The following is a 66,709-nucleotide window of genomic DNA, read 5'->3' as shown; positions in this document are numbered from 1 at the left end:
AATGTCTGATGTTGGAATATCTTGTTATTTCAAAAAATAAGAACATATTCCAAAAAATGCTGGGGGTATGTCAGAAGGATTCAGGAATCAGCTTGAAGTCTCCTACTGGCTAAATCTAGGGCAGTTTAAGCACTAATATAATGAAGTATACTAATGAATTAGAAGCCATTGAAAAAAAGTAAGAATTCATAAATCTGTACCGGTAATAGATGACAGATACATAGGGAGAGAGAGAGAGACATTGAGAGAGAGAAAGAGAGAGAGAGAGAGAAGGGAGGAAGGGAGGGAGGGAGGGAGGGAGGAGAAAGAGAGGGCTCTTGCATACAGTAGGATGTTCGAGCTGACTGGTAAATACAGAAAGGCTGGAGTTGGAAAGTCATCATTCTGTAATCATTATAGTAAAGATTGAATCAGGCTAGATTCATCAACAAATACTAAATAAGGAGGAAACTTTGATGACAATCAGGATATTTGCATGGTCTCTAATGGTCTCCCTGAAGTATGCTTATTAGTTACAAGGGGGTAAAAAGCAGCAGTAATTATATAGTGGAGAAATTAGACAACTTGACCAAGTGGTCAAAATTAACATCTGTGAGGGACAAATGGACATCCTGCTCCGTCAGATGTGATACCTTCGGAAGGACACAATATTCCCTTTGCAGTATTAAGGCAGAGAATGAATAAACTGAATCCAGTCACAAAGCAACATCAAATAGACAAAATAAGGAATGTCTAAAGGCAAAAAAAATCCAGATTAAAGAAAGCTAAAAAGACATGGCAAGTTAATTGCACTGTCTTGCTCTAGACTGGATCCTTTACTGGAGGGGGATTAAAGCTACAAAGGAAATCTGGCAAATCAGATGTGACAAATCTGGCAAATCAGATCTGACATTTGTCAGATGAGCTGACAAAACTAGAATAGGGGCAGAAGACTAGATAAAGAAGTATCGATAACTCTGCTGTGGTTAAGTAAGAGAATATTCCTATTCTTCGGAAATGCACACTGAAGTATTTAAGGTAAATGGCCATGATGTATACATAACTTACTCCTAGTGGGTATGTGCACATGTATATGTAATACACATACACACATAGATACATGCATGCATATGTACATATACATGCAGAGAGTGAGAAAAGCAGATGATAAAAATGTTAACAATAGATGAATCTAGGTAAAGGCAATATGTGGAGGGTTTTTTTTAACTCTTTTGTTTTTTTGCGATACGCGGGTCTCTCACTGTTGTGGCCTCTCCCGTTGTGGAGCACAGGCTCTGGATGCGCAGGCTCAGCGGCCATGGCTCATGGGCCCAGCCATGGGATCCTTCTGGACCGGGTCACGAACCCGTGTCCCCTGCATCGGCAGGCGGACTCTCAACCACTGCTTCACCAGGGAAGCCCTTTACTCTTTTTCTTTTTGCAAACTTTTTCAAAGTTTGAAATTATTTCCAAATAGAAAGTTTAAGGGGAAAAAAAGTACTTAAGTAAGACCCTAGTAAATATTAGTTAATTGACTCAAAACCAGCCTATTTTCTTACACATTGCAGCCGTTAGTATGACAAGATGCAAAGATCTCTTTATTTGGAAGAGCTTTCTTTCTCTGTCCCTGAGTGTTATTTAATCTCAAAGTTCAGGTGAAAATAAATGAGGATTACTCCTGCAAGTTCACTGTTTTTGTTTCATTTCTGGGTCTCACTTATTCTGCCTTAGGTACTGGCTGGGACACACCAAAACTTCAATCAATTTTTCTTTCTTAAGGAAATGAAGAGAGCCCTTAGGTTTCCCCAAAACTCCAGGGCAAACTTTTCCTCTCACCATTAAACTATTTTATATCGAAGGAGACTTAAGCTGTCTCTCCAGAATTCACCCAAGAAAGAAACTGCAGCTCCTACTCAAACCCTTAGGCAGTGTTTTCTGTTGACACCTTAGTAGAAATTGTGGAAACAATTCACAGTTAAAGCAGTCCCTGGGGCAAGATCCCGCACACAGGGCAGTGGTGGATGCAAGCTCCGGGTCAACCTTCCTACTGGGGACCCCCCAGGCAGAGTGGGGGGCAGAAGACTCAGCAATCACTTCCCCTTCTTCTCCTAGAGAACTTTATTCAACTCTCCAAATTTTTAGTAAACAGCTTGAGCAATGTGTGTTTATTCAATAAATAATCTGAAGATATTCTATATTACTGAGGCCAAACTTTTTAGTCTGTTGTGTTGCTTTGGTGTAATGGTCAAATCAAAACTTGCAGTTAAGGAAATGCAGGCTGTGAACACCTCTGTTGACTGGAATGCCCTCAACCACAAGTCTGTTCTCTGAGTCTGTTTCTGTTTCATAAATAAGTTCATCTGTATCATATTTTAGATTCCATATATAAGTGATATCAAGTGGTATTTGTCATTCTCTTTCTTACTTCACTTAGTATAATAATCTCTAGGTCCATCCATGTTGCTGCAAATGGCATTATTTCACTCATTTTTATGGCTGAGTAGTATTCCACTGTATATGTGTACCACATCTTCTTTATCCATTCATCTGTCAGTGGCATTTATATGTACCACATCTTCTTTATCCATTCATCTGTCAGTGGCATTTAGTTTGCTTCCATGTCTTGGCTATTGTAAATAGTGCTGCAGTGAACACTGGGGTGCATGTATCTTTTCAAATTGTGGTTTTTTCCAGATATATGCCCAGGAGTGGGATTGCTGGGTCATATGGCAACTCTATTTTTAGTTTTTTGAGGAATCTCCATACTGTTTTCCATAGTGGCTGCACCAACTTACCTTCCCCGCAACAGTGTAGGAGGATTCCCTTTCCTCCACACTCTCTCTAGCATTAGTTATTTGTAGACTTCTTTTGATGACCATTTTGACCAGTGTGTGGTGGTACCTCACTGTAGTTTTGATTTGCATTTCTCTAGTAATTAGCAATGTTGAGCATCTTTTCATGTGGCTATTGGCCATCTGTATGTCTTTTTTTGGATGAATGTCTTCTTAGGTCTTCTGCCCACCCTTTGATTGGGTTGTTTGTTTTTCTGTTATTGAGTTGTATGAGCTGTCTGTATATACAACAAAATTTAAATGAATTTGTAAAAAAAAAATGCAACTTGAAAGAAATGCCAGGATAAGTGCTTGCCATATGGAGCTCCGGGCAGTGTGAAGTTACCCTTCTCCAGGGTTAGGACATCTCAGGTGGAGATGTGGGGAGTTCTGCCCTAGGACCACACACACATCAGTCCTACCACCATGGAGGTGTTGGAGGCACCAAAGTGACTCCCATCTTGGCCATTCACGCTCCCCATGCTGAGAACGCCACTAAGTGTTTTCTGAGACTAGCTTCCTGAGGTCGGAGCATCTCATCCTGGGTGCTGAACGTGGGGAGGGGGGTAGAGAAAATTTTGAGCTGTCCCAGAGGCTACAGTGTATAACCAATATAAAGGCCTTATTAGAAAACTACTCCCGAAACCAAAACTCAAGTTTTTGCTGGTAGCAGCATGACTTTAGAATATCAGTTCCGTATTTATAGAAAAGATGTTCCTGTAATCCCAGGCCCAGCAAAAGAAGTCAAAGATTTGAGTAAATCAGTGTAATAAAGAGGAGAGGAAGGAATGGCTTCCGTGTGTAAAGATACGGTTTTACAGCTGGTGGAGGGAAAAAACAGAATATGGCTGGAAAGACCGTAAAGCTGCGTAGTTCAGTCTTCCATCGATGCTTCCAGCACCTTACTGTCTTATTGTTACCAAACTCAGCTTGGAGTCATAGGGACTCATTTCCTCCCTACTTCATTATGCCTAACTCGGACTTCTAGAACATTCTTCCTTATACTTGGCTGAAACAGAAGGACGTGTGGGATAAACTTTACTTTCTCTACTTTTGCTACTAAAAGGAAGCAGGAGCTGTGGGCAGAGTTTAGGAAGGGTGCAGCAAGACATGTGGCTGAGGTGGGGACCTAGCTGCAGAGACTTAAGCAGATCAGAACCCTTTGAAACCAAATCCTCGAAAGTCCAAGAAACATACTAAGGGTTTTGACTGTAACCTAACATTGAGAGAGTGGATAAGGGAAAAACACTAACGATTCATTATTTATATTTACTTTGAAATTTATTTCCTTTGTTTTTTTAAAAAGAATTAGGAGCGGAAGGAAGTCGCGGCGGCGGGAAGATGGCTCCTTCTCCTGCCAAACGCAAAGACCGCTCTGATGAGACGTCCAAGGATCGCTCTAAAGATAAGGGGGCGCAGGTCACCCCCACGGATGAGACGAAGGTCACGTTCCCCTTGGCGCAGGTCCCCTGTGCGCTGGCGATCCCGCTCCCCTGGCCGCCGCCACCACAGGAGCCGCTCCAGCTCCAACTCCTCCCGATAAGCAGGGCCACCGAAGCTCTGCCCCGTGACTTGTATCCCATCCAACTCACTTTTGTCACTTTTCTAGCAGAAGGAGGATCAGTAGGAAAGAAATCCGTCACTCAGGGGCAGGCTTCGAAGGTGAAGGCAGTAATTGCTACATTTCCCCTGGTGGCAGAGTTCCGGCTGCAGGAGTGTTGTTGGTTTGGGGTCGTGCTTATAATGATGCCCTCCAGTTTTCTGACTAGAAAGCTTCCACATTTCTAGTTCTTGAGAGTCAGTTTAGTGGCAAAGCCAGCAGGGATGAGCAGGGGGCTCCAGGAGGTGATACAGCCCCAGCCTGGGAGCATGTTTTCCCATTCCACAGATGACGTGGGGCCCATCTGGTGGGCTGGTCGTGCCCTAACCTGTTGGCCTCGGGGTCCCACAGGAAAGGGTGTGCAGCTGCCATTCCTGTTAGCCTGGCCCTGCTCCCCTGCTCGAGTCCTCTTCTGACCTCTAGGGCCAAATACCCAAAATGGTTCTTTTCACGTGTACTCATGTGCGTGCACACACACACACAGACAAACCCACGTCTCCCTTTCTCTCTGAAACTGGTAAGTTGAGAGCCAGCTCTGCCGGGTCATCACAGAAGCCCCCGTTGTGTTGGTCTTCATGGTGGTCGTGCAGGTTACTTTGGCAGCGTGTACATTGCTTTTTTGGCTTTTATTGTACGATCAGTACTATACATTTCCTGTTTTGAGTTTCGTAGCATTTTAGATAATATTGTGTTTGTACTTTGTTGTGTAGAGAAAAGAATTGTGTTGAATAAACCTAGGATTAGAGTGCAAAAAAAAAAAAGAATTATTTGTGTTGGTGGAAGTTGTTTCTGCAAACTTGTAATTTTAATAATAAAGTTGGGAAAGAATGATAATATCTGCTCTCAATTAACGTGCTATTGACTGCTTGGGTGATGTGGCAACATGGTATTTCCAACTGGTTTCAGCAACGCAAAATGCAGAATCAGGTCATTATTTGCTAAATGAATAACAAATGTACAGAGGTCATTCTAATTGCGATGGAAGGTCAAGTAATTATGAAGATATATGCGAGTACATACAGTTCTCCTGACAGCTGATACCACTGTCATATTCCAAGAACCTTGGGGTGGGGTAAGTAAAGAGAGCAGTTCCGTGTTCCTGCCGGTTAAATGGAAATATTTTTCTCTGCTTGCTTAAACTTATACACAACGTGGATAAGAACTGTCATTCTACCTATTCTTTTTTTTTTTTTTTAAGAGAAATTGATTGATATTTCAAGGTCTTGATCTAAAGCATGTGGGACATAAAAATCCCTCGGGGAGCTTTTTTTTAAAAGACAGAAGAAAGATGCCACCCCCAGGGGATCTGATTCAGTAGGGTTGGAGTGTGACCCAGGAGTCTGTATTTACATAAGCTCCCAGCTGTTCCTATTGGTGATGGTGATGTGGAAACTTTTTTTTTTTAGGGTAAAGGAAGGGAAACGTACTTACTGTGTGTGTGAAGTGTGCCTTTACTACCAGAAGGTGGCTCCATAGCATATTAGATCAGGCACTTTGCAGCTGACTAGCTGGAAAAATAAAGGCCTGGAGCTTCTCTCAGTTACCCTTTTTTGGTGAAAGGGGTGGGTGGGAAGGGGGAATAGAAGAGGGTGCAGGAATATGGTGTGCTAGAAGGAATAAATGTACATTAAACTAATTTTACAATCATCACTTGTTATTAGCTTCTCTCAAAAGTATTATAGCAACACTGTGTTGTTAAAGGAAATCTTTAAATGTACCAGAAACACTTGATGTCTAATAGCTATAAAAGGCAGAGGAGCTCCGAGGATCTTCCTGATCACCAAGCTTTCACATCTGCAGGAACAATCTTAGGGCTGTTACTGCTACATTCACTCTTGTTTCATGACAGAATCCCGGTTGTGGGCCACAAATACTGGGTGGGCATGAGGTGATGCCACATATGACGACTTCCTGTTTTAGCTGCTGCTGCTTTTTTTTTTTTTTTTTTGCGGTACGCGGGCCTCTCACTGTTGTGGCCTTTCCCGTTGCAGAGCACAGCTCCGGACGTGCAGGCTCAGCGGCCATGGCTCACGGGCCCAGCCGCTCCGCGGCATGTGGGATCCTCCCGGACTAGGGCATGAACCCGCGTCCCCTGCGTGAGCAGGTGGGCTCTCAACCACTGCGCCACCAGGGAAGCCCTGCTGCTGCTTTCTTACTCAGGTTCTTAAAGACACTCACCTGGATATGATCAGGATCTGGGTCACAACCATGTGGTCTCTGGCTCTAGCCCTAATCCATAAAATAACTGACCCCCAGCTCCTGACTCATTCCTGATGTCAGGAATGTCTGAGGTATATCATATGTGTTCACAAGGCATTATGCTTGGTGACCTCCCTTTCCATGGAGGCTCCTGAATAGCCCTGGCTGCTACAATGATGTCACTCTTCCTCAGAGTAGTTGTTGCTGCTATCATCATGTTTCCCAGTACCACCCATATTGGTGACATTTCCTCATTCTACTCTGATCCTTTATCACATAGTTTGGGGGGCTTGAATTGGGGAAAGGAGGTTGGGAATGAGTAGAGATAAACTCTGCTGTTATGAGGCACAAAACAAAGCAGGCTTACACTCCCATCTCATCTTTCATTTATCTGGCTCCTCATTTCAGTTCCTCACCCTCCCCACACCCTCCAGCCAGGAAAAAAATTGTGAATGGGACATCGCTATGGAACTCAAAACATCGTACAAACTCTCTCATCTCCAGGCAATGTCCCTGGAACAAACACGTGTCTAGTTCTAATGCTATTCAAGGTCTGTTCCTTTCTCATCTAGCACACAGACTGGGAGGGAAGTCAGCACAGGGTCCTAGGTGTGGAGCCAGAGACAGCCCAGCCACAGTCTCATTAAGTCAGTGCATTTCCTCTGAAGCTTTGAGGGTGCCTTCAGTCAAGTGAAATCCAGGCCATCTTGCCCTGCCAACCAGACATGTCCAGATGGAAAGCTGTTTAGGGACTTGCTCTGGGACCATCAGTACTCATTTATGAAATGATTCATATGAAAATGAACGATCTTAAAAATTTCCAGAATATAATGTAGCCTCCAAGAAAGGGTAAAGACTGCAGTCACCTCTTCAGGAATTCAATAGGGTCCTTGATCAAGTAATGGAGAAAAACATTTCCAGAAAGGGAAACAAAATTTGTAGATGTACTCATAGAAACAGGTTTGGTTGCATATACTAAAAATGGATGAACAATTTGGTGAGACTTTCAAGTGATGAAAATAATTCCAGAGACAGTCAGGCTGTCCACTTGGGCCTTAGAGTCATAGATCCTTGGAGATAAGAAGTGGGAAAGAAGAGGCAAACACCATAGTTTAGAAGGCCATGCATTGAGTCTCTGTGTGCCAGAGCTTCTGCGTGCTTTCTCACTTTTTTCCTGCTTAGATAACCAATTTCAATGGTCTACCTGAAATTGTTGTATTTCTCCAACAATTCTTCATTATGCCGGAGTTGTCTTCCTAAAATACAATGTCAATCATTTTACTCCCCTTCTCAAAAATCTGCAGTGGCCCGTTTTATCCATAGGAAAAAAAATGTCCAAACTCTTTAATGTACTTTGGTCATAAACATCCTTTACCAGGTTTACAAAAATAATGGGTAACATATAATGAGAAGCCACTGGCACAATGATCAAGAGACTGGAGTCACAGCTCTGCCACTAACTAGCTATTAGCTCTTGGGCAGAGTTATGTAGCCTCTAAGCTTCGGTGTCCTTTGTAAAATGGGGATAGGAATAGTAGCTAACTCATTGGGCTCTTGTGATGGTTCAGTGAGAGTAAATGAATTGTATTTCCCACATATCCCACGTGCTGCCACTCTTGTGTGTTTTCTGTTTCTCACATCTCCCATTCATTGTCATAGCTTTGCTTACATTTTCTCAGCTACACAGTCTCTTTCCCACGCCAAAACCCTCCACCCATTTTCCACTTGCAGAAACTTTTCTCAGAATTCCGGACCTGGCTTGAATGTCACCTCCTCTAATAATGCATCCTGTGGCCCTTCCCCCATCAAATATATACTTCTTTATTGTCCTCCACATGTACCTCTATTATCCCTTCATTCAGCCTCATGTTAAATTTTGTAATTCACATATTTGATTCTCTTTTCTCCTGGATTATATATCATCTGAGGTTCATCAGTTACCAACTTTTGTTTAACTTTTCTTCCATTCCTAGCACCTATCAAAATGATTTGTACATGATAAACACTCCCTTGGTGGTAATTGCTAATTAAAATTGACTTGTTTTAAAATTTCAGTCCTTCTATTAATTTAGTTTCCTCTCTGATAAATTTCATAAGACAGTATATAAGAAAATATTAACTATCCAAATTGTAAATATTAATTTTTATTTTAAAATTATATGGTTTTCCCAAAGCAATTGTGGCATAGTATAAACATCCCACTCATAATTTGGTTTCCATTACATTATGTGACAGAAAAATTATTCTCTAATACTTAGAAATTCTTAGCTGGGATTTTAATGCAAATTTATTTTTTCATTATAAAAGTGATATAAAAATATTATAAAACCTTGGAAAGGAGAGTGAAAACGGAGTACACATTCCCACCTAGCAAACGTGAGCTGTTTCCTAAGGCCTTGCTACTCAAGGTGTGGTCTGAACCAGGAGCATCAGCGTCAGCTAGAATCTTGTTAGAAATGCAGAGTCTCAGGCCCATCTCAGACCAACTCAATCAGAATATGGTTGCTTTGCACATTAAAGGTTAGAAAGCACTGCTCTAAGGTACTACCTAGAACCCAGCAGAGCATGTTTTACCAAGCATCTCCCTCCTTCTAACAAATATTTATAGAACACCTGCTATATGCCAAGTACTGCACTAGAGCCTGTGTTTTCACTTGAAAAATTTCTTCCAGGACTGACTCAAGAATATATGGAGAGCGTGCTGCCTTCTTTTGAAATGTTTTCTTAGACAAACCAAGTAGTTTTGACTGAAAGCTGTCAGGTGTGCAAAACGTCTCATTGTGAACTCGTTCCACTTCTCTTGTTTTCAAGTTCTCACACAATGATGACTCTAAGTCTAATGTTTAATGCTTTCTTATTCTGTGCCTTCCTTCCATTAAGAGCTGAAAAATAAGAAAAAAAAGTCACTGAAATTGACATTCCACAGTAAAGCTTAAAGAACACTTTTTGTTTGCCTTAGGCAGCTTTCATATAATTTTATGTTGAGATTTAAAAAAAAAATTTTTTTAAGTTCAAGGGAAGCCCAGAAAGGTGACATTTCAAAAGTAAATCTATAGTGTGATGGGGGGGGGGTGGCATTTCATTGAACAAAACAGCTAGGTGACATATTCCCAATAGGTACAGCACTACACTGTAGTGCTCTTTAAGAATCAGAAGCTATATGATGAATAGTGTAGACGGTCTTTTTATTAACCAAGGTATACTCCTCCAGGAAACAAACAAACACAACTTTTGGTAATATTACACAGCTCAAAAGGCTGAAAAAGCAGGCTTAAATGAATGTTAATAATAGCCCAGAAGAGGAAATTTAATAAGATGTCAAAAGAGGGCACTATGCAACAGCAGTTATGTGTATAGAAAAGTAGCTGCATTGCTGCTGTGTACTTACCTTGGAGATGAGGCAGGGCCATTCGGTGACAGTATCAGCGGACCTGCGGGTCTGTCTGTACACGAGCCGTCAGTCTTCTCTTGGCACACAGGCTGCTCCTTCCTGTTCCCGTAAGCCCTCCTAAGTCACTGAGGCGCTGCCTGGCCTGAAGCCCTCCAGGACCCCACCGTCAAGGTCAGGGTGATTTTCTTGATTTGCCTGTTTGCCAAGGTGTTCCTGTGATTATCCGTGTGCAAAATTCTCTTATCATTAAAGACCCTATAGTTTACACCGTGGAAAGGGACCATTTGAAAGCGCAGGGAACACTGCAGAAAGCAGAGAAATGGGTTTCTATGCCTACAAGCCTCAGGGCTCGAGGATCTCATTCCAAAATGGGATTTCCAAATAGTGCCACCACATGAACTGCTCCCACAAGGCCGCCAAACTTTGATTTCGTCTATGAAAAGGGGGTCATACCACCAACCCCCCCTGCCTTATAGGGATACTCTGAAGAGCAAATGGGACAAAGAATTTGGAGAAAGGTTCCAAACAACAGACAATAAAAATGCAAAGTATCATTATTTCCTTCTCTGTGAAATGGGAATAAGTGGTGTGTACGAGAACCTTAATTAGGTAATGGTTGAAACACAAACCACCCTTGATGTTGTCGTCCAAATATGATATACTGCACCTTTCTCAGCCTCTCAGCCTCTTTACCTCTCATATTTCTGCTGCCTATGTGGTTTATTGAAAATGTAATACTCTCTGTGTAATTGTCATTGTGTGTGTGCGTGCGTGCGTGCGTGTGTGTGTGTGTGTAGGGGAAAGAAGGAAGGAATCGTATGGTTGCATTTAACCTCTGAGTGCTGACAGCGTGAAAGGCCCGTGGAAAGACTTGTCCGATCCAAGACCTGACTGGTCCAAGCGTGCAGGCTGCACCGGCGGCCGTCTACCCATTTGAAGGCCGGAGTAACAGAGCAAGGGAGGCCGGGCATCGGAGGGGTGGGCGCCGCTCAGAGGGCGCGGGCCAATCGGAGCGCTCTCCGCCAGCGGCCAATCACGAGCCGCGTCTCCCGGCAAATCTGCCCGGCAGTGTGGGGCGGGGCCGCCGGGAGTCCGGGCGCCGCAGGTTACACTTCTGAGCGCCTTCTGCGTTACACTTCTGAGCGCCTTCTGGAAGCCACAGGGCAGCGGAACCTGTGCGAGGAGCCGGTGGAGGGAGAGCAGGCAGGCCCAGCTTATGTGCCAGCCCAGTGACAGACATAAAAGCGTAAATCAGGCTGAGGATGGTGCGTCCGGGCGCTCACGTGTATGTAGACCCACCGGCGTGTCTTTCTGCCGTGTGGGTACCTGTAGTGTGAGTGGCTCTGGGCGTGGCTGCTCGTAGGACGTTCAGTTTCTGTAAGATTTATCTCGAGGGGCCTACCTTTCCCTGGCTCCAGAGGGGGAACGTAAGAAGTTTAACGGAGCCGAATCTAAGCAGATTAAGGGAACAGCGGCTGGGCCGGAGAGGGTGCGGACTGCAGGTGCTGAGGGGCTAGGAAACCACGTCTTTGCCCCGTCTCCCCCGGCAGAAAGGCCTTTCGGCAAGACTGGTGTGACAAAGGTGGCCCTGAAGTGTTAGAGAGCCCGGGCAATTATGATCGCTGAGTGAGTGGCCCTGGGCTGAGCCTCAGCAGTTGACTGATAGAAAGGGATGCTAGCAGTTAGGAAGGTAAGGAGGAAACTCAGGATGGGGACCATCTGCTCCCCCAGTCCCAGCGGGACAAAGACATTGGAGGTCTGCAATGCTGACTGGATGGCCTCGCTCCCTCCTCTCCTCCACAACGTCCCCCTTTCCAATCTGGCAATCCCAGGTATTCTTCTGTTCTTACTTGTTCCCACTGTGTTTGCTTCTGCCATTTTAGTGTTGTTAATGGGTTGGGCTGCTTTTCTATTGTGCTGAGAAAATAATTGTCAGTGACCTTAACTAAACCTCTTTCTTATTTCTAACTAAAAACTTAACACTGAAGCAGCTGCTGTAAAGAGATTTAAGTACGCTGCATCATTGGCAAAAGGGAGTCGAGAATGGAAGCGCCATTTTTTGTTTGTTGGGGTCTTTTTGTTTTGTTTTGTTTTTACTTGATAGACTGACTCTAAGAACATTACCTTCTTAATGTTGGGGCCAGGGTATGTGAGGGGTGCGTTTCTTGAATCACTCAAAATTAAAAGGAAAGATCAAGGGTAATGAGTAAAAAGTCATTAACAGTTGTAGATCTGGATCAACATTAACACTGTAAAGTATTTCCTTTCTCACTTATTTGACCTTTCATAGCAGAGAAACAAGAAACATGTTAGCATTTAAGAAGAGGTTCAGAACTAGGACTGAGTATAAAGACACATATTATTGTTGTTGGAAAAGACAGAAATTGAGAATGCAGGTGCTCATCACAAGCAGGCATTAGGTGTGATGAGGTGGTGGTGTTTGAAGCTTTGTCTATATATATATACAGGTGTCTGCCTGGCTGATCTAGAACCGAAGCCTTGAAAAGCACTCCTGCACCAGCCACTCGCTCTCCCCTGGGGCTTTTGTACTGTGACATCACTCTCATTAGATTTGTTAAGTGTGTCCTCTTCCTTCCATTCAAAAGCTGGTTAAAGCTTGGTTTCTAGGGAAGGAGGTTTGGACTACAGTGAACTTGGTCTCATGTGCTGGGCAAAGTCCTAGATTCTGATGCTTGGCGAGCACTCCCAGGAGCAGGGGAATGGACCACTGCCAGTCCTTTCTCTCACCTGTAGACATAACAATTGACTTCACCCCTAGACTACCAGAAAAACTCCCAGCCATCCCTGGGATCAGTCTGCTTTTGGTGGCAGACAAGACGACCTCACGCAACCCCAGGTCTTTGCTTTCTATGCATGAGGAAGAGCCATGCTGGCTTCAGATGCAGCCTTTCCTTAGTCGCCTCTTCTTTTGGAGGTTCCAGGTTCATTGTCCTCATGGGCTCTTGTTGCTTTTGAGCAAGGAGAGGGTTGCTAAATCTCTTTATAGGTATGATCACTTGTGTTTTATCAGCCATTGACTACAGCTCCTTGGGAAATGCCATATGGTCATGCTTCAGAACAGGTCTTTTCCATGTTTAATTGATGCCTGTGGAGTCATCGCTGAAATGTTGCACAGGCATCTTTTAACATGAGTCATATGTCTTTCTGATGGAATTGTTTTGTCAGGTGCTACAGCAAATAGTATGTGTTTGCAAACAGAATGGCATCTTAGGCAGGCGCTTAATGGCTCTATCATTGGAGCACGTCTGGGTAGGCTGGGGCTTCCTCCTTCCTGTTGTACTTTGGACAGTTCAAACCACAGCAGCAGCTCTGCCCATGGTGTGGCTGTGCACTCTGACCCCATGACTCCAGAAAGGAGCTGGGCGTTTGTTCTGCAATCTCTAGGGTATCTCCCGGTTACTAGAATTGCCAGAGTTTGTCAATGGTGGGGCCTGCTGGAAATTCTGTGGTTAGCCACCGTGGGAACACAGGAGTTTATTCACCCTGCTTTGTGAAGTCCAGTCCTTCTAAGCAAAAAAAAAAAAGTCCTTGACTCCTCAAAAGATATGGCACTCATTGCTATGAATGCCTTATTCCCAGCAGCGGAAGGAACATGAGTGTATGTGTGTATATATATATATATATATATATATAGCTCAAGACAGGAAAATCACATATTACGTGGCAGCCATGCCCCCTCCTCCCCCACCCCTGCACCCCTGCCTCACCACTGGCTCTCTCTTCCCTACTTCAAGCTGAATATTCCCCGGCTAAGGACTGGCAGTCGAGTTCTGCCAAGACTCACTGAGAGGTTCTGAAATACAGACAGCATTCAGGAAGTGAAGGCCACCATGTTGCTCCCTCTTCTTTTCTTCCTCTTCCCTGTCATCATCACCTTCATCATAATAGCTATTATTTCCTGAGCAGTCCCATACAGCACCCACTGGCATACATTACCTCAAATCCTTACACCTCCAAGATGGGTAGGAACAGCCTCATTTTAGAAATAAGAAAATTATTGTCCAGAGAGGTTAAGTAATTTTCTCAAGATCACACAAGTAGTAAACAGCAGAACTAATATTTAAGCCCCTGTGTAGCTGGCTCCAAAACCCACGCACTGTCCCTGTGCCCCTAAGGAGGCCTTGGGAAGTGCAGAGCAGCTGGGGGGAGGGGGGAGAATTCTCTAACTGAAAACCAGTTTTCACAGACTATCCTCTGCAGCAAATGAAAGAATTTTTAAAACTAGGTGGTTTTTGCCTGAGCAATTATAAATCACTATCTAGCTAGATATACACACAGATGTGTGTACATATTATATATCTGTAATATAAATATATAATTTTCATATATGTGTATATATATATCCATATATATATATATATATATATATATATATATATATATATATATATATATATATATATATACTGGAACCCAGTAAGTTATTCCTATTTGGAATTGGAATCCAGTAAGTTTTCAATTCAAATTTAGAGCTTAGACCTATTCTGTATGTGCATGTGTGCTTGCGTGTGCCGCCCCAGGGCGTCTGTAATATTGGGTCAGCTCTGTCAGTGTGGGAGTAGGGTAGGAGTGATGCGGGAAAGGGCAGGAAAAAGGCAGGGGTTCTGACATTAATAGCAGAACCGGGATGGAGTAAACTATGTCAGATCTGAGTGCATCTGCTGCATTTGCCTAAGTCATGATGGGAGAGAGCAAGTGTACTTGCACCTCTCAACAAAGCCTTGATGTATTATTTCACTTCCACAACTGTTAAGAACACCTGTTAATGACCACTGTCACCCAAACATATTGGCATATCTTGGAGAAGAACCTCAGAACAATTCTCCCTGCCAACTGTGTAGGATAATTGGAGACCTTAAGGGTAAAAACATCTGGAAACTGCAAAAGTCAGATTTTTAAATTAAAGCTTTGAACGCTACGAACAATTTTGCTGATGTTAGTGAAAGCATGGTTTTCTTTATGGACAAAGGGACTGATAGGAAAAATTTTTTCAATAATGTATACAGCTTTTCCATGAATTCTTCTCTGTATATTTTAGTGCTATTTCTCTCTCTTTTTTTAATCATGTTTTTCCCTACTTTTTAACAAAGGTAAACAATTTGGTTTATTGGAAAGAACCTTGAACGTAAGGGTCTCGAAATTTGATATTGTTGATTCTGGCTGTGTGACACTGTAGAAGTATCCGAATTTCTCAGGACTTAGTTTCCTCATTTGTAATTAAGATGTTGGATTAAATGAAATGTAGAGTCCTTTCCAAATTAAAATTTCTTTGATTAGTTTGAAGGGTTTTTTTTTGTTTGTTTTTTGCCTATTCACCTCTAAACATAGAAGAATGACTGGGTCATTTTTGTCTGAAGGTCATTTCTCTTATACCTCTTCAGAACAAGAAATTATTTTGGGCATGTGCAATCAGAGAATCACAATTGCCAGAAGGAAGCGAGGTCTTCTCACTTTAGCATCCTAAAATCGACTGTAGAGTAGTTCAAATCGAACAGACTCTGAGTACGTTTTAAGAAACCTCCATGCTCAGGCCTGTGGCAGACCCAAAGGTGGATGAAGCTATCAAATGAACTTGCATCCTAGTGATAGAGAGGTTTACACACACACACATATATGTGTATACATATCTTCACCATACACGATTTTAAAAAACTAATTGGGGTGAATATTATAACAGAGATGTAAATAAAGTGTTACAGAAACACAGAATGGAAAGATTAATTTCAGCTTTTAAATTTGAAAAATGGTCAAAAATTTCAAGGAATGTGGCCTGGGGGTCAGGATTGGGAAGGGGGCTTTCCACTTGAAATAAGCCAATTAAGCTAAGGGATGGAGATATATTGGGGAAATGGCTGGAGGACTCCCTCTACTGCCCCTCAGTAATGCTTTGTTAATATCTTTATCATTGCCCTTCTCCACACATTGTTATTTCTGGGTATCTGTCTTCTACATCGTCTGTGAACAACTTGTACACAGAGAACATGGCTTATTTCCCCTTACAATCCTAAGTCCTAGTACAGGGTAGCAGCTCTGTCACTGGTAACTGCTGAGTGGATCTTTTAGTGCATGGAACAGGAAAGTAAGGATGCTGGAAAAGTGGCTTGCAGCCACCATCTTTTTCAATTGTGATCAGAGCTAAACTGAACAGATAGGTTAGGTTCTCCTTCTGGGAATGCCGTATGAAACACTCGGAATATTTTCCAATCCATTTCTTGTTATCTTTTGCATAATTTTCCCGTAGCTCTAGATAAGACTCATCACTGAGCCCCATTAGAAATGGAAATTCTCAGGCAGAGTAAGATGGTCAGAAGGGTCAGAAGCAGATCTCTGTGTCACTTCTGCCCTAGGAACAGTTCTTTCACCCTGCATCCCTTCTGCCTTCCTTCTTCCCTTGTCAAATGTAAGCGTCTCATGTTTCCTGTCTGGCTGCAGCCTCAGCCTGCTCTCATTTCTTGTTCCCCTTCCTTCCACTGACCTGGCCTGTATCCCGACCTCTCCCGTTCCAGTGTCAGCCCTTGCTCAGACCTCCTCACTGCTCTCCAATTCCCGGAGCGTTCTCTGCTCTCATCTTGCTGATGACATTCCCTTCTCTCCTTTTTCACCTTTCTGGAATCCTATCCTTTTCCTATGCAGTCCTGCCTTTGACCACTTGGCAATTTCTATAGCTCTTCTCCTGTGGTCCCTCACTCACTCCCCACATGTGCGACAGGGAGACAAAATCATTACGGGGGCAGGACGTAGGGAATCATTACTCAAATCGCGCTTCTGGAAGTTGGATCAGGTGCATCTCACAGAGATGGGGACCCAAAAGGGTGCAAGATACCTTCTGGAACAAGAAGTTTAGGTGGGCTTCACTTTGGGGATATCATGAGCCATGAGTTGGCCCTAGAAGAGACTCATTGTCCTACAGAATCTGAGGCTGTGGAAAACCAAGGACCAAGCTAAATCTACCAGGGCTGACCCAATCAAGAAAAAAATCACACGGAATCAAAATGGCCTCTTAAGTGGGAGTAGGTTTTTGTTGTTGTTTTTCGTTTTTCCTCTGGGTGATCATGGTGAGGAATAAAAAGAGGCTATGATTTAGTGTTTGCATTAGTAGGTTTCTCTTCTAAGAAGGTTCATCACTTCCTGAGATCCTTTCCCTGCCCCAATCACACAAAAGCCACAAGGAACTCAGGAATCACCTATGTCTGTAAGAAGCAGAATCATGGATTGGTTTAGAGTATTAATGCTAAAGCCACACTGTCTGGTTTTGAATCCCAACTCTGCCCCTCATGACTCTGTGACCTTGGGCAAATTACTTAACCTCTCTGTGCCTCAGTGTTCTCTGTAAAACAGAGATAGTAATGGCACTACCTCATTTGGTTAGTGCGAGAATTAAATTAATTCACGTTGCACGCTAAGAACAGTGTCTGTCACAAAATAATGTGTCTTTTAAAAAAATTAATCATGATAGTCATTTATTGAAAGCCTGTGTCTGGAATGGACAACAAAAACAGAGGTGTAAAATGCAGTCTATACCCTCAGGTAATTTGTAGTCTAGTTAAGGAGCTGACCTTCCAATTAAGCCCTGTGGCTCAATGTTCTCTGTCTGATCAGATCAGGATAACTTGAATGGTCATCCCCTCAAGGGGACTTCGAGTTAAGGGAAGGCTACATGGAGGGTTGCCCAGGATGTGAGTACCAAATGAGTCTTAAATGCAATCTGAGGGCAGCTGATCAAGAGAGCCAGAAAATCCTCTTTAGCTACTTTGTCCTCCCATCCCTAGTTCAGCTGTCAAACTTTGTCATCTCCAGCCATCCAAAGCCTTTGGGAAAAATTTAAGTCTCTGTGACAGGACCATATTGCTAACTTTGCTTCTGCTCTCCTCCTGGCCCCATCACTTACCCTATTAACCTAGTCATTTTGTTCCCAGATGAACAGAAGGAATATTACAAAATGCATTCCTTTAAACAAATCTTTTTACATATATAACTCCTTCCCCAGCCGTGGAATAGCTTCATAGTCCCTCCAGATACAGGCATCACCCACACATACACACAAACACACACATACTACCCATCACCCAACACACACACACACACACACACACACACACACACACACAATGCGCACACACTGAACCACGACCTTAGCCTCACCCTCAAGAGATCCCCAATTCTACTGCCTGCTGTTGTTTCGCCTTTATAAAGATCCCGCAAGACATGCCCACTGACATTTCAGACCCTAGGAGCCTGTCGCTGTCACCTGCATTGCTGCTGTTTCAGACGAGCTTCTGAGACTGAGGATTTGGCTTCTGACACGTGCTCTGACCTGACCTCTACCCTGCGTGACAGGCTGGCTCCACATCTCTTCCCATCCTCTAAGAGCTTATAACTGTAGGCACACTAGAGGGAATGGTGGTGAAATGCTTTAGCTCCTGTAACTTTGCCTTTGGGAACAGCACAAACCACTTTGTAAATGCTGACTAACCCTAATTAGAGTTTCAAACCAGGCCTGTAGAGAAGGGATTTTTTATGGACATTGTAATAGGTGGGCGTATTTGTGTGTGTGAAAAGAATTTGAACACATGTCAAGAACCAAACTTAGGTGGAGGAGAACTGTGACTAAATCTGTCTGAGTATTTACATGCACGTGGGTAAGTAGGAGTCCTTCCACTTTCTCACATCTATAGGAATGTGGGTTATATTGCTGAATGCCCATGAGGCTCAAACAATACCTGGGAGGATGGCATTACGAGATCTCCAGGTGGCTCCCAGATCACATGGGTTTGGCCACAGAGGCCTGCACTGCTCTCAGGGGGGTGTCTAGCTTGTATTATCTACGAAAGATCGGCATTCTTTTTTTGATTCATTGTCTACTAAGCAGTTGACATTTTCTAAGAGAAGAACAGGGTTTTAAAAATTAATTTCCAATTATTCTAGAACTGTTGGCTGGAAGGTATTATGTCTTCTCTGGGGATAGTCTGTCAGTATTTTTTTTCTCTGTACGGACCTAATGAAATCTAAATAAAGAAAAAAATAGGAAGCAGTTGTACCTCGTAATGCAAATGTCTTGGAGTGTGAAGGCATCTGCATTAATGATGGGACTGAGAAATCTTAGACTCTGGCAGACTGAGAGGAATATTTTATGAACATGTACGCTTTGAAGGCTTATATACTGAAAACAATATTCTTAAAGTACAGTTGAAGCCAGATGAAAAAAACATGCCGAACAGATAAAGGTGAAGACAGTGTCCCTCTCTCCCTCCCTGGGTTTGAGTTTAAGTGATCGTCCTGGCAGGAGGTGTCCATATAGATCCTCCTAAGAATTATATGTGCACGTCGTGTCAGATTGGCTAAAAACAATTACTGGTGCTTGTTTGCTTCTTTTGGTTCTCATTGCCTGTACTTTAAAAATGTATCCATTTAAAGGGAAAGTATTTGTTCAAAGGATATTTATCAAGTGCCCTTTTGTGTAAGGTGCTGTGTTAAATTAGGTGAATATGGAGATAAATAGGATTCTTCTCCCTGCTCTTCATCAAGTTCTGATCTTAGAGGAAAGCCAAAATTCAAACACCATGGAGAAAAATGCATAGGATACAATAACACTTAGAAAACCTGTACCTATTCCATTACTGGTAGGTGGAGGAAAGCTTAGTAGATTGGGCTTTCAAGAGGAGATGACCCTTGGGTTGAATCATAAAAGAGCAATTAGTAAATATCCAGGTGCTACAGGTAGAGAGAAGTGTGACACAATGCAGAGGTACCAAGGACTGAGAGATAGGGTTTCCTTGAGGAAACCCAAGCATCGATTTCATTTAAAGAAAGTAATGGAGATAAAGCTGGGAAAGTAGGCTAATGAGCCTTATGTATCATGCCAAGATTAAACATTGAATGTTATCCCGAAGGCAAAAAGCAGCCACTGAAAGACTTGGTCAGGAATAGATTAACAGCCCTAAAACAATGGCATAAGGGTGCGGAGAAACAAAATGACCCATCAGTTATTAGGGATGCTGAGGGGTAATCTAAGAAATTCATTATTTCTTTCATTCTGTTGAATATATATATGTTGATGACCTTCCATATGCCAGGCTCTCTCCTGGGCACTGGTGATTCAGTGATGATCAATACAGACATGTTTCCTGCCTTCAAAAGCTTACAGTCTAGTTGGAGAAATGGACATTTAATCAAACAGTCATAATACAATATGCTATGTAAGATGAGAGGTAGAGATTACTGGTGGAAGAAGCCTATAGCAAGGATATCTTAAGAAGACTTGCGAGTCTAGGGAGGCCCCCAGGAGGAAGTGATGAATATACTGCAGTCTGAAGTATACACAGGAACTAGCCCCAGGATAAGAGCAGCAAGGCCAGGAGTGTCCTAGGAGAGGAAACAATCTGGGTGAAGACCTTGAAGAGAGAAAATGGCGCATTTAACAAACCCAAATGGTTCATTGTAGTTTATTTACCATAAGCAAGGAGGAGGGGGCAAGGAGTAAAGTGGCAGATACTGAGAGGTCTCCTAAGCCGTGTTAAAGTGATTTAGCTTTACCTTAACAGGTGAGGGAAGGGTGTTAAACAGATGAATGACAGAGCAGCTTTGTGTTTTGGAAAGATCACTCTGGCTGCAGTCCACAAAAGGTATTTGAGTTGGGAAGTACTGTAACCAAGGAGACCACTTAGGCTGCTGATGAGGTCATCCAGGTGGGAGATGATACTGACCTGAGGAAGATAGTGACAGTGTAGATGAAGGAAAAGGGACAGACACAGGAGATACATAGGAGGAAGTATCAGCAGGACTTGGCGACTCATTGGAGGGTAAAAGAGATGGTATAACTGTCTTGGGTAGCTGGGAGGAGGGGGATGGCATTCCCAGAAATAGGGATACAGGGGAGGGAGCAGTTTCAAGGGTGATGGAAGGAAACAGGCATGCTGAGTTTGAGGTACCCGTGGGACATTACAGAATTGGGAGAAAGCGTAGTAGCATCCAGTGGAAATGATTTCAGAGCTAAAGCTTACAATTTGCCCAACCCCCTACCCTCCCTCACAGCTACTGTCATATTCAGTATAAGATGATTTGAGTTTGAATTTAGTGTCTTCATTTTTTTATATATATATATTTTTTGGATTTCAACTAAAATTTTACTTCTTTCAGGAAATCTGTCTTCAACTTCTGGTCCCAGATAAATGACCCTCCCAAGCTCATTTAGTGTTCTGCTTAATCGGCATGAATTCTGTCATTTGTTTCACTCTTTCCCCTACCGTATTGGCAGCTTGGGGTTGGGGCGGGGGAGGGGTTAGCTATGTGCAATACACCACAAACCAGCTGTGAAATGGAAGCTTTTAGTTACATTACCACATTATCAAATACGATTTATTTTACACATGGACATTCAGGGTTACACCAAGTTAGTAAAAGCAGGAGAATTTTGTAATAGAATGTTTAGTGTTAACTTTTTCTTCTACCCTAAACATTTTCCTGTTTTCCCTAAACGTTTGTACTGTTCTTTCTTTTGTGTTAAAAGGAAAGGTTGTTAAAATATGATTATCCCAGAACTGAGAAGGCTCATCAGAGGATGACCAAGTGCCCTTTGTGAGGTGTTATTTTACCAGAGATGATGCCATCTGTTCAGAGACAGAGCAGGGTGATAATTAGCAACCTAGAGGAGGAATTTCTTATTAATGAATTACCTATACAGTGTCTTATTTGGGTATTAGCATCTGTTGGACATTTAAGGAAGAGAAAGTCTTTCAAAGAAAAATAGATCCCCAACTATATAAAATGCCTCCCATACATGGGGTTGAAAACCCTTTGACTCACATATATCCTAGGCTGTTGGGGCTGATTTAGAGACTGTCTAGGGCAATGAATTACCTTGATGCCCTGCAGAGTTCTTGGGAGGCTTGACTTCCCATTGAGCCCCGCAAGGACACCTCTAGGCCAGAAGTGGGACTGTCTGGACAGGCCTTTAACCAGAGAAGCTCTACTTGCATTTGTTTTTATATATAAATACTTCATTTGACAACATTCCAGGTCTGAAAGCACCCTGAGAACCTCTGATTTACTTCAGTTTTCTCTAGCTCATCTAGCCAGTTGGGCTAGACCAGGACCAGCTCTCCGGATTCCCAGGCTGATGTCTGTCCTCAGACAGTGGGATGCCCCTTGGCTTCTCAGAACATGAAAAAATATGTTGATCAACATCCTCTGCTTCCAAATGTTCTGCCTTGCTTCAAAACACAGTTGCTTTGTTGCACTGTGAATAATTATGAATTAAATAGGCAACTGATTAAAAATTATATTGGCCACATGGCCCTCTCAGATTTTGCTGACAGTATAATGGCTATAATTCATATTCTCCCACATGCCCCATGGAAAATAATCAAGTATGATGGGTCAAGTTTATCCCGTTGGCTTGGCAAGCTTTGAAGATATTATTCTTTGGTTTGGAAAACTGCTAAGCAGTCCCTGATCTTGAACCTTGGATCCACATTGGCCATATTTTGTATATCCTAAAGATGCCTCAGCCTTTCCGCACTTGTCCACATGGAGTCAAGTTCTCTACAAATGCTGATTTTTCCCAAGGACCTAATTTAGGTGGTGAGATGGGAAGCCCCAAGGAGATGTTATTAAAAGATAATTTACATGGGCTTAAGTTGGAGGAAATCTACTCTCTAGGACTTTTCCTTTTAAATTGTTCAATGCAGTATTTTATTCTAGCTGCTCCTTTAGTCATTCTTTCTGGTTTATTTTTGTCCTCTGTGTTTTCCAACACATCCCTCTTCATTGACCCAGATAACTCAAGCTAGAAGGACAAATAGAGATAAATGGAACTGGGGATGTACAGGTGCTGGGGGAGAGAAGGTGCAGAGAGTGAACTTTGCCTATTTAAAGAAGATGAATGGACCAAAGAGAAGTTTGGGAAAGGATCAGGAGACCTAGGCTCATCTGCCCTAAGCAACGCTCTAAACAGCTGTATGTTTAAGTAAGCATGCTTGCACTTATTCTATATACGTGTATTCAGTGCATACTGTATGCCGAAACTCACTAAATATGGAGATATGGGCATGAATTAGACATGATCCCACCCTCAAAATCTCACAGTCAGCTCTCAGGGACAGACATGGAGATAATTACCACCAGTGTTCCGAGCAGCACAGGGCAAAGAGCAGTTAAATCTGCTTGAGTCACGTGAGCTCACAGACAAATGATTATGACCTGAGTCACATACAAGTAATTAAAATGGAAAGGCAAGGGACAATGAGATTGTTCCCAAGGACTCTAAGGGTTTTTTTGTGGTTTTTTAAAACAAATCTTTTGCTATATTCAATAGCCATAAGGCCCAATTCTCATACATATTTTTACAAATAAGTGTCTTCGTAGCTCAGGCCATAGAGATATTTTAATATGCACAATTACAATCTGTTGAGATCAAATTTATTGCAATATTCATAGAGATTAAATACCTGAGTCATAATATGATATGCTTTTCTACAAAAGCTGCCCTAAACATCTTCAGCCTTTAAGGACATGTTTGTTTTTATGCCTATTCTTAATATTTTTTTATCTTATATCTATCTTTAATTTTTATTCACATTGGAGGCAGTATAAAGAAGTAGTTCTGGGCTTCCCCGGTGGCGCAGTGGTTGAGAGTCCGCCTGCCGATGCAGGGGACACGGGTTCGTGCCCCGGTCCGGGAAGATCCCACATGCCGTGGAGCGGCTGGGCCCGTGAGCCATGGCCGCTGCGCCTGTGCGTCTAGAGCCTGTGCTCCGCAACAGGAGAGGCTACAAACAGTGAGAGGCCCGCGTACCACACATACACACACACACACACACACACACACACACAAAGAAGTAATTCCGAATATGGGTTCTGTTTTAGTGGCCCTAGGATCAAATCCTAGCTACTAGTTATGTAATCTCAAATAAAAAGTTTAACCCTCTGTCATACAGTTTTCTCATCTGTAAAATGGATATAATTATAGTACTTATTTCACAAGTGCAAAGTAAGTGGAAGCACAGTCCACGAGACCACCCTCACTCTGACACCAGTTGCAAGTTTGGGGGTCCTCAAGGTCACTCTTATGTTTGATAATTTGCTAGAAGGACTGACAGAACTCACTGAAAGCTGCTATACTCAATTGCTATTTATTACAGCTACAATCAGCCACATGAAGTGTCCAGGGAAATCCCAAATGTGGAGCTTCCAGTTGCCCTCTACCCTGGAGTTGTGGACAGTGCTGCTGTCCTGGTGTTGATGTGTGATGATATGCACAAAGTATTGCTAATCCGGGAAGCTAGCCCGACCCTTGGTGTCCAGAGTCTTTATTGAGGGTCCAAATGGCTGATCTCAGCATCCAGCCCCCCAGAGGTCAAGCCTGTTCCCACATGACTCAAAACCCTCACCATAAATCTCATCCTTAGACTTTTTGATGTGGTCCCAAAGCTCTCAGGTAAACAAAGGTACTCTTATCAGGTAGGATATTCCAAGGGTTTAAGAGATTACCTCCCAGAGGCCAAGGACAAAGACCTGACCCCTCTTTGGGCAAGGTTAAATTTTTTACTACACAACCGATGTGTTGAATTAAGTAAGATGATGGTTACAATGGGCTTAGAATTTTGCCTAGTACAAAACAAGCATAAATCTTGGATATATATCTATTATTATTAGCAATCCTTTTTGATCCTACAGCATCATACTAGATACTATAGGAAATCTTAAAAAAAATTAACAAGGTGTAGTTTATAATCTTGGAGGAGAGATACTAAGTTTCAAGTAAAACCAACAAAAGCAGAATGAGGTTGAGTATCACAGTAAAGGAGCAAGCAAACTGCTAGGGACCAGTGGAAGGGAGAGGTTACTTCCAGGCAGGGGTTAGGGGACAGCTGCTCCGGGAGGGCACCTGAGCGGCACTGAGGGATGGGGGTTCCGAAAAGGGGGGAGGGCATTCCAGACAGAGGGAACCACATGAATAAAATCAGAGATGGGAAAGCAAGGGCCCTTTCGGGGAACAGAGAAGGGCTGCCGTGGCCTACTGTAGAAGCAACAGGAGGAAGAAATGGGAAAGCACTGGACAGACAGACTGAGAGAGCTTTTCAACGTGCTGTTGAGCACTTGAGGCCTTATCTCATAGACTCTGGGGAACCAGTGACAATCAATATAAGGCCTAAAGAACACCCTGGAAGAGAATAGGCTGTCTCTTTTCATATCTCCAGTCTTTGAAACATGCTCCTTCCTCAACCGTATCACTCACCCTCCCAATACCGCCCACTTCACTTGGCCAATTACAGTTCATCCTGCAAGAAACAGCTCAAGAACTACTTCTGTGCACACCTCCATAATGAAACACGTTATATGCCATCAGGGCCTGTTTTCCGCTATACACAACTGTAGTTTGTCATCTCTGTATACTCAGTGTCTGTATACTTGTAGAGTGGTTCAAAGGAAAAAAGGGAGAGAGCGAGAGAGGAGAGAGACATGAAATCTTGAAATATCTACAAAGAATTTAAAGAGCAGATATTTCTAGTTAATTTAAAGAGAAACTAGGACATCCAGAGAGAGTGAGTAATAGTGCCTAGAGTAAGACAAAATCTTATAACTGCATGGCAGAGTCTTCTCAAGGTATCCCAAGGCTTTAGTAGTAATAGTAATAATAATAATAATAATGATAGAGGCAGAAGACAAGCTTGCTTATACAACACTTATAAAGCACTTGGTAGGCGCCGGATATGCTCTGCTTGATTTATGTGAACCCAGTTAATCTCTGCAACTCAGTGATATAAGTACTAACATTATCTCCATTTTACAAATGAAGAAATTGAGGGACACAGTAGATAAGCAAATTGCAACAGAAATCCTGATAACAATCCTAGGATTGTAAAAACTTCATCTTGACAAATTCATTTAATTGCATCTGAATAGAGTTGGAGACTGACCTAGTGTTGGGCTGTAACTTCAGTTCCTTGTGTTGGTTGGAATAAAGAGCAGTGTTCTTTTCATCTGAGGCATATGTTTCCACGCCAGGCCCCTAATGCCTGAGCGCCCATGAGGATGGTTGTGTTTGAAGGACTGCCTGCTAACCTGTTCCAGCTGAACAAGCCACTTTTATTTTTCAAGACCAAACGTCTAGGAGGCTTTTTATTGACTGAGAACAAAAGCAGCCCAGTGGTTTAAGTGGATTGTGTAGTAATGGCCCAGCAAGGCTCCAGCAGGGAAGACGTCTTTCTGCCTCTCCGAGGTGGAAAGACCAGCAGAGGCTTTTAGCAGGCATGTGCTTGTCAGAACACTCCGCTTCAGGGGTGGGTGTGTTTTCCTTCTCCTTCCCCTGCTGTGTGTAATGTACAAATTTCCTTTAAACCCATCATTTGGTGTAATTTAGGCTGCTACTTGTTAGATTTTCCCTGTTCCTTTTCCCTTTCCCCTGTCAGAGCTCCTGGCCTAGTCCTCCATTACCAGGAAAGAGAAAAACCCTTCTTGTTTTGAGGGGATCTAGCTGAGGAGCTTCCCTGGATCTCAGACATTCAGCAGTTTGTCAAATGAATCTTAAAGTAACCCTTCTCTGTGAAAACTTTCAACCCAAGCTAGGTGAATAGGAAGGTGTTTTTTTTCCAAAGTCCCCACAATAAATTCCATAGAAATGTCCCACAAAGCAGTGAAATGCCAGTCATTCTGGAGTGAAGGGAACTGTCACCTAAATGCTAGACGAGAAATGAGCTACTGGCCAATGTGTTCAGTCAGCATAGTACAGATTCATCACTGGCCAACCTGAGTCAGTGTGACGGGAGAGAATTTCTCCAGCAATTTGACAAAATTCTCAGATGAGCCAAAAGTAAATAAATACCACTGTCAGGCTTGAGAATGATTTGCTTTTTGCAAATATGGTAAGTTAAATCTATAAGCACATATTCATCTTAAGTGTAGCAAGTATGAAAGGAACGTATCTTACTTCTTTGCAGTGATTAATAATCCTTGTTAAAATAGGGTCATATATTCCTTTAATTCGCTGTTAATGAGTTAGAATCCTTGGATTCTTTAGATAGAAGAGACCCTAGAGCTCACTTCACCCCCCTTCCTAAATTTGCAAAGGGAGAAGTTGAGCTACAGTCTGAACCTAAAAGCTGAAGTTCATACAAGTGATCAGAGCAGAACCAGCACTGGGATTCAAGGCTCAGAGCTGTGTTAACCACAAAAAAAAAAAAAAAAAAAATTGCGTCCTCAACTGAAGGAAGGTTAGAGTGCCCTCTTGTGTCCCTACATGGAAATTCTTTATGTCTTTACAAAATTTTAAATCACTTTAATCTCTCCATCAATTTTACTGCATTGGGGTGAAAGGTCAGACATGTAGTTCTGAAGACAAATCCTGTGATCATTATGTTATCGGAAGTAGATGCACAATGCATTTGACCTACTTCATCAGTAAAGACAATAACATCATCCCTAGAGTAGTTTTGTGTGGATTCGGGTCTGGCTGACCTAGGTTTCTGTCCCCGGGCAGCCACTGGCAATCTTGGTAACCCTTGGTAACAGTTGCAAAACCAGCCTGAACCTCTGTCCCCTCATCTGTAAAATACAGATAGTCACTGCCCTGCAGGACTGGCAGAGATCAAATGCAATCATGTAAGTCAGCCCAGCCTGACATTTGGTAAACAATAAACAATAAATTGAAACTATTAGTTATTTTCGGATGTGAGGGATCACCAGCAAGTTCACAGTGAAGGAACTGAAGTGAGAATGCTGTGGAGTGAACAGAATGTCCTTGGGATGCTTTTAGCTCTTGGATGAAGAGATTTCCATGAGCTCTGGGGGCAGAGGAAGTACATTTTTAAAGGAATAACATGCTAAATATGTGATTCTTCCAAAATAAATTCTTCCTTTAGATGGGGAAGTTTAAACAGAGCTAGGCCTAATGGCTTTCCCACAGATGGAATCTCTTTCAGAGGTAACACCTGGTCTTTGGCACTAAGGGCCCAGCAGTCAAAAAAAAATCTCTGCTCTGAAAGATAAAGTTTGAAAACCGGATCTTGTTTAGGGCATTGGTCCAGTTCTTTAAGAAGTCTTTATTTATTGAGAGGGTAACCATATTAAAATAAGTAAAGAACAGAGGTGAAAAACAATAGCTGGATGAATTCATTCTTTGATTTTCATTTTCCTTAAACTTCTTATTTTATGAAACAAGCTACCTCAGCTTAAGTGTTCCGGCAAAATGCCACTAAATCGAGTGCTTTTGCCCCAGTGAACTTTCAAAGGTTCCCTCCTCCCTCCAGTAATTCTCACAGCCGTCCTTTTCATACATGTGGGAGGGAGATATCATTATGTACAATACAAGGAGACTTGACCTTTAAATGTCAGTGGAAGTGTGGAGTCTGGTGATTGTATCTTTCTTCCACTAGCTCATTGGAGAGTTGAGGAAGACAGTTCAATAGTGTGTAAGCGGGAAGCGGGTAGGGGCGAAAGGAACCCCTCACCTGTGCCCCTCTCTTTGTTTTCACCCAACCAGGGAAAAGGAAAGGAAAGCTTGGATTGGACACTGTCATCCACATACTTATCCTAGATACCACAATCGCTGGGAGGTTTATCGCACCGCAAGAGCAGATTAAAAAAAGGCTGGTCAGTCTGCTCGCCTCGCTCATCCTTTTGGGGAATCTGTTACTTCACATAAGACAAATATAGCACGTGAGGCCGGGGAATTTATTATTGATGGAAAGTTCATCCTCGGGCCCTCGCGTGGTTGCGGAGGAGCAGAGCTGGAACCTCTTGGCGCCGGCAGCGTGCCCACTGTTCGGCGGCGCATGCGCACGCGGCAGTGCCATAGCCGTAGACCGCCGCTGGCCGCGCTGTGCTCCTTTTGTGGACATCAATCATCAGTCAAAGAGTGAAAAGATATCCCCTGACTCACACTCGAAAGTCTCCTATTTGTGTGGATTAACTGAACAGTACATTTTGTAGCTGCTGTAGTTACCTCGATAGCATTTGTGAAACAGTTTCTGATGTTCAACTCATTTTCTACTTTACGCTTTTGTCTTTTTACGCATGGTTTTTCTCCTTAGAATGCCCCTAAACATCTCTGTGTCTTGTTTATCGATGCTTATATACTAGCCCTTGTGTTCCAGTTTTGTTTTTTTTTTTACATCTTTATTGGAGTATAATTGCTTTACAATGGTGCGTTAGTCTCTGCTTTATAACAAAGTGAATCAGCTGTATATATACATATATCCCCATATCTCTTCCCTCTTGCCTCTCCCTCCCACCCTCCCTATCCCACCCCTGTAGGTGGTCACAAAGCACCGAGCTGATCTCCCTGTGCTATGCGGCTGCTTCTCACTAGCTATCTATTTTACATTTGGTAGTGTATATATGTCCATGCCACTCTCTCACTTCGTCCCAGCTTACCCTTCCTGTGTTCCAGTTTTAATGCCAGCATACCATGAAAAAGATTTTTCATGAAGGAAGTCCATCTCAACCAGAGGGAAGCCTCCTCTTGTACGTTTCCACCTTCCCCTCATCTTTATGTGACACCACTCCACTCCCAATCGAGGTCTGCCCCTCTGGGCCAGGCACTGGGCAAGTTGAGGCAAGGAGGGACGGTCTGGCAGAGGAGAACCCCCTGGTGTGAGGGGGCCTGAAAACTGGGATGGGCAGGACGTGTGTTTGCTCTAGACAGGTTAATATCATGGCACCCCTCACACTGTCACTTAAAGAATATGTATTCGTGATTTATAGAGAAATGTTGAGGTGAAATTTTACATCTTTGAAAACTCCGCATTAGGTTATCTCCTCTCCCAGTTCTCTCTCCTCAGCCCTGCTGCCCTAGGATTCCCTCCTTCTCTCCCCTTCTCCCCCTGGCCTCTCAGGCTCCCTCCCCTTTCTCGGCAGATCAGTTTAGGTCCTTCCAAGCTTCTGTCTGCAGAGTTGCACACCCGCACCCACTGCTTAATACTGCTGCAAGTATGTCAAAAGCCATTAACGCCAGAGATGAATATTTCATTTGTGCCGAGCAAACAAAAGATACCACACTTACCAGGATTCTCTCTGCATGAACTGAAAATGACTTTTTTATCCTTATCACATGTTCATATTTAAGATAAAGAGTTTACTATGTGCCTTAAAGAGATCTCTCTCTCTCTTTCTCTTTTTTTTTTAAACATCCTGCCCATTTTGTAAGGAGTCACTGGTGAAAACCTACATCAACTGGCACCAAGTTTGTAGATTATCCCAGTGATACTTTTACATCCCTTGTTGATGGGTCCCTTCAGCCACCACTCTGATACTGTGCCCCTCAACATAGCTCTCCCTGGAAGCCCACGGTGCTGCCAGAGCTGCTGTCACCAGGCAGGAAGATGCCGGGGAGGGAGAGGAGCTGGTGACAGCCTCCTCGGGAAGTGAGAGCCAAGCAGCAGGGCATTTGGAGTCCAGCTGGACCCATGCTCTCTGAAGGGCCAGAGAGGTGTCCCTGTCTATTCCCTGTCACCATTTTAGTCTGAGAGTAGTGATCTCTCCAAACCTTAGAAGAATATCCTGACTTCTTGTTCAAATGATCTTGAGTGGGAATGTTTTGATTGCCTTAGTTTTAGAACTTTTGAAAAAAAATTTTTTTAATTGCTTAAAAATCACAGGTTCATTAAAATGCAAACACTTTTAGTGAGACAGTGGGTTTGAGGGCCCAAACCTCACTTTTAAGCTCATTTTCTAAGAAATACTTTTGAAAGATTTCTTAGAAATTATATGAAGATAGAATCTTCTGGGCTCTGTGTAAATCAAGGCATAAAATCCTCTTATTTTTTCAGAAAAATTCAACCCTTTAAAATGGATTAATACATCACCAGACTATCTCCCAGAACTCTCCAAGGTGGATGGACAGTATGAGGAAGAGCTGTTGTTCAGCTAGACCTCTCAGTTTCTGCTCCCAACTCCACCTGAGGGCTGTTCTCTCTTCTTTTCCTCCTTTGGAGATGGGAGAACATTACTGTCTTTCTTTGGCTTGAACACTTATCTTTTCTCTCTCTTTATAAAGCCTGATACTGCTCTCTCTTCTGCTCTTTGCACTGACCATCATTTGATCTAGTTGACCCTTTATTCCAGCCCAGACACCTTCTGGTTATCTGAATGACCTAGCTTCATTAAGATAGAGTGTAAGCAAGATTTTTGGTCTTTTGTGTTTGGGCATCTTTAATATCCTCTCACTGTAGTTTTTGCAGCTCAGATCTTATTCATTTTCCCAGAATAATTTTTTGCTATGTATATTTTACATGAATTTCGAAAAATAAATTGGACATTCAGTACCATTTTATGCAGCGTCAGCTCCACTGGGTAACTGGCAAAACGGCTGCACCTGTTTTCTTGCAAGCTGCCTGCATTATTCTGGCCTCACCTGGTATGAGGCCAGAATATGAAATTACAAATATGAAATATGAAATTACAAGAATATGAATATGAAATTACATATGAATGAATATGTAATTATAAATATGAAATATGAAATTACAAGAATATGAAATTACAAATCATATGACCTAAAGTTCAAACTGAGATAAAATAAACAAGCCCTAACTGAACACTTTGACTATTCCTAACAGAAAATGCATGCACATTCAGTATATGTTTTAAGACCTAGCCTGCAATGAGCCGGACCATCTTAATTTTGACAGCAGTAGTACGATGAAGTGCTGATAAAAATCTGGAGTTTAGATGGCTCTTTTAAAAATAAGCTCAAAATAATAATTGTCTTTAAAAGAAATTTTGCAGAATGATGATTATGTCTATTAGAACATCTTTATTTTTATTAGTAAAAATACTTCTGTGAAATAGTGAATTTTTTTCAATCCTTTTAAATATACTTTTCCAAGTAAATGAAGCATGTTTTTTTTTTCCTTCCGAATATAAGTTTTATCTGGATTTCATTTCAGACGGACCACTCTAGTGTCAACATATACACATCGACGTGCACATAAATGCTTTGGCAACTGAGAGACATTAGTTCCAAACACCTCTATAGGTATCCCTACTATGAAGTTTTGCTATTTAAACATTTGCTATAACAACTTATAATAAGATTTGTTTTACCTGGAATTTACTTCCTGAATGAAAAATATCTCATAGCAAATTCACACGTGTGGGCTAGCAAAAACATTCAAGTTGCAGGTACATCCAGGCCAGGAGATGGAGAAATGTGTCACACCCATGGCTCAGCTGCTCTCTCAATAGGCTCAATTGTACATTAGTGCTCTCAACTTGCCACATTACTGAGAAGTGTCGTCTAAGAAAGCGAAAAGGCTTTGAATAAAATCCGTGAACCCAAGAGGCCTGAAAAGCCCATACTTGCAAAGAAAAAACAAAGTGATAAAGAATGTTGAGGGAGATGATCTGACATAAAGCGGTCATGCTCACGTCCTTAAGAACTGTGCACTAGTGTTTTAAATGTGCAAAAAATACAGAAAACAACTTCTGAAAGTATGACTTCAGAATACTGAAGAAAGCTTCAGGAAGACTCTGGTGTTTGGTGTTTTAATGCTTTCTATTATAGAAAGATTTGTTGTGGATGGTTATATAAGTGTTTGAGTGTTTTACTGGTATTTATTAAAACTGATAGGGTTTTTTGAAGAGTTGGGGAAGTATTACTGTTTCTTTCCATTTCAAATAATGCATTATAGGTTTTCCTTCTCCAAAAATCAACTATCCGACATGCCTTTAGCGATAGATTGGATTTGGCTTTTTTGTGTTTGTTTTTCTATAGAAATCACTTGTGGATGTCTAATTCTGTGATGTTAAAAGTAAAAAGTTCAAGAATATCCTTGGAACTTTCTCTCCCATATTTTCAAATTGCGTCGTAGTCACTGAATTTATTTATTCCTGTTATTGACACAGGAGCAGACTAGAGATTGTTTATAATTATACTTTTAGTGCCAATTTATACTTAGCCTACATAATACTGTGATTTTAATTTATTCCTTTTGATGTTAATTCTGGATGAAACCTAAAATAAATCCCTTAAGCTGCAAACTTCCTTTTTCTCAGTTAACTGCCACAGCAGATCCCTGAATATGAATGTTTAATGAGGTTTCACAACATTATTTAAAAACTAGAATTATTTGTTTCTCAGGTTGTGTCATTCAAGTAGAAGATAACACAAATTCCTTAATAATGAAATAATACTAATAATATGTTTGAGTTCATTCTGTTGGCCAAGGACTCTTCTGAATGCTTACCTAAGTGAATCACTTAACCTTCACCACAAACCATTGGTGTTGGTACTATTGTTGTCCCCTGTTGACAGGTGAGAAACTGAGGCACAGCATTTCAGTCACTTAGCTAGTAAGCAGTGCAGCCAGGAGTATGTATCTAGGTAGCCTGGCACCAGACGCCATGCTCTTCACCATTGTGGGAACTTTCCATGTAGCTTATCCGGAGCTACAGTGTTTCATCAAGCCAGGGCTCAGGACTTACCATTGGTAAATCTCTTCTTGCCAAACTGGCATCTTGTACACTACAACTCTGGGTCCTTCAGGGCTATGTAGGTGGAGAAATGACTTGCTGGGCCTGGAGAAGCCTGGTAGGAATATTTAAAAATTAACTGGCTCTCAACCCATTAGTGTTCTAGGGGCAGGGGATGAGGACAGAACCCTCCAATATCGACTCACCTTATGGATGGTGTCCAGTGGGAAACAGTCACTGGTGGCATTGACAGCCATGCCAGTTAAGGATAAAAGAGGTGCAGGGTCAGAGATCCAACCCAGACACGTCAGCTGTCCATTTGGTTACCAGGGAGCTCAGTCTGGAGTGATATTTCTCAGCCTTTTTTCCTCTGTGGCCAAACTAAGGAGTCTTTTTAGCTATTTCTATGCCACTCCTTCTCACTATCCCCACCCCCGCAGTGATGAAATTTTAATACCACAGATACACTGTATGGTATATCTGTTTAGGTACTCTCTTTATACCTTGAACATAAAAAGAGTAAGATTTTTTCATTCCCCCAAGAACCAATTTTTTGTTCCCTTGGGGCGGAGTCACCCAGTTGAGAATACGTGGCCTAGAGGCACCAATACATTGAATGGTGTGAGTAAACACAGGGTGGGAGGGTGGCCTTCAGTGAACAGACTTGGAGGGGTTAATGGGCTTCAAGGTTAAAGGGCCCACCAAGGGCAGGGTGGTACCTGAGGGAAGTGAGAAGAAGAGATTTTCTTAAATCTATGAGGTCAGGCGTTCTTTTTTAAAAAAAAAAAATTTTTATTTAATATTGGAGCAGAGTTGATTTACAATGTTGTGTTAGTTTCAGGTGTACAGCAAAGTGATTCAGTTATACATATACATGTTTCTATTCTTTATCAAATCCTTTTCCCAGTTAGGTTATCACAGAATATTGAGCGACTTCGTTTCTTTATGTTCTCTCTTATCCCTGAAACAGAGATACAAATTGACCTTTAAATGAAAGTTTTGAAACCCCTGGATGGAATTAATTGCCCCTACTTTCTGGCATGTATTTCTGTTAAACCACTGGTTGCAGGATGGGGTTTGGGTCTCCTCTGCTAGGCAGCGAGTCCCGAGGAGGATTCCAGCCTCCTCCTGTATGTAGCATCGGGCCTAGCACTGTGCCTGTCACACCGTGCTGTCAGTGGACATTTCCAGGGATACAGGGTTTTCCTTGGGAGCCTGTTTCCCTCAAGTCCTGCTTTGACAAGTGGAGGTCAGGCGTTCTTTGACCTGGGTCACCATCCCCACCTCCCCGGATGCCACCCAGAAGTGTGATAAAGAAGATTTTCTCTTTCTAATATTCTTCACTTAACTCTTGTCTCATTCTTCCCTCCGTGGCTCTACGTATAGTCACCTCATAATCTGAAATGCCATTGTGTTGTGATGACGTGTATCACTTCAGGGTGTGTGATTTGAATTCTCTTAGTTTTATTTAGAGACCAGCTTCCCAAGAAGCTTGCTTTAAACTCTTTTTAATTGAGTTCAGAAAAATGGCTACTGTTCCAAATTGCAAGAAATGGGTAATGAAAGTGCCTTAACTAAAAACTGTTGTGTGCTCACGTGAGGTCTCCTAACTCCCAAATAGCGAACCTAAGAAAGAGTCAAGCAGCAACTGGCGTTCCAGATAAGGAGCCAACTGGCTGTCCCCAGTCCTCACAAAGCGGCTCATTTTCTCCTACTTGGTCCCTTAGATTATCTTGTAACCTAATGCTGCCTAGGAGGAAATACCCCTAACACTGGATAGACATCCTGCTAACCTTTTCTCATTCAAATATCTCTTTCCTTGTGATTTTGCTGCCTCAGTGACTTTATTCTGAACTCTGTGACCCAGTGCACGTCTGAAATGCTCTAATTAAACTTAAAGATCCTCATCTAATTACTTACTAGAAGGCATGATAAAGAAGCAAGGCGCCCCAATATTTTTCTTCTCTACAAAGAAGTGGTGATTATTCAGCTGGTCAAAGAGCAGGAGGCATTCCTAGAACACAAAGGATGGTAAAGAGAGCTTCTACCCAGATATGGGAAAGGCAGTGCACCAGATTATTATTTGAAGATTTGAAAGTAGTAGAAGACCAACCAGAGAAATTGATCCCCGGAAGTCAGAGAGCTTGTCAGCGAAGGATAATCTTACATTCATGGCAGTGAATGTCAAGCCTGGGTGTCTGATAGAATCACCAGGCGAGCTTTTCAAGTTTTTTATTCTCAACTCCCACTCCAGAGAGATTCTGACTCCATGGGTCTTGGGTGGGCTCTTGGGCACTGGTGTTTTTTAAAAGCTCCCCCAGGGGATTCTGATGTACATTCAAAGTTGAGAATTACTGCTTTAGATTACAAAATGCTTTCACATACATTATCCAGGGTTTTGTATACATAAAGAGAGGAAATAGAGACATTTTAATGCCTTTTGATTGTATAAAGAAACAGGAAGAGACAAGAGTGGTAATTGTGAAAATGAAAGGATTGCAGAAAAAACAGTTTTCAAAAATTGGAAGAGGGCTTCCCTGGTGGTGCAGTGGTTGAGAGTCCACCTGCCGATGCAGGGGACACGGGTTCGTGCCCCGGTCCGGGAAGATCCCACATGCCGCGGAGCGGCTGGGCCCGTGAGCCATGGCCGCTGAGCCTGCGCGTCCGGAGCCTGTGCTCCGCAACGGGAGAGGCCACAACAGCGAGAGGCCCGCGTACCGCAAAAAAAAAAAAAAAAAAAAAAAAAAAAAAAAAAATTGGAGGAAAAAAACCTTACCTTTGTAGGGCTAAAATTAAGGATGATATCAATCCATGGAGTGTAGAACATTAAGGAGAGGCCTGTATGTCCATATTTCCTGCTCTGTATGGAATATTCTTGAGATGACAACAAAAGTTCCCTACCCAGAAAAGTCTGAAAATAGTCATCCAATATTTGATGACTATTATTTTCTAAAACCTTATTTAGTCCACTCTATAAAAGAGAAATATTAGAGAAGTAGAACATTTGTTATTAGGCAAAAAGTTTGTTAAAAAATATCACGTTAATATTTCCACGTGCATTCTGGGCTTGTGCACACAATCTGCATGTAGAGACAGACGAGTGCCTCAACGGTGATCCTTACAGCTTCTGGATGGTTATAATGAATAATTCTGCAGGTAGAAGTGGCAAGTAACAACCTTGGTTGTAGCTAAAGGGTGAAGTGGAGCCAACTCTGGGCTCTCAGAGTAGGGGGAATAGAAGTCAAGTCACAATGAGGCAGAAGAAAGTAAGTTGTGATCAGAAAGGAGGATATTGCATTTTGTGATTTTAGAAGTGGGCGATGACAAAGCTTAGGCTGTGACCAAGAGAGTGAGTGACAGCTACTGTCAACAAAGTAGAGGCTAAGCTATCATCTCCATGGCAACCAATAAGATGGAGATGGAGAGGAACAGTGCTTCCGGTACAGGAAAGAAAATCTTCCAGACCCTAAGTATTTAAGATAAGGAGTTTCAGTTAATCACCCCTTCTTCCCTCTAGTTTCCGGCTAACAGAGAATGACTTATAATAACAATAACAATAGTTCAACACTTAGTATGTATCGGCATTGTTCCAGGCACTTTGCATGCATTCCAATGTTCACAACAGTTTTTGTGACAATCGATACTATCATGCCCATTTTACAGATTAAAAAACTGAGACATAGGGTAGGCAGCTTGCCCAATATGGGTTATAAACGCTGGTAGACAGAGTTGGGGTAAGAGAATATTTTATGGAAGCTGTCAGCAAAAGTAAGTGCATAGAGTCCAGGAAGGGGCCTGGTGAGGGATGAGACTAAAATAATACATTGGAGCGGTATTGAGGAAAGTCCTAAACCCCAGTGTCCAGAGTTTGAACCTGATCTGTATCTTGAGATGATTGACTTTCCAATATGAACAAATTGGAGAGAGGCTGGACTGAAAGGACAAGTTAGGGTTGTTTTGGTCCTGATTAAAGGACTGGTAATGAGGAGGGTGGCAGGTGAAGGTTAAAGGAAGAGACATGTTTGATGTCTGTTGTAAAAGTCAAATGCAAAGATTTAGTACCTGGTTGATGAAGTGGGTGAGGGAGAGGGAAGAATTTAATTAGAATCCGAGGTTTCAAGTCTGAGTAACTGAGCAGAACTTCAAGAGAGGCACTTTGTAGCGGTGAGAGGGACAGCATGAGTAGCTGGACTTTGAAAATCTGTAATTTGTTGTGTCAGCAGGCCGGCGTGGATGGAAGACCACAGGAGAAGTCGGAAACATAAATTTGGAACTTAGAAGAGTCTGAGCTAGAAATGAAACTTTTGGTGCCGTCTGCATAATGGTGCTGTAGTAAAAACTTGGGAAGTGGATGAAATCTCTGAGGGTGGGAGAAGGAAGGAATAAAGACCCTTGGAAAACGTTTAAACTGGGGAACAAGAAGGAGGGAGAGGAGCCAGCAAAGGAGGCCAAAGGAGAGAGGTAACAGGATAGGAACACCCAAAAGTGTGCATCGTGGATCACAAGGGAATGGAAGGTTCCAGAAAAGGGCTGACTTAGCAGACCCTCAGAGAAGCTAAGAAGAATAAAGCCACTTGGAGTTGTTGATTCCAAGGTTATAAGGATCAAAAGTAGCAATAGAAGGATAGGAGGTGGCCTCCAACTGGAAGGAGGGAGTAGATCAGGGGAGACAAAGGCCACACGACTGGCCTCTTTTTCAAGAATTCAACAACTGGGAAGAAAGAGAAGATGGGGTAAGGCGTGTAATGGAAAGTGCTTTGTTTTGTTCTTAAGATAAAGAGGACCACTTAAATCTATTTTAGACAGTGATAAAAGAGCCATGGAGAGGATGAGTGAAGATGTACAGGCGCTCCCAGGTAGTAGCAGCAAAAACACTTCCCGCGGCAGAAATCACAGCAGGGTGAGGTTCTAAACTATTTTCTAACCTTATCATAAAACAAGCCAGAACTCATGGAGCAGAGATCCCTACCAACTCCACACAGCAGTTCTCTTCGAGAACAAGGCAAGGACCAATGGAGCAGGGGTTTTTCCACCTCTTCTGGGGGAAATGTGTGAATTTAACCCATACATCCCAGGGCAGAGGGGGAGAAGTAGCCCTAAAGACAATCTTTAAAGAGTGAAATAACTTCTTTCAGGTGTAGGGAGAAGAGGAAACTTTGATAATAAATCTGGAGTGCAAAATATTAGGATTTTCTTTTTTTAAGTATTATTTGCACATTGTATAACTTGTAAATATTCTGGTGAGGGTTGGGGCATTTTTATCCAGGTTTTTGAAAAAGAAATAGTTAAATGCACTTAAGTACCTGAATGTTATTCTCTCACTCTATGTGAGTGAGGCCAAACACTTCCTGGAAAAAAGTAAGTAGAAAGGCAAAAATATTGACAGTGGTTAATGAGTGAGTGCTGGCTTTGACTGCTGGAGGCCTCGGTAGGACAACTGCTGTAAACCAGTCAGCAAATGGCCTGTTCCCTTGTCCTGTCTCTTCCTATCAAGGGGACGGAAGTGGGCAGTGCTGGGCACCCAGAATGGAAAAGGGAGGAAAGAGAGAAAGAGGGACTCCCGGTTCCCAGGGAACGTGCACACCCTCCCTCTTCTGTGGGATGGGCTGGGTACCCTGTGTATTCAGAAATGGTCCCTGGGGGCCCATTGCTGTCAGAGTGCCGCAGAATCCTCAGACACAGAGAAAAGCCTCAGAGGTTGTTAGCATATCTCCCTCTGGACATGAAACTGGACTCAGCACCAACAAGAGAATACGAGAGGATTTGCTCTCCTCCATGCTTGGATAATGCCTATTCCCTGATACCCAAAGAAGAATTAAGTATTATGCGGAACTCACACTATATTACACACTCAATCCCGAACAGCTGGGCTGCTGATAAAATCTAAAAAGAAGAGAGAACTGGCTGTTCTCCATCTATACATAATGTATTCGTAATAAATCTCTTGATGAGGAGGTATGAAGATCTCCTATTTCTGTGCAGCCCAAGGAAGCAGAACATTTGGCAAGTATCCAGTGAGTCTTATTAGCAGAGACAACCAGTATGGAAGCTCCAGGGGGACTTGCCCCACATTTCTATTAGTAACGGCAATTTTTTTTTTTTACCTTAAATATGCTAGTAATTCTCTTGCTTGCAAAATTCATTTTGCCTAAGGATTGATAACTATGCTTTTTCTTAGTAGTTACTGAATACCCTCCATGTTGTAGAGACTACATAAAAATAAAGCATCGCTTGCCACCTTTTTTTTTTTTTTGCTTTATTTCTGAGAGGATAGAACAGTAAAGCCACTCCCAGAATGATTTATTTTCAAGAAAATGGAAATAATAAAACATGAAACAGTAGAGTTGTGTAAAATCCTATATTATGTATGAAATGCCTACTCTACAATTTAGTAAAAAGGATAACTGGTGACAGTCAAGAGTATTCTATATGAATATAAGAATTTTGATTCTGGTGTGGGTGGTAGTGATTAAGAACAAGGTTGGTAGTGTCAGAACATGACACTTTCCTCCTAGGTTTTGCTTGCAAAGTGCAGCCGCCTGTGTGGAGCCCCCCAGGGTCAGGGCCAGTCACCAAGCCAACCAAATAATAATGGTCGACACCAGATAGAAACCAATGACGAAACAAAAGATATTTGTTAAAGATAATTTTTACTTAAGTTACTGCTGAAATATTTTCTCACTATAGTTAGAAATGTGTCTCTCGTGGTCACTTAGACTTTATAACAATAAGATCATCTCAGTGTCTAGGAGGATCCCTACCCTCTTTAAGGAAGAGAAATACAACATGCATTTGATCATTTAATAGCAGATTTGGCTTATTTGATCATTTGATAGCAGATTTGGCTTATTCAAAAAGAGAGACGTGGGCTTCCCTGGTGGCGCAGTGGTGAGAGTCCGCCTGCCGATGCAGGGGACATGGGTTCGTGCCCCGGTCTGGGAAGATCCCACGTGCCACGGAGCAACTGGGCCCGTGAGCCATGGCCGCTGAGCCTGCGCGTCCAGAGCCTGTGCTCCACAATGGGAGAGGCCATAACAGTGAGAGGCCCGCGTACCGCAAAAAAAAAAAAAAAAAAGGTATTTATTAATTAATCAATACCTTATACCAGCAATGTATGAAATTATAGTTTTACCGCAGGCTTGACAAGCTGCTAATAAGACTATGTTACTCTTATTTGTGTTTATTTCATCCCTAGCAAGCTTGAAAATTTTTGCAAGTATTTGTTCACAATATTCTGCATGTGTGCTTGGTTCTAAATTTTTGTTGTTGTTTTCTTATCAATTGGATTATCTGTCCCAGCTCCAGTCTCAACCCCTCTCCTCACATTTATTGCTTCGTATAGGCTCCCATGATTCATTCAGTTACTGGGTAGACGAAAAGTCCCCAGTGGGGCCTGACCAAACCCCAGCTATCAAACGCCTCGCCAGGATCTCCTTGGTAAAGAAGCTCATGAAGAAATGGTCTGTGACTCAGAACCTGACATTCCGAGAACAGCTGGACGCTGGGATCCGCTACTTCGACCTGCGTGTGTCTTCCAAGCCAGGGGATGCCGACCAGGAAATCTACTTCATTCACGGGCTTTTTGGCATCAGGGTCTGGGATGGGCTGATGGAGATTGACTCGTTCCTCACACAGCACCCCCAAGAGATTGTCTTCCTGGATTTCAACCACTTCTATGCCATGGACGAGGCCCATCACAAACGCCTGATTCTCCGGATCCAGGAGGCCTTTGGGAACAAGCTGTGCTCAGCCTGCAGTGTGGAGAGTATGACGCTCCAGACGCTGTGGGAGACGAAGAGCCAGGTAGGAGGGAACAGAGATTAGCTTCCAAGGGCAACAACGGAACTCTTTCTGCTTTTTCTGTGTCACCAGCTCTAAGGCAGCTCACTCCAGGGCTCTTGGGTCAGAAGGCATAGATTGTTTGGGATGATAAAGATCTGCACACCAGTTCATGGGCTCTAAGACGACTCCAAGGGCTCCCCTGGGCACAGCTGAACTGGGATTAACTTGTTTGGCAATGGCCTGGCCAGAACCAGCCCAAGGCAGAGTTGTGAAATAGGACCAGTTGGCCATTACCATTTTTCTGTCTCCCATTGTATCTGTTTTCACACTCCTAGTTCCCCTTAGGGATCATCTGTCCCATCCTGTCTTCAACTCAATATCAGATAATCCCTGCCAAATATTGCTTGATAGCATTAGCTGACAAAGGCACGTGAAGTGATTCGTCTCAGAGGTGTTAGTTAACATTTTGAAAGGCCATCTCCACAGAGTTTGGGTCAGCGGGGAAGACAGTTAAGGAAGGAAGAACCCGCAAAGAGATCAAGGCTAGAGGAGCATCCCTAAGTTGAGAAGAGCCCCAAACCCAGACCCAGGAAGGACAGACTCAGGAAAAGGAGCGCGGGCCTCAGATATATTCTGTTCTGGTCCCAGAGGATGGTGGATAGTGAGAGAGGAGAGCTTCAGGAATGGTCAGCCTCCAATTTAGACTCTCTTTAAAAAAGAAAAAGCAAAAAAGTACCTTTCATTCACAGTTGCTCCCTTACTCATAGATGCATTAACCAAAGCATCTTAAAGAGGCAGTGATTTTTGAACTGAGGGAAGAGCTTTTAATTAGAAAGCAATTAAAGATTATTCCTTTGCAAATGTATGGTGAACACTAAGTACGTGCCGAGCTCCATTCTAAGCACTTGGGATAAATCAGTAAATAAAACAAAGATCCTTGCCCTAATGGAGATTTCATTCAGGTGGACAGAGATAGATCATAGATAATAAACATGATAAATACAGTATAGAGAATGTTAGAAGGTAATAAGCAATGGAAAAAGAAAGCCAGGCACAGTAAGGGGGAACCGGGGATCTATGGGTTGGAGGGTTGGTCACAGTTTTAAATGTGTTGATCAGGGTAGCCCTCATTGAAAAGATGACATTTGAGGGAGTGAATCTATTGGGGGAAGAGCTTTCCCAGCAGAGGAACCAGTCAGAGCAGAGCCCCAAAGCAGGAGGGTCCCTGACATGGTTGAGGAAAAGCAGGGGCCACGGGACTGGAGAGCAGAGCAGCGGACGAGGTCAGAGAGATAATGGTTGATCAGGGGGCCCTTGAAGGCACTGAAAGGACTTGGTTTTTACTCGGAGTGAGGAAGGTTCTGGGAGGGTTCTGAGCACAGGGTGTTGTGGCCTGACTTAAGTTTTGATGGTATCCCTCTGGTTACTAGGAAGAGCCCTGGAAAGACAGAAGGGAAGTACAGAAACCAGTGAGGAGAGTAGTGGGAAGTGGTCAGATTTGGAATCCACCAGAAGTTAGACCTAATAGCGTTTCCTAACTGTTGGGATGTGAGGATTCCAGGATGACTCCCAGGCTCGGCCTGAGTAAACACCAGGAAACAACCAGGGAAACACCAGGTGGTTTTGCACACCCATGAAAGTGCTGAAGGTCTTTGAATCTACGAAGACTAATGAGTTAACTCTTAGTATCTGTTAAGTTTTATCTAAGCTATTTTTCTTCACTAAAACTTTTGTAAGTGATATTTTGCCAAATATTTATCACACCTCTCCCCTAAACCTAAGTTTATATCTATTCAGACTCGCAGGTCAAATTTGGAGAGATTTGGGCTTCCCTGGTGGCGCAGTGGTTGGGAGTCTGCCTGCCGATGCAGGGGACACGGGTTCGTGCCCGGTCCGGGAAGATCCCACATGCCGCGGAGCGGCTGGGCCCGTGAGCCATGGCCGCTGAGCCTGCGAGTCCGGAGCCTGTGCTCCGCAACGGGAGAGGCCACGACAGTGAGAGGCCCGCGTACCGCAAAAAAAAAAAAAAAAAAAAATCTGGACAGATTTTTCCCCAGTGGAATCTCTCTCTTAAAATGCTAAATAATACTAGTAACAAGAGCAATAACACATTTATTGAGCCTTTACAATGTACGAAGTACAGGGATTAACTCATTTAATCCTCTCAACAACACTATGACATAGGCTGTCATTATTATCCTCATTTTACAGATGAGAAAACTGAGGCAGGGAGCAATTAAGCACCTTGCCCAAGAGAACATTGTCAGTGAGCCACAAGGGCCAGGACTCAGTCACAGGCTGTTGGGCTCTACGAGTTCCCACAGCCTTCAATGCTCTCCCAGGGCTGTTCACACATCTTGGTGATCTTCACAACTAGTGTCATAGACGATGCTAATAAAAACACTTTCTCCTTATTCAAGAGCCCTATTATCAGAAGGTCTCAGAGGGTTAGCAGAATGGGAGACAGGGAAGATCCGTGAGAGGGCTTTTGAATACGAGGATTCAGGTAAGGTTAAATTTGAGTCCAGCTAAATTTATAAACAGGTATCTGTTATAGTTTTGTAATTTTATGCACAGATAGTATTCTGGATGGGCTGCCACATTGCATACTAAATCATTTAGAAATTTGCAAGAGAAACAGGTAATTTCAGGAATAGTGAATCATGTGGACAGTGAATTTCTAGCAGAACAGTAAAGATCTGTTATAGTTTTTAAGTATGGGCTAATCTGTGTCATTCAACAACCAATACCCCTAAAATTATAAGGAAAGAGACTGTGATGATGTGTCAGAAAAAAGGAGCATGTCATCAATTTGAATTCCAGGATTTCCCTGCTCCCCTTCCTTTCCCAGAGGTTTCCCTGCTAAACCTCTTCTTAAAAGCTAAAGAGATCTCCAACAGAGCTCTCAATCATCTGCCCCCTGCTGGGGCAGTGCCATACTGGTGGTTAAACTTTAAATATTCATTATATAATGAACTGCCTTGCATGTAACCCCCAGCGTATTTTATTACTACAGTTTGATAGAAAAAAGTGTACCACCATTCAGTCACATTTCATGTACTCAATATGCAGTTATACCACAGCTCACAGGTATGTATTTACCAGTACATAGTGGTTATGAGTTTTGAGGGTACAGTGAATTGGAAGATTTCGTCTACAACTTGGCAGTATTTAGAATCTTAATGAGAAGGTAAGAATATGTGCCGCTAGTAAACTATAAGACAACTGACATACAATTACAAGGCAAAACTGCCTCAGACGTGCTGTATGAAAAAAAGGGTTTTGTAATCCATCAATTGAAAAATAGTACGTAGTATAAATCTGCATCCCAGGGGCCCCTGTAAAAGAATGATCAAAATAAGAAGAGGTCAATTAAAGAATAATTCTTAAAGGAAATGAGATTTTAAATCTGAGTCTCGAGAGAAAACCTGCATATGAATTGCTGAGCTGGAGGGAAGAATATCTCAGACAGAAAATACAGCAGAGCAAGGTCGGGAGTCAGATGCAAAACACAGGCCCCGGGCAAGACTTACTGCCCCCCAGAATTCTGTAGAATGAGGGCTGGTTTGCTAAGCCAAGCTCCTACCGTAAACAGAAATTCCCCCTATAACCTTTAGGATCAGATTACTTGAGAAGGCTCTTGAGGAAAGCCATAAAGCCCCTTTTGTAGAATGTGTCCTTTTTGCTCCTTCTCCAAGACTGAGTGAAGAACAGCGCTTTCCTTTCATCCCCTGACCCTCTGCTCAGGGGCCAGGCAGCATGGGAAATGGTCTGACAGGCCCTGTCGAAGGATCCCACAGCCTCCCGCCTCGCCCACAGTCCATCTCACAGCACAGCTTTTCACACTTACAGATGCTGGAAACCCCAGCCTTCCAAACTAGCCAGTTACAACGCCAGCAGGAAATCTTCCCCAATCTCCCAGGCAACCTGCTTACGATGAGCCTGTGATTAACCTCATTAACCCGTGTGTTTACCACCAACATCATTAGCAGGCAGTCAGACATTACTCAAAGCCATTAAAAGCAGCAAGAACAACTAGCCTGTTCAGTGCTTTGAGCCTGGTGCTCCCTAGCTCTAGGCCTTCAGGAGCAGTTAGGCTAAACGCACCCCGGAAACAAGACACACATTCAGAGCTCTTGCCCTTGGGTGCCAGGAGAATTATGCTGTGAGCCCAGCTATTCGAGGACTGCGGTCCACGGAGTGTAAATACACACAATGGACATTCCTCCAGGGAAGAATTGCTGGTACCCGCGAGGAGAAAAAACATAGTACTTCTGGAAACCTAAGCATCAGAGCTCTGAATTGGGACAATCGAAATAGCAATTCCCTGTCTCTCTGCTGCCTTCAGAAACTAATTAATGCCGTGGATGTGGCTTGCTAATTATTTGCAAAATCACTACCATCCTGAGAGGTCCCACTGGAGACCCATCCGGTACTCGAAGTCTTCCCTGCCTCACATAGCTCACTCCCTCTCCCGGGAAGGGCAGTTTCATTCAGAGTCAGCACGCGCAACTGAAAACCTACATCCTCCCAAATTCAGTTCAGTGTATTGATCTCAACCCAAGAGCTAAGGGTCAATTTCGTGAGCATAGGAGTCATAACTTATAGACAGGACTAACCGCTGAGGTTCTCCACCTGGGGTCCAGAGGTTCCCAAGGGGAGTGGGTTAGGGTAGAATTTAAGAAGTCTGTGAATTTGGATGGGAAAAGCACTACATACTGGCTTTTAACCTCTAACTGAATATCAGTATAACCACTGATTATGTGTGAGCAGTCACCCATGGCAGTGTCGGCAGTGTTGGCAGTGTCGGCAGTGTTGGCAGTGTTGGCAGTGTTGGCAACTCCCTATGACTTTGTCCCCACAGAAACCACAGATATTCATTTAGTGCAGATATCTTGAAATATTGTGTATACTCATCACTTACTCAAAATTATGGAACTTATTAGACTTAAAACAAAATATTTTTATTTAATGAGTTTATTATGAAGTGCATACATTAATTAATTTATTACAGATTTAATTATCATGTTGATAGCTATATTTCCATCTCATTGATTTTCTTTGTAATCCTATCTATTTTATTTTAGACATTCATTTAAAACCATCTGAGAAGGGGTTCAGGAGTTTACCATACTTCCAAAGGTGTTCATGACCCCCAAAACGTTAAAAACTTCAAGTCAGGCATATAGCAAGTGCTTAAATCTTTGCTTATTAATTTTTCTAAAAAAATATGTATATAAAAATTTTTGAATTTCCACGTATGTTTGTATGTGTGCGCCTTTCCTCCTAGCAATCCATCAGTGTGAAGCCGAGGAGTTAGCACTCAGCTTGTTCATGAAGTGCCCTCCTTTATCTGTTCTGAACGTTTCAGGTTCTCATCTTCTATCACTGTCCCTTCTACAAGCAATACCCCTTCCTATGGCCTGGAAAGAAGATCCCAGCGCCCTGGGCAAATACCACAAGTGTGCGCAAGCTCATCCTCTTCTTGGAGACCACGCTGAGTGAGCGCTCTCCCCACGGATCCTTCCACGTGTCTCAAGCGATCCTCACGCCCAGAGTGAAGACCATCGCCCGGGGCCTGGTTGGCGGCCTGAAGAACACGCTGGTCCATAGGTAAGAATTTGCTTCCTTTTCACAAGTGAGGGTTAAAAAAAAAGTTTTTATCTTGATTCTCTTCTGAATAAACAGCAAACAGCAGTAAAACCATATACCTTGAAGATTTAAAATAACAAAACAAAACCCAAAAAACCTTATATTTGAAAAAGTTGTGTACTTGAGGTGTCTTGCATTAACCGTGGCCAAAGGATCTCTAAACACTCTGTTAAAAGGTACATATTATAACATAAATACCCTCTACATTTCAATATGGAGACAAAGCACTTTCGGCCACCACCAGTCCGTTCACGTCTGGCTGGAGATGCCATCATGTTCCTGCCCCTGCCCTCAAAGCTGGCCCAAGCACTCACTCTCTTAAGAAGCATTAAATGAGACTGCTGTGCCAGGCAGTAGGGATTCAGAGATGACCCTCCCAGGATTTAGGATGTCCTTTCTCCCTTCCTTAGTGACAGTGAGTCCTAAGAAGCAGCTCAGGATACCACCTACCATGCCATAGCTTCAGATACTTCCTCGGAGCAGAACTGATCCTGACTGTACAATTAGGCAGGAGAAGCTCCAGAAACGTTGTGTTAGATGATGTTCGTTATCCTGGGCACCAATAAATGATAGGGGTCGTCAAGAAAAAGGATGGCTTGTGTATATGTACATGTATGTGTGTATGCCTATGCCTGTGTATAAAGGGAATGTTATAAATACATTTGGCTAATAGGGCATCCCTCACAATCCAAGCTGAGGAAACCAGTATGTTTGGATAACAAGGGATATTTACGAGAATCACTTTGGTTCCTGAGTTCCAGGTGCTGAGCACCAGAGTTCAGATAATGAAAGATTCATCAAAAAACGTGTCCCTGTCTATTTGGATAGTTTGGATATGACTTCTGGTAACAGGTGTTCACCTGGCAGGAGTTTGGATGACGAACTGAGAGCTTCTGATTGTGCTGGCCGTGAACAGAACCAGAAACCTCTTTCTGTGTGGCTCTACTAAGTCTTCACCGAATTACCTGTGCTTAACTTGGGAAAGAGAGTTTCATAAACCAAGACCAGAATCATGAACTTTCCTTTTTGTAGTACATGCTCATATATCCATACCATTTCCTCATGCCTTTGGTAAATTTGTAGATTAACATTATTTATTTATTTATTTATTCAGCGATGAACAGGAGCTAGGTCCAAAGACACAAGATGAATAATCTAGTCATTGCCCCCACAGACGTACATTCTATCGGGAAAAATAAACATGTAAATTTCTATGTAACACTGTGAAAATCACTATAATAAAGTCTGTGCAGAGAGCTGTACTTGTAAGGAAGAGGAAGTCTTTAAAAATAAGGATGTGTTATATCTGTATAGTGTATTCTGAATATAGAGCACCCTCTTGCAGATGATTTCATTAGGTTCTTAAAGTAAGCCAGCCTCCAGGAGGGCACGTTGTCTAAAGCATGTTATTGTCCCCACTTCAGATGGGCCCAATGAGGTTAAGTGACCCAGACCCCCAAAGCTGGTAAGAGTCAGTATTACATCCCATCCGTGGACTTCTGACTGTTGGACCATTGCTCCTTTCAGCATCCAAGCACTGACTTGTATGTAGCACATTTCAGTGCCCTGTTCCTTTCTGCTCCACTGGTCTGTGATTGTCTCACTAGCACCTGAATCCGGTCAGCTCTTACTGGCTACAATTCTGAACCCACAAAGTCACAATGCTTTTCATACTCGTGAGTTCCTGCATCTTTAATCTGGCTGCAGATGAAGCACAAGGCTCTTCCATTGAGAGGTAACGATGGCGCACGCGCCCAAAGTCCCAGCATCCTAGCACGCCAGAGCCTTAACCTGCTGGCTGCAAGCACACATCTGGGAGATTGGAAGGATACTGGGGCATCTCGCCGCCTGCTGGTCACAAGAATGTTACCGAGATGCATTAGGCTTCCTAGGCCTCCACATGAGCTGCTTTGGTCAAATTTGTTCCCAAACACCAGCACGACAGGTGGCTGTCATTTCCCCTGGGCTATTGAACAAGCGTGTTGACTTAAAAAATATATATGCACAACGTGAGAGCTGCGAGTTAAGTTTTATTGGGGGCAGAATGAGGACTGAAGCTCAGGAGACAGCGTTTCAGATAACTCTGAGAAGCTGCTCCAAGGAGGCGAGGGAGGAAGCCAGTATACAGAGGAGCTTTGCAACAAAGGGCAGGTTGTCGGGAACGTCAGAAGATTATTGCTAATTAAAGAAAAACAGATATCTCAAGTTAAGGAATTTAGCGCTTTTCTATGTACGGAAGATGCAAGAGTCTTGGCTCACTGTAATCATTCCTTTGATATGCACCTCAGCCATCTGGGGCCAGTATCCTGACACATCCTGAGTTTCCTCAGGGCTCACCGCAGGGAGTGGCTGCAGTCTGGCGGGCTGCTAGATGGCAGGTATTCTTTTCAGCCCTGAGTTTCCTCGGCTCACGTTTGAGGGGTATAGTCATTGATGACTGTGACATCCTTTGTTTATTGACATGGCAGGAAATATTTCATTTCTCAAGCATATGGAAGAAGCAGTTGTCACAGGCCTTCCCTGAGAGCCAACACCCAGAAGGTCTGTCGTAAGGCACAAGGGGTGCTGTCAGACTGGTCCTGGGCACCAGTTATCAGCTTAACCGAGAGGAAAAGGCAAGGTATATTTTCCTATAAATGTAGTGGTGGTTTTCTCAGCAGGCAGTTAACCCCCCCTTCCCGCTAACTCTTAGGTCAACTTTGGACTTGTGATTTTGTTTGCTTGAAGCCATGAAAAATATATCCATTCTTATCTCCATTTCATTAAGATCTTCTTGTGAGTTTCTGTCTTGATCTTTCGTTTGGAACATATTTCTCTGTCTCCTCTTTTGCCTGACTCTCTGTGCCAACGACCTCCCCAGTCTTGAAGGAGTGACCTTGTGCAGGTGATGTCCCGAGGGCCCAGAGCTCGGGGCACAGGGGGTGTCCCCTGTGGTGCGCCTACCTGCTGCGGTGCAGGGGTAAAACATAGCCATTCTGACTGAATTTCTAAGGTAGTTTCCCCTAGATTCTTAGAAACCTTGCACTCCCACTGAAATCAAATGAAAGCAAATTTTGCCTAAGCCTGAGGGCACAGCAGCATGGGGCCGCAGAAGGGGACACAGACTGAAACCAGAGGCCCAAGGTTGAAGCCTGACTTGGTTCCTGTTACGGACTGAATTGTGTTCCCTGGAATTTCACATGTTGAAGCCCTAATCTCCAGTACCTCAGAACATGGCTATATCTGGAGATAGGGCCTTTAAAGAGCTGGTAAACTTGGGCTTCCCTGGTGGCGCAGTGGTTGAGAGTCCGCCTGCCGATGCAGGGCACACGCGTTCGAGCCCTGGTCCGGGAAGATCCCACATGCCGAGGAGCGGCTGGGCCCGTGAGCCATGGCCGCTGAGCCTGCGCATCCGGAGCCTGTGCTCTGCAACGGGAGAGGCCACAACAGTGAGAGGCCCGCATACCACAAAAAAAAAAAAAAAAAAAAAAGCTGGTAAAGTTAAAATGAGGCCATTCAGGTGGGCCCTAATCCAGTCTGACTGGTGTCCTTATAGGACGAGGAAATTAGGACACACAGAGACACTGGGGATGGGTGTGCACAGAGAGCAAACCCTGTGAGGACACAGGGAGAAGGTGGCCATGTGCACGCCAAGGAGAGAGGCCTCAGGAGAAACCAAACCTGCTGACACCTTGATCTTGGACTTCCAGCCTCTAGAGCTGTGAGGAAATAAACTTACGTTGTTTAAGCCACCCAGTCTGTGGCCTTTTCTTACAGCAGCCCTAGAAAATTAACACAGTGCCTTAGAAACAGACTACCTGGGCTTGCCTGGTGGTGCAGTGGTTGAGAATCTGCCTGCCGATGCAGGGGACACGGGTTCGAGCCCTCGTCTGGGAGGATCCCACATGCCACAGAGCAACTAGGCCCGTGACCACAACTACTGAGCCTGCATGTCTGGAGCCTGTGCTCCGCAACAAGAGAGGCCACGATAGTGAGAGGCCCGTGCACCACGATGAAGAGTGGCCTCCGCTCACAACTAGAGAAAGCCCTCGCACAGAAACAAAGACCCAACACAGCCAAAACTTAATTAATTAATTAATAAACTCCTACCCCCAACATCTTCTTTAAAAAAAAAACAGACTGCCTTTGACAAATTTCCTGAGGTCTCCGAGCTGCGCGTTGTCTTACCAGATAAGTGGGGTTAATAAAACCGCACAAGATTGTGGAGTCTTAACAGGGAAGCGTCTCCCACAGTGCCTGGCACAAGACAGGCATGCCATGCCCGTCCCTGCACTGGACCAGCCCTGCTCTCAGTGGGCCTTTAAGCCAGGGGGAAGTTTGTGAGCTGCTGCTCTGCAGCCCTTGGGATTCAGTGCCTCACGGCCCCACAGCAGTATCTGACTCAGCCGTCTGCACTGATCTCTTGGTAAAGAGGTCTTGGTGAAGAGGTCTTGGTGAAGAGGGCTTGGTGAAGGCCAAGAGTTAAGAGAATAGAGCGGCCCCTGCTCAGTGGGTTCTGCATTTCCTCGTTATTCGATCCTTGTGTGCAATCCTGCTTATTTGATCCTTGCCCTGGGGAAGGCTGACACGAGAACCCGAAGCTGACACAGAGCTCTTTGTCACGGAGAGGAGACCACAGGTGCTCACCTTTCCCTCTGCTCGGCCTCCAGGCCTCCAGGGGTCCTCCACGGGCTGGCTCTGGCTGGAGTTGGCTGGAGGTGCCTTGACCAAACCTTTCATTCTCATTTCCCCGTGATGACCGGAAGGTGGTGCCAGAGTCTCATACTTAAACGTGGATCAGCGGATTTTTTAAAAGGAGGCTGAAATGCATCAGGCTCAGGGCTGCTGTGGCCTTCGTGTGGGCCCCTCTGTGTTCCAGGTCTTTGTCTCCAAGGGATGACTGCATTTGTGACCCTTCCCTCTCAGGACACAGTTTGTCACCTAAGCAGCAGGATATGACCACTTTAGGAAGTTTTCTTACCCCCACCCCCAAATCTCTACCATTTATGATTCCTTCTCTGGTCCCCAACACTTACAGAGTACTTATTATATCCCAGGCCCTCTTCTAAGTACTTTACACATATTACTTTATTTAATTCCCCCAAATCTATATGAAGTTTTATTATTATCCCCATTTTACAGGGGGAGAGACTGAGGCAGAGAAACTGAATAGGTTATGGTCAAATCAAGGGTACTACTAAATTGTCAGGAACCCCAGTTAAGAATGGAAGTACCCCTGTGATATTGGCTTATTACGTCATAATTAGCTATGAATATAAAAATGCAAATCAATTTGTGAGATGTGTTTTAGCCCATGGCTGATCATAGAGTCTGCTGAGCGAGGGAAGAGACCCAGGACTGATTACAGTTGTCATGATGAAAGGAAAAGAAAGTGGAGAAGGACAAAATGCTTCAAGGCCTTGCCAGCGTTGCCTAGAGAGAGACTGAGAAGTTGAATGTACACTCAGAGGAGGGAAGACAGCTTCAGAGGCACAAGGTGGGGAGAAGATGACAACCAAGGACAGTGTTACCAAAAGCAGAGAAAGGGGCCATTAAGAAATAAACTTAGCTTATTTTCAGTTTTTACCCAGAGAAAATCCTTCCTAAAAACAACCTCCAGTCTCTTAACCAAAACATAAGCCCTGGTTTGTGTCTTCCTTATAGCATCCTCAATGTCGCAAGTATTTAGTGAGCTATTGTCACCATGATGCAAAGCTGAGTACTTCATTACTCCCTCCTCTATACCACCCGTGGTATTTTACACTTACTACTAATATAGGAACTATCACATTAAACTGTCATCGTTTGTTTACATCTCTGAATTGTGAGCTTCTTTGGATCACATTCTGGCTTTCACATAGAAATTATAACATGAGACTGACAGACTGCATTTGTAAGACAACTGAGCAAGCATTGGTCCAATAAGAAGCCACACGTGCTGCTGGAATAACTGTATATCCATATGGCAAAAGGGAACCTTGGCCCCTGCTTCACACCATATATAAAAATTAACTTGAGATGGATCCTAGATCTAAACATAAAAGCTAAAATTATAAAACAGGAAAGTATCTTGTGACTTGGGAGTAGGCAAAAGTTTCTTAGACAGGTCACAGAAACCATAAAAGAAAAAAAAGATAAATTAGACTCCATCCAAATTAAGGAATTCAGCTCACCAAAATATGCCATTGAGAAAATTAATAGGCAAGCTACAGGTGGGGATAAAATATTCAAAAAGCTTATCTGACAAAAGGCTAGTATCCAGAATATATAAGTAACATCTACAACTCAACAATTAAAGGAAAAAGAGCAAAAGAGAGAATGGGTAAAGGAACTGAGCAGATGCTTCCCAAAGAAGATACACAAATGGCCAATAAGTACATGACAAACTGCCCAACATCATTAGTGATCAGAAAAATGCAAACTAAAACACTGTGAGATAACTTTACACATCTGCTAGAACAGCTAAAATTAAAAAGATTTATAGCACCAAATTTAAGAGAGGATGTGAAGCAAACAGAACTCGCATACTTTGTTCATGGAATGTACAATGGAACGACCTCTTTGGGTAAAGATCTGGAAATTTCTTATAAAACCAAATGTAAACCTAACATATAATAAAACAACTTCACTCTTTGGTACTTACCCAAAAGAAATGAAAATAAATGTCCACAAAAAAGACTTGTATAAGGATGACCATAACAGCTCTATTCATAATATCCAAAAACTGGAAACAGTCCATTTATCCATCAATAGGAAAATGGATAAATTACAGTATATTCATACAATGGAATACTATCCAATGACTAAAAAAGAGAACAAATTGCTGATGCATGCAACAACATGGATGAATTTCAAAACCATAATGCTGAGTGAAAGAGCCTCACACACAAGAATGCACATTGCATGGCTTATGTGTAATTCTAGACCAGGCAAATTTAATCTGTGTTTTCTTAAAAACAACAATAACAACAACAGTATAATTATTGCCTCTGGAAGAATGGGGGCAGGGATCGATGGGAAAGGTGAATGCAGAACCTTCTGGAGTGCTGGTAATGTTCTATACCTTGAGATGGGTATGGGTTATATATATACATTTGTCAAAACTCAACCAGTGTTCACTTAAGCTGTGTGCATTTTACTGGGTATAAACATCACGTCAAAAGGGAAACAGGTTGAAAACAAATACTGAACCCTAGATCTGCATGCTGAGATACTGAGGGGAATGTGTAATAGATGTTTGCAGTTGGAATTTGTCAAAAATATAAGCTGGATTGATGCCCAGATATATGGTAAGCAAGTATAGTAAAATGTTAGTGGTAGAATCTAGATGGTGGACATGCTCACTGTAAATTTCTTTCAGTGTTGCGATATGTTTGAAAAGTTTCATGATAAAATTTCGTGGTACAAAAAAATTAAAGAACTCACCAATAATTAGCCTCTTGATCTTAGTTTTTCAAGATCCTGTTGACATGGTATGTCTTTGGTGATTGAGGCGAAGAATTTCTTCTTCCAGCACAGAAACCCTAAAAGTACAGTTCTCTAATGGACTAGACATCACTCTGTCCCTGAAAAAGATTTAAGCTTAAAGGGACAAATTTGGTGTCCCTTTATGACACCATGAGCTTATGCCTCTGTTGATACGCTTTTGTTACATTAACAGAAATGTTTTCTTTCCCGTTTCTAAACGCTACTCTCTGTTCTCTCTTGCCCCAACACTCTCCTGTGTAGGAATCTTCCTGCCATCCTGGACTGGGTGAAGACTCAGAAGCCTGGAGCCCTGGGTGTCAACATCATCACGTCTGACTTCGTGGACCTGGTGGACTTTGCCACAGCTGTCATTGAATTGAATGACCTCCTACAGGAGGACAGAGCTTTGGCTAAATGCTGATTTAACTTGTTATTTAACTTAATATTGAAGTTGTTGATCCAGGCTAGAGTTCTGAAGGGTTTCTTGTTAAGTTGGCCCCTGGGCAGTGATGGTGAAGGGAGTCAGAGGAGGGGATATTTTTTTTTCCCCTCCTCACAGGGCCATTTGGATAAAATTACAGGGCTTTTAATTGCATTTTTCCCAAATGAGACTTTGTAAAAACTTAAGTCCGAGGGAAGAAAGCTTGTTTCATGTGATCAAGGTCAGCATCTCCCCAACGGCATATGATGTTGAATGTAATATGGAAGTGGGGTTTCCAGGTTCCACTGGGGTATTGAGTGTCCCCTAATTGGCCCAGTTCCCTGTTGTCTTCTGGGATGTTGTGTTTGAGGCAGAGAGAAGGCTGAAGCAGAAGGGCATTCCTGATCCAAAGGAGGGCTCGTGGCAGGTGTGGACTGCCCTGTGCGGTGGCTCTATCACCAGCCTGGGGCTCTGAGGGGAGAAAGGCCAAGCACCAGTTTTCTCTAAGCGTGTTAAACGTCACCACTTCTTCCCCAAGAGTAAGACGTATTTATCACCAAGCTATTTCAGCCACAAGCCGTCTTGCAGTGCTTGTGCTGGTAATTGGTCATCTTCATTCTTTAGACAAACCGTGCGTACTGTCCTCGGTATCAGAAACAAGTGGGTTTGGAGCTGTTCTGTAACTCCTTGAAAACAAGACTACCTCGGGGACATTTAAGATGATGGTGTGTCATCCCGTGAGAAATACACAGTGTTGGAACACTTCCAGTTTGTGTCTTGATTGTTCTCCTTTCTGCAGGTTGTTTTGAGCCTACTAATCACCACCGAAGGAGGGCTTTGAAACTCAAGAGGGGATTTTTTTATTATTATTGAGAAGAGGTGCTTATCTATAAAGAGCCCTCTTGTGTTTTATTTATTTATTTATTCTTTTATTTATTTATAGGTTAAGTATCTTCAGTGCTTCTTACCTCAAGATCACTCACAAAGGAGCTTCCTGAACTTTTCTCACCCAGGCCAGATGCTGCCACGGTCCTCCTCCCCTCCACAGGACCACGCATCTCAGGACCATGAGCGACCTCTGACTCTACTATAGATGCTGTAGACGTCCTGCCCCCCACCCCAGCCCATCACGCTGGGGACGGTGTTCGTGTGTGGGTGTGGTCCAGACCCGAGAAGCCACTACCAAGCCGTGCACTGGAACAGAAGATGAAATGGGTCATGAAGAGCTCTCGGTTTTTAAGGAAAACCCTCTAGAAGAGCGATGAAAAGGAAGGTGCTAGAAAGAACACTGGCCACGGGAGTGTGTGTACTTCAGTGCTCCTCAGAACTCTCTGAGAATCCCTAAGGAAGTGTCGTCTTCTGGATCCTTAAGGCTGAAAGATAACACGGAATCCCGGACGGCTGTGTGCCTTTATACAGATGGTTGGACCACCTCCCAGCAGCTTCCCACACCTGTTCTCCGATGCTCATGGCTGGATTTTGCATGTTGCCTGCCGTGGGGGTGTCCTAGCTGAGCTGCTAAGAGCACATGCACACCCCCGACACTTGGTCTTCCAGCCTTTACATTGCTTAAAGTAATTTAAGCCCCAGCCGAGGACGTCACAACGCAAAGGCCTCTGGTTTAACTGTTCCTTCTCTTGCATTTGAATCCCTCTCCAGAGATGGTTCTGGGATTTTATTGTCAGTTTTTTGAGGGCCTTCTCTGGAAAGGAGTGAGAAAGTGAGTACCCTCACTTTCTTAATTTTCCTTCGATTCTGATATTAAACTGCAGTGACAAGCTCTGAAATTCCCTAGCCTACCCTCAGGGTTTTATTTGTGTTGTCATTATTTCATTTTTGTCTTGATTTTAATACTTGGTCAATTGCTAGGGGCTAGATCATTTCCCTACTTCAAGCCCTTTGTTACTTGGCAAAGAGATATGGAGGCAAGAGGAGAATTATTCTGCTCTGTTTTACTTGAGCCTTAGCTTTGCCCAGACGCTTGGTGCTATGAGGCCAGGTGTGTTGACAGGTATCTACACAGGATGCCAGTGACACCCAAGGGCTGCTGACTGTTCAGTGAAATGTTTACTTGATTTTCTCCTTTAGTGTTAAAATATATCGTTGCACTTCACTTGGGTTGTAACATTTAAGTGCACCTCGATGTTCATGACGAAAAAGCACAGAAAACCACACCAAGGTCGCACGCATGGAGTCTTGCTTTTTGTGGAGGGGCCAGGCGCTCACTCCTTCCTGCTGCTTTGGGTTGCCAGCCTGGCCTGCATTCTGAAATTCTGCACAGGAGTTCTGGAAGATAGGAGGAAGATTATTTACAGTTCACCCTTGGTAAACACCCCTGAATTGGCAGAATTTCTGCCCCAAGACAAAGTTGCTTAATATATTGTAAAGGATGTGTGTGTTCTGCTCCTTGACCTTAGGCCAAGCAGGAGACTCAGTGATGGGACTGGGGGAAGAGACACTTTAGGTCTATGACTCATTCTGCAACTGCCAACAATAAAAAATTGTGACCTGATCACATCGCTTATTCTCACAAGGTCTTGGGATTTTTTGGATCAAACAAGGCTATCATATTTGCTCAGAATGAACTTCAAGATCAGTGAAAAAGCTACTTGATTGAGCAAAAGAGGACTTTAGTTTCACAGGATTTGGGGCCACATTCATTCTGAAATGTAGACTGAGATTTTCTTGGGCTCCCAGGACCACTTCCCACATGGCCACACCTCCATGGCTTCATGGCAAAGGGGACAGTCACAGGTTGCAGTTAGAGTAGAGCAGTGTTTAAAGGCTTGAACTTTGAGCCTTTTAGAGGTACCACTGTGGTTTCATGGGTACAGAAGATATTCTTAGGATTGGAGAAAGATGTCAAGATGGAATTGATGGAAGGGAATGATAAATTATTGAATATTAAACTTTAAATTAATGGCAGATCTAAAAGGGTTATGCCAAAAATATGACGTATTTGCTGTATGAGACTCTATAGTAATTAAGTGTAATTATTTTCCTTAGTGCTGAGTCCAGACCCCTGCATTCTTGAGAACAGTTAAGCCATAGCCCCAACCCAAGATTTTATATAAACGCAAACAAAAACACAAGATCTGAGCCCAGGTAATGATCACCCTTAAGAATCCTACTTCTTCTAACATGACCTTATATTCTCATCGAAAAGTTTATATTTCTAGGGGCTTCCCTGGTGGCGCAGTGGTTGAGAGTCCGCCTGCCGATGCAGGGGACACAGGTTCGTGCCCCGGTCCGGGAAGATCCCACGTGCCATGGAGCGGCTGGGCCCGTGAGCCATGGCCGCTGAGCCTGCACGTCTGGAGCCTGTGCTCTGCAACGGCAGAGGCCACAACAGTGAGAGGTTTGCGTACCACAGAAAAAAATGTTTATCTTTCTGTTCAATAAGACAATGTAGTGGAGCATTCTAGAATTAAATGCATTTCATGGTGGGTCAGGATTTTCTACTTTCATTTATTCTGAAGTGCTGCCCACAGAGATATTATTATTACATACCACCCAGCTAGGGGGCTTAGTGCTAAACTAAAGGTGGAGAAACAGAAGAGATTAAGCCTGAGACGAAACTTTTGCTTCCTAGGAAGCAAAAGCGTGATACAAATTTAGGCCATCTTACAGAATTAGTTCATGCCACAGATGAAGTTTCTGTAATGGCCTTCATTGGCTAATTGCAGACTTTCGCTGATAGGTTCTGGGAAATGGAACGGGCTAATGATGGGAACACAGCCATGAGACCCCCCCCCTCCCCTTGCAGAGCAGAGAAGCGATCCTGGACTAAATCTGCCTTAGGTCTTTCATCTGGAATAAAAATGCTGTCTGATGTTTTGCAAACCACACTCAACTAGCTCCCCCAAAACATCAGGTCCCTAATAATTAGGTTAAATGCCTGTGTGCAGAGCGTGTAGAGGGGCAGTAGTCTTCCTTGTGTGAGATGTGTAGAGATGTGTAGAGAGCTCATTTATCAAGAGAGTGGCTTAGGACGACAGACTTGTCCACCAGTGGCACCTTTAGTGACCCGTCAAATGAGATGAGTAGGGCTGACAGCAATATCTGAGCTAGGGAGGTGAGCTTTCCCAAATACATGCTAAATAGTCACGTTATGCCAAAAGGAAATAAATAGAAACTGAAAACATAAAACGTCCAAACTGACAGGAAGTTTATATTGTATGGCATAGAACGTGGCTGTCCCCCTAAATTCTGCCAACTTCCCTGTACATCTATCTCGCCCCTCTGCCTCAGACTGCTTCCTAATATCTGCTACCAGAGCTGTGTCAACTCAGATGTTGCCTTGGGACACACAGGAGTGAACTGATTGGGTGATAAGTGAATTAGCTGGAAACTTTACCCTTAATTCCAAATGATAGTGAACAGCTCTTTACTGCTCCGAGAGCTCCACTGTCCCCTTATCCTCTGGCTTCCCCAGAGTCCTACTAGAAATAATGACACTAATGGCACTGTCATCACTGAATTGGCCCTAAACCAGGGGAATAGTGGACAAAATGCTATTGATGTTGTTGGCACAGTCTTAGACACTAAAAGTATCCTAATATAACTCTCTCTATCCTGCAGTGGATATAGTGTTCTAGTCTTTTCTCCAACAAAACTTGTTCTTAGGACTTTTCAAACTTGTTTCTAAGCCTCATAGTTTGGATAAAATATTTTCCTTCCCTTCACTGGGAATCCAATCCCACAGTCTACTGAGTACCCCCCATCAATAGTCTAGAGGCATTTTCCATATCTTTCCCTCTCATCTCCGTCATGGAATATACCACTGCCTCCTCTTGTCTCCTGGTCACCCTTGACCAGCTGCTGATTACTGTTAATCACAGGATGCTGGCGAAACTTACAATAAAAAGCACATACATTCAATGATGTGCAAATGCACTCTTACCACAGTGGTTTTTGCACCTTACTCTCCTCAAAGGCATTATTCTGCACCCCTACTCGAACCCCATCAATAGAACTTTACCTGATTGGACCCCAGACCTGGGGCCAGTACTTCATTCAAATAGTTGGGGCTTGTCACAAACTCTGAGCCCAACGAGAAGCACAGCATTTTGAAAAGTCAAATAAGCCTTCCGTAGCTTTGTACATTTGCAGTTTTACATTTGTTATTAGGTTAGAGCACTAATAACACTTCAGTCATAAATCTATCCTATCAATATGATAAATCTTAGAACATATTCTAGAAACAGTGGTACCTTACTACTATTATACTTACTAATTTCCACCCTAATGGTAATAAGTATTACGTGCAGATCATGTATGCATTATTTGTATTGTGTATATGCCAACTGTAATCATTAACCTCACTGATTAGAAGGTACAGAGATTGTCAAAGTGAAAATAAATCTTGGTCAATTCAGATGATAATGTGAACCTGATAAATGCTCTGTTAGATATTATATTTTGTTCTTTATGCTTGTTTTATATGACAATGCATGCTGTTTGCTAAGTAAAAAAATAATACATTACACCAATTTTTAAGGTTAGAATGAAAATTTTACATATATGCTGCTTGATACTCTGAAATGCATTTTGTGGCATAATTATCTTATTCATATGCATTTCACATGGCTTTTTTTCCCCCTAGGAAATAATTGTTCAAATATATCTCTCTCCATCTTTCTGGTAACCTGGATTAAACTGCTTAATTCAACCTAAAACATTGTAAAGCCAGAGTACCTCATTTTAACTGTGAAAAAAGTTTAGTAGATATGATGACATGATATCTTTTCTTGTATTTGATTTGAACTACCTAAATAGGCTTAAACCTAATAATAAATATAAAACTTTGGCAGGCACTTTTCCTTTGTTGGTATGCAAATTTTATTATTGGCCCACTTCTAATTTTGTTTTAAAAAGTTACAGACTCAACGTCAATAAAATACCTGATTGGGCTTCCCTGGTGGCGCAGTGGTTGAGAGTCTGCCTGCCGATGCAGGGGACACGGGTTCGTGCCCCGGTCCGGGAAGATCCCACATGCGGCAGAGCGGCTAGGCCCGTAAGCCACGGCTGGGCCACTGAGCCTGCTCGTCTGGAGCCTGTGCTCTGCAACGGGAGAGGCCACAACAGTGAGAGGCCCGCGTACTGCAAAAAAAAAAAAAAAAAAAAAAAGCCTGATTATAGTATATTGGATGAAGACCCTCTCAGCTTTGTCTCACACATACTGGAATTAGTTGCACAGGCCTGCGATTCCCAAAATGAGCTGTGCATGAAATGTACACAGTCTTGTCACCCATGCTTTTCCAAGCTTCACCCTCAGCACTTCAGCTGTTTGCACTAGGCTTAGGCTCGATCCTACTTACATTCATGGTCTCATTTGACCAACACCTCTGGCCCATGTTACTCTGAGTGGTCACCAAATGCCCAGAAATAGAACAACGTGGAGATTATGTGTTGAGCATACAAGGAATAAATAAAAGTGGGCCTACAGTTTCTGCTGGCAATGAAGATTTCAATATTCTCCTCATTCCTAATTCTTTTTAATAGAGTATCTGAGGCCACTTAGTTTTGGTGAATTTCTCTTTTTGCCCTATCCCCTACAAAAATAATGAGTTGAGGTGAAAGTCCCGTTTATGAATTTAGCAGAAATCAAATTAATTCTAAGTAATTATTCATTTCATATAGTTGAATGTTAGAACAGGTAATTAGGGATAATTATATTTCTATTCAAGTTATTATAGCAAGTGAAGAACATAGTCATAGTCAGAATTTTCTGCCTGTGTTTTTAGTTATTGTGTAGTAAGTCTACCATACTGTACTTTGGTTGGCTTTGATAAGTACCATTTCCAGTCATTTCCATTTGGTTTTAATAAAAAAACAACATAATGTAGATAGGGCTGTGTCCAAACATAAACGAAGCAGGTGTAACCTGCGTGGTGAAAGTGCAATGATTCTACCAGTCTGACTCAATTTCTGAACATACACTTGGGCTGAAACATTGCCCCTATGACAATGGAACTGTTGCGTTATATATGAACCCTTTAATATCTAATCACAATTTGTCATATTATAGCTGGGTTATAAACATTCTATTTAGCACAGAAACTAAGAACAGGCATTTCAGAGATGCATAGACCTGGATTTCTGTCCCAACTAGAGCATGCCCTGGCCATGTGATCTTAGGCAAACTAATATTTCTAAGTATATAGGATATAGGACTAATAATACCTACTATGAAGGGTTATTGAGAAGTCCAAACAAGAAAATATATGGAAAGCATCTAGCACAGAGCCTGGCACATAGTAAATACTCGAGTAACTATTAGTCTTAATACTAGGGTGGGGACTTTGCACCCACCCCCTCCAAAGAGCACCCAGCACAGCCTCTTCTACACGGTTGACTGCTAACCATTGTGTCTACTGGTAAATGATTTAACAGAAACCAATTAATGAGAGAGAAAGCAGATACATTCAGACAGTGAAAGAGAAAGTTGCACAATCCCTGGACCAAATATATCAATACATTGCTCAGAGAGTGGGATTCATACCACTGGTGGTCTGCAAAATGATGTAAGGTGGAAAGCGACCACATCCTAATAGCATTAATATCGTTAATCACTTAACCATTCTGATTAGTTGAGGCGAAAGTCTCAGCTTAGTGACAAAAATCTCTTTGACCCTTGTTTGTTCAGCAAAAACAAAAAAGATAATAGTATCTAGCGAACATTAAATATCATTTTGTATTGTATTTATCTTTTGGTTACCTTCTCTCTGTAGCAAAGTGATCCAGGGTTTTTCAAGAGTGATATAAAATTTCCTTTCAAAATAAATTTAAGTTTAAAAAAAAAATACTAGAAATACCCTTAAGGAGCTTACAGAAGAGCAGGGATAGGAAAAATAAGTAAGCATGCAATTACAATACAGTGTGATAAGTGATACGAAAAGGTAGAAGAGATGACATACTGGCTTAAAAAAAGTTTTCCAATGTTAGTAACCTTGACTAATAAGTAGCAGTTAACCTCGTGGGGTGGGGGTGTGGGTGCAAAGGTGGGCATTTCTGTGATAAGGCACAGACACAAAAAAGAGCAAACATGTAGATATGCAGATAGTTCAGTATGGCTGGAGCACAGACATACAGGGAATAAAGAATCAGTTAACAGACTGGAGAGGTATGCAGGGCCTGATCTCAAGAGGTCTTATAACCCATTCTAGGAGATTTGGACTTTATCCTGAGGACAGTGGTGAGCCAATGAACATTTTCAGCACATTTACATTTTAGAAAGATAATACTGGCTGTAATGTTGACATTGGCTTTGAGAGAAGATGGATTAAGCAGAGCTAACCTGATTCCTTTATAGCAGACTCCTCAGAGCCTCTGTTAATATATACTGTGAATTTGTGAGAATTATATAGCATAAAACCCTTTCCAAACCTAAAAAAAATTAAAAATAAAAATAAATTTAAGTTTTTTGAGAGTCCACTGTGAAGAAGCTATGGGAATGACCTATGCTTACGATCCTTTCCGGGCCGAAAATGATTGCAATTGATTCTACCACACTTTTGCCGAGAATTGGGTTTGGCTGGGCTCTTTTTGAACATCTTTACTAAATACATAAATAAACTACTATTTGAGATAGGGAATCACCTCTTTTTTTCATAAGGGAACTTTCTTCGTGTTTCCTGCAGAAGGTCCGCGCTTAGACCATCTTCTCTCCACGTTGTCTGGGCAGCAGTTTAAACTTGGGGGAAAGAGGTCCTGGAGTCACTCAGTCCCACAGATGGCTGTACCCGGTTAGCAGACAATGCAGAGAGCAAACCCCATTCCTCCAGCTTCGAAAGTGACTCCTTTTCTGTGACTCCCTGAAGCTGGGATGCTTGGATGTCCTGGATTTTTCTTGTGGTTTTCTTTTTTTCCCCCCAAAGGAATTCTTCTTGATCAGCAGCCTGTTCTTTGTTTACCCCTCTGCTAATCTGCTCAGTATGACTAAAGGAGTGTTATTATCTTTAAGACATGAAACCTTTCATTCTCAGAGAGAGTGGAGGGTTGCAAGGGAGGGACAGTGGCCAAAGCCCATGTGCCTCAAACCTCACCTGGGATGGCCTGGACAAGTGCCAATAAAACAAAGTGCTGGTCAGCCCAGGGTGTTTGCACAGCTGGGCAGTGTTTGGGGACAGCATGGGTGGGGAAGGGGGACACAAAAGTGTCAGCCTCTGACAAGTAACATCGTGCCGAAGAAGCCTTAGGCAAGCAGATGGATTTAATCTAAAGGGACTGCTGTCTAAAGACTTTCCTGCCTCGATCCCCAGTGGGTATGTTCTCAGTCAGGGTGCAGAGAGTTTCATTTCCAGATCTCTGTGAAATATAGGACATTAGATTGCCTTTTACAAAAGCGTCCCCCACCAGCAACCTTGTGAGTGTAGAACTAACTTGCCAGACAGGGTGGGGAAGCTGCGGCGGGGGTGGTGGGATGCTTTAGTAGAGCCAGAATGCGCAGGCGCTGAAACAACACAAACTTTTCCGTGTATATGCACTTTTTCCTGGTAGAGGATCCGTAGCTTTCATCAAGGAATCTATGATGCTAAACGATTATATACCATTGCCTTTCAAGTGCCCATGAGAACAAATTATCATTTAAATGTTGTTAAGCAAGCAAAGATGGCTAATTGAGGCTAGCCCTAGGAAGCCTTGGTCCTTCCTAGGACAACAAAACAAACTAAATTAAGACTCACGCATTTGTTCACTAAAAGTGCTCTCTTTCAAGACGTAAGATTGGATAGAACAAGATAAAAAGGAACAGACTAAGTCAAGTCCAAAGGATCCTAAGAGACAGTTAGATGAGCTTTAGCAAGAGAGGAGGGTGGGAAAGCCAGAGCAGCCAGGCCCACTGGCAGACACGGAGAGATGACTGGGCACGAGGCACAGATCTGAGCACAAGTTCAGAGGCAGATGGGTACATCGGAGCCTCCCCAGAGAAGGGCAACCAGGAGAGTGAAGAAGCCGGAAGTCACGTCTCATGAGAAAGCAGGAAGGTTGGGTTTAGAAAAGATTGAGAGAAAGGTGACAGGGATATTTATGACTGAGATTTTAGAATCTTATGACTTTAGATGTGGAAGGGACCAAAGAACATTTGTGCCATTGCTCATGTTACAGGAGGGGAAACAAAACCAGAGAGGACTGCCTGGCCTAAGGCAGAGCTGACACTAGAATTTGGTCTCTGAGTCCCTTGCCATCATTTCCAGCTGCCTCCCTGAGTGCCTGATGTGCAGGAAAGAACTAGAACTCATGAGCTGCCATTTCAGGAAGTTAGATCACGGCTTCATGAAAAGCATCCATATGTGGAAAGGGACGCTGAGTGAGCTAGTGAGCTCACCATCATAACGACTATTTCTGAGAGAGTGTATATTAGTTTCCTATTGCTGTTATAACAAAGTAACCACAAACAATGGTTTGCAACAGCACAAATTTCTTATCTTTCCAGTCTGGAGCCAGAAGTCTAAAATGGGCCAGCAGGGCTATGTTCCTTCAAGAGCCCCTAGAGGATACTCCATTTCCTTACCTTCAATTTCTAGAAGCCAACTCCCTGCATCTTCAAAGCCAGCAGTGTAGCATCCTCAATCTCCCTCTGACTCTGGTTCTGTCATCTCATCTTCTTTGATTCTAACCTCTTATGAGGACCCTTGTGATTCATTATTCCCACCTGGATGATCCAGGATAATTTTCCATCTTAAAATCCTTAATTGATCACATAGGCAAAGTCTTATTTACCATATAAGGTGGCTTATTCACAGGCACTGGGGATGAAGACATGGACATCTCTGGGGGCTCTTATTCAGCCTGCCATAGAGTGGATCCTGAAATGTGCGTTCACACTGATACTGAGTTGAAAGCAGGCCTGACTTCAAATCCTGGCTCCAGCACCTATTCATTGCCCAACAATTACCCCTTTGAGTCTCTGTCCCCTCATCCACAAAAAAGAATAAAATCTCAAGGTTATGATTATGAGGATTTGTGGCAATATGTATAAAATGCTTAACACAGAGTGTGCCCTCAGGAAGTGGCAGCCATGTTTGTTCAAGGAACTTCCAGGTGATTCCCACCAGACGGGAATTCCATAGAAGACATTCCATTATTAAGTTCTATAAGATTTGATAAAGTGACCTCCAAATTCTCTTCTGAGATTGCTAAAATAAAAGGGAAAGAAGTAAAGGGGATTTTTCTCCCAGATATAATTGTGTTGTCTACTTCACAGATCCAGATCTGTCCCACACTAGGTCTTACCTATCCTTTCTGTGCAGCCAAAACTGGCCAAAACTCTGGTGGTCCCTTGAACATATACCCAGCTTTTCTTCCCTCTTCACGCATATTGGATGTTAGGTGGAGGGAGATTATTCTTGAGATTGACTAGACTAGATAGACAGTATTATTCATTTTACATGTCAGGAAGTTAGAACTCAGAAGGCAACTAATTTGCCCAAGTTAGCTCAGTCAGAGGCTGAGCCAGGACTCTACTCATTTCTGCCTCATTCCCAACCCATTGGGAATGAGGTAATTGATTTTCTGGGTTGTCAATAGCTAACAGACCCTGCTATTTGCCCCCTGTGGTACTGCTGTCTGATTGTGTCACCTAGATCTCTGGTTGGGTTTGAGCAGGATTGAGAGCCTGACCTGGTGTGTAATGATTGGCCAGACCAGGCAGCTGAGACCAGCACGAGCTCCCGCCTTCACATCTGTCAACATACCTGACTGCAAGCAAATTGCTGCCTGTGACCACTGTGTCCAGGAGCCAGAGAGACCAGGAAAGGAAACAGAGGGGAACATCTCAATTTCGTGCTTGGGGGAGAAGTAGAAGCCTGTGTTGATGCTTCTTCCAAACATCCCAAAATCTTCAGCAAGGATTGGAACAGTCTCAGACCGCCCCTGCTGAACCAGGAAGGAAGCTGAGGGAAGACTCCAGATCGAGAAGCAGCAATCAAGGTAGGTGATCTGTCTGGTCACAGGCCCTTCTCTGGAGATCACAAAGC

General features: G+C 43.0%; 1 protein-coding gene across 1 annotated transcript; it reads left to right on the top strand.

The window, feature by feature from the left end:
- Positions 1-11,672: 11,672 nt before the first annotated feature.
- On the top strand, positions 11,673-54,731 carry PLCXD2 (phosphatidylinositol specific phospholipase C X domain containing 2; the record flags this gene model as incomplete). The annotated part of the gene is made up of 4 exons (XM_082654388.1): positions 11,673-11,832; positions 40,773-41,233; positions 46,584-46,825; positions 54,572-54,731. The coding sequence occupies 4 exons, from the start codon at positions 11,673-11,675 to the stop codon at positions 54,729-54,731; spliced, it is 1,023 nt and encodes a 340-aa protein (XP_082510514.1).
- Positions 54,732-66,709: the final 11,978 nt, after the last annotated feature.

This window comes from Grampus griseus (assembly GCF_964374135.1).
Source record: "Grampus griseus genome assembly, chromosome: 5".
Lineage (NCBI taxonomy): Eukaryota > Metazoa > Chordata > Mammalia > Artiodactyla > Delphinidae > Grampus > Grampus griseus.
This window is presented reverse-complemented; position numbering and strand designations above follow the sequence as displayed.